The sequence below is a fragment of the Setaria viridis genome, chromosome 2 (assembly GCF_005286985.2).
Source record: "Setaria viridis chromosome 2, Setaria_viridis_v4.0, whole genome shotgun sequence".
Classification (NCBI taxonomy): Eukaryota; Viridiplantae; Streptophyta; class Magnoliopsida; order Poales; family Poaceae; genus Setaria; species Setaria viridis.
The window spans coordinates 27,752,299-27,815,033 of NC_048264.2; the positions used below are offsets into that span (position 1 = coordinate 27,752,299).

The 62,735-nt window shown below is 45.1% G+C and overlaps 4 protein-coding genes, 1 long non-coding RNA gene and 1 pseudogene across 6 annotated transcripts; all 6 read left to right on the forward strand.

Annotated features, from left to right (window-relative positions):
- Nucleotide 1: 1 nt before the first annotated feature.
- Nucleotides 2-5,168, forward strand: LOC117845616 (probable acyl-activating enzyme 17, peroxisomal). 2 transcript variants are annotated; one of them, XM_034726682.2, is made up of 14 exons: nucleotides 2-558; nucleotides 664-793; nucleotides 894-1,144; nucleotides 1,254-1,458; nucleotides 1,590-1,630; nucleotides 1,714-1,839; nucleotides 2,139-2,227; nucleotides 2,412-2,632; nucleotides 3,106-3,200; nucleotides 3,300-3,516; nucleotides 4,116-4,241; nucleotides 4,309-4,407; nucleotides 4,503-4,712; nucleotides 4,816-5,168. In XM_034726682.2, the coding sequence occupies exons 1-14, from the start codon at nucleotides 290-292 to the stop codon at nucleotides 4,930-4,932; spliced, it is 2,196 nt and encodes a 731-aa protein (XP_034582573.1). In that variant the 5' UTR covers nucleotides 2-289; the 3' UTR covers nucleotides 4,933-5,168. The 2 variants fall into 2 exon arrangements, with proteins under 2 accessions (XP_034582573.1, XP_034582574.1); XM_034726683.2 differs by having other exon boundaries at nucleotides 4-558; nucleotides 2,154-2,227.
- A 772-nt stretch (nucleotides 5,169-5,940) lies between these two features.
- Nucleotides 5,941-6,897, forward strand: LOC117846282 (uncharacterized). The gene has a single exon (XM_034727422.2). The coding sequence runs from the start codon at nucleotides 6,373-6,375 to the stop codon at nucleotides 6,637-6,639; it is 267 nt and encodes an 88-aa protein (XP_034583313.1). The 5' UTR covers nucleotides 5,941-6,372; the 3' UTR covers nucleotides 6,640-6,897.
- A 391-nt stretch (nucleotides 6,898-7,288) lies between these two features.
- LOC117846333 (protein CHAPERONE-LIKE PROTEIN OF POR1, chloroplastic) lies at nucleotides 7,289-10,976 on the forward strand. Its single transcript, XM_034727477.2, has 5 exons — nucleotides 7,289-7,445; nucleotides 7,552-7,697; nucleotides 9,582-9,964; nucleotides 10,335-10,411; nucleotides 10,489-10,976. Exons 1-5 carry the CDS (start codon nucleotides 7,393-7,395, stop codon nucleotides 10,637-10,639), a joined length of 810 nt encoding a protein of 269 aa, XP_034583368.1. The 5' UTR covers nucleotides 7,289-7,392; the 3' UTR covers nucleotides 10,640-10,976.
- Nucleotides 10,977-11,345: 369 nt separating this feature from the next.
- LOC140222064 (uncharacterized) lies at nucleotides 11,346-12,480 on the forward strand (annotated as a pseudogene).
- Nucleotides 12,481-31,587: 19,107 nt separating this feature from the next.
- Nucleotides 31,588-32,675, forward strand: LOC117846102 (uncharacterized). The gene is made up of 2 exons (XR_004638222.2): nucleotides 31,588-32,291; nucleotides 32,382-32,675. It is a non-coding gene; the product is annotated as an uncharacterized lncRNA (long non-coding RNA).
- Nucleotides 32,676-44,860: 12,185 nt separating this feature from the next.
- LOC117845472 (nucleobase-ascorbate transporter 6) lies at nucleotides 44,861-49,230 on the forward strand. The gene is made up of 14 exons (XM_034726518.2): nucleotides 44,861-45,680; nucleotides 46,192-46,289; nucleotides 46,445-46,621; nucleotides 46,729-46,829; nucleotides 46,936-47,011; nucleotides 47,079-47,138; nucleotides 47,222-47,406; nucleotides 47,488-47,584; nucleotides 47,696-47,782; nucleotides 47,875-47,933; nucleotides 48,023-48,114; nucleotides 48,229-48,306; nucleotides 48,410-48,570; nucleotides 48,664-49,230. The coding sequence occupies exons 1-14, from the start codon at nucleotides 45,578-45,580 to the stop codon at nucleotides 48,874-48,876; spliced, it is 1,587 nt and encodes a 528-aa protein (XP_034582409.1). The 5' UTR covers nucleotides 44,861-45,577; the 3' UTR covers nucleotides 48,877-49,230.
- The last annotated feature ends 13,505 nt before the right edge of the window (nucleotides 49,231-62,735 follow it).

Consider the following 62,735-nt stretch of genomic DNA (forward strand, 5'->3'; position numbering starts at 1 on the left):
AAGCCTTTCAGAGCGCCGTCACCCAGCTCGTGCAACGTGAAGGCCGCAGGATGTCCTATCTTTCTCGGGCACTTGGCTACGCCCGACAAGAACAGCTCTATCTGATCTCCCCCTCTCTGTCTCAATCGGTGTTACTTTAGGTTGCTCGCAAGTTTGGTACACCGGTCCGAGAATTCTCCCCTTCTTCGTCTTCTTTATTTGCCGTAAAGAACTTGTGCCCTGCTGCATCTACAACTGCAACCTATCTGCTGAGCAGCAGAAGCAGTAGCGGCTATAGCAGAGGGACGTCATGGCCGCCGCGTCGCACAAGCCCCTGGGCGCGATCACCGCCGACGACCTGGCCGCCGCGGCGCCCGGGGTGGACGCCGCCGCGCTCCACGCGGCCCTCCGGCGCGCGCTCGACTCCCGCGCCGGCGCCGGGGACCCCGCCGCCGTGTGGGGGGAGCTCTGCAGGTCCCTTCTCCGCCCGGACGTCCCCTTCGCCGTCCACCGGATGCTCTACTACGGCTGCTTCGCCGGGTTCCCGTCCCCCACGCCGCCCGCCTGGACCCCCGACCCGTAAAGCTCCAATCTTTTCTTTCCAACACCCAGCTCGCTCGCCTCAATGGTTTTGCTTCTTCCGAGTCCCTTCTAACCTGCTGATTTTTCGGCAAAAAATTTCAGCAAGGAGGCGGCCTTGACCAATGTCGGCCGCGTCATGGAGGTGCGGGGGAGGGAGCTCCTCGGCGACGCGTACAAGGATCCCATCACCAGCTTCCCTGACCTCTACAAGTTCTCCAATGAGAACCCAGAGGTGACTGACAAAACGTGCATCTTTTGTTTTCGTTCATTGCTTCTTACTGTTTGCAAAGGGAGCTTACTGTCTCAGTTCGATCCATGGGTTCCACTAACAGGCGTACTGGAGGATGGTCTTTGAGGATATGGGTGTTGAGTTCAGTGTGGAACCGTCTTGCATCTGGAGAGAGAGCGATGCATATCCCGGTGGAGAGTGGCTACCGGGCGCTGAGCTGAATGCCGCCGCGAATTGCCTGAATGCTAAACCTGGGAGAAGTTCCCAGGATGTTGCCATTGTTTGGAGGGATGAAGGAAAGGATTCAGAACCTCTCAACTTCATGACCCTTGAGGAGTTGAGGAAAAAAGTTTGGTAATGATATCCTGCTCTAAAGAGTACTAATATAGTTTTGATCATAGCTATGATTTGATTCATTGCGATCTGATTCCATAACCAATTCTTCTTACTTTGCCAAGAACAGCCTTGTGGCAAATGCACTTGATGCCCTGGACCTGCCAAAGGGCTCTGCAATTGCTATCGACATGCCTATGAATGTGAATGCTGTTGTGATCTACCTAGCGATTGTTTTAGCAGGCTATGTGGTTGTCTCAATTGCAGACAGCTTTGCTGCACCTGCAATATCGACAAGGTTAAAGATATCAGAAGCAAAAGCAATTTTCACACAGGTAACTAGGTAACCCTGATGCTGCTGAGTTGATTCCGCCTGCAGTTACTTGTCTGATACTGTTTTTGAAGAGGAGTTTGTACTTGAACCAAAGCAATGATTTGGTGACACTGATATTATTTTCTATGCTAGGATTACATCCTTCGTGATGACAAGGAACTGCCGTTGTACAGGTGCATTTTTAAGTACAGAGGCCATACATCAATAAACTACATTATCAAAACATATTTCTCACATTATATCTTTATTTCTACAGTAGAGTTGTGGAGGCCAAGGCTCCTATGGCGATTGTGATCCCTGTAAGAGGATCTTTGCCAATAAAGGGACTGCGTGTTAGTGACCTATCCTGGCAGGATTTCCTTGGAAGGGTTAATGATACCAAGTGAGTTATTTTCTTATCATGTATTGAATTTGTGGACGAACCCACAACAGTCTTTCCTTGGAAGGGTTACTAATAACTCAAGTATTGTAGAGGCAATTGTTGAACAATCTCTGACACACTCTAACTGCAGAGCGATTTTATAACCTTGTGCTATGGCATGCTCATAATGCTCAATGTTCAACAATCTTACAAGTTTTTTGGTTAAGTAGTAGTAGTAGTATGGAAAGAATTTAGTCAATGTCTTGAAATCAACCTAGTTTACTTGGAATAACTTGATACTACCTGACATCCACTGACAGTTTTTTTTTTTGGAGGGTGGAAAATTATGCTGCTGTTAAGCAACCTGCCTACGCATTTACCAATATCCTATTTTCGTCAGGGACCACAGGCAAGATAATATTTCGATATTTTTTATCAGTCTTGACATGGTTTGCCCATATGCTATAATCAGCTATACAGCTGTGTACAGCAACACTGGCCAGCAGCAGATCCCATTTATGATATTGAGTTAATCAAATAGTGCATCTTTTAAAAATATTCTACAAAATTTTCCAACATTTCTTCATACTCAGGGGAGCCCAAGGCAATTCCATGGACACATATAACCCCCCTAAAGGCAGCTGCTGATGGTTGGTGTCACATGGATATTCGTAAAGGAGATGTTGTTGTGTGGCCAACTAATCTTGGTTGGATGATGGGTCCCTGGCTTGTATATGCCTCCTTACTGAATGGAGCTTCCATGGCTCTGTATAACGGCTCCCCAAATAGTTCAGGCTTTGCAAAGTTTGTACAGGTACAATTAAAAGACACCTCAATTCTCAAAATTAGTATCAGGAATTGTGGACCACCTCATAATTGTGGGCAGATACATCATGCTAGGAGGATAAGGATTTTTACCATATATCAACGCCAAAACACTTAAAACAAAACTGAATGAGCAAAAATTTCGTATGCATGATTTGCTGTTCCAGTTTATCCTTTTTGGGTACTCATCATGATTCATGAATCTGACTGGCTTGGCATGCTTCACCCATGTTTGTGGATCTTAGGAAAAATGAATAGTGCAGACTGGAAACTGTCCTATTTGTTCTCTTTTGATGAATATTGCTCTGTGATGTCTGCTTTTAATTAAAACTTTAGCTTACTGATATTCCATTCATTCATTGCAATGTCATCCCTACATTACATTTTCTTCATTTCATTGCAATCTCATTCCTACTTTTATTTTTAGAAAAGGGAAATCTCATTCCTTACATTAATTTACAGGATGCTAAGGTAACAATGCTTGGACTGGTTCCCAGCATCGCCCGTACATGGAAAAATACAGATTGTACAGCTGGATTTGACTGGTCCGCCATCCGGTAATTTTTGAATTGCTCCACTCTCCAGATTTTTTCTGCCTTAACTTGCATACCTCGTATGGTATGCAGTTTCTCACTGGTTGTGTTCATTATATACAGATGCTTTAGCTCATCTGGGGAGGCGTCCAGTGTGGATGACTATTTATGGTTGATGGGAAGAGCTTGCTACAAGCCAGTAATTGAATATTGTGGAGGCACAGAGATTGGAGGAGGATTTGTTGCTGGATCTTTGCTGCAACCTCAAGCGTTGTCTGCATTCAGCACACCTGCCATGGGCTGTAACTTGTTTATTCTTGATGGCAGCGGGAATCCCTTGGTAAGTATATCATGGAATATGATTTTCCTTGCATGCACTTTCTTTTCATTTTTTATATATGTCCTGTTAGAATATCTGCTATGCAACCGAGTTCCAGGATTGTTGGGCTCGTAGAGATTTAGGAGATCTTGTGTGTAACGTGTAGTTGTTGACATGGTCCGGCTTGTTAAAGATAGAATAGATTTAGATGTTGCCTTGTATCTTAAGTCGTACAACAGCCAGACCTAGATCGCAACTACTTCATGTATATCTCCCTGGGTGTTTTGCCCCTATATAAACACGCATCGTGGCAATGCCGAGGTCAGGCAACCACGTTCTACCATCTTTTACATGTCCTTCTTGTAACCAATTTACATAGAGAGCATGTGTTCCTTGGTTTGTAACTTTAAATCATTTTTAAATGCCATAGGCATCAATATTTATGTCAGCATTAACCTGACATTAGGTCCTACCACATCCTACTACCGCTTGCATATTCTTCAAATAGATGCTTGTTTACTAGTAGTCTTCAAATAGACTGTTACAACTTAGAACTGGTATCTCACGACAAATGAAAAGGAACTGTCAGAACTGATGTTGACTATTCTTCAAACTTGCAGCCACAGGATTCGGTGGGTATTGGTGAACTTGCACTTGGTCCAGTTTTATTTGGATCATCAACAACACTACTAAACGCTGATCATCAGGAAGTTTATTTTAACGGGATGCCGGAATGGAAGGGGAAAGTATGTATGGTGTTCTTGGCTTGTTTCTGATGCATTAAGGTTTAGACTGACCTCTGTAAACATGCAGGTCCTCCGCAGACATGGAGATGAATTTGAGCGTACTTGTGATGGATATTATAGGGCTCATGGGCGCGCTGATGACACAATGAACCTTGGTGGCATTAAGGTATATCATGCATTGTGAATTTGTGGTAATATGCAACTACACATCAAAATGTATCATTTCGCGGTCCACTCAACAAATTTTATGGTCACTTCCAGGTTAGTTCCATCGAGATTGAGAGGATCTGCAACAGAGTGAATGATGCCATCCTTGAAACAGCTGCTATTGGGGTTCCGCCTATCGGTGGTGGCCCTGAACAACTAACCATAGCCGTCGTCTTGAAAGACCAGAGCTCACAAGTAGAGGACTTGAACCAGCTGAAACTAGCATTCAATGCGGCTCTGAAGAAACTGAACCCTCTCTTCAAGGTGAGTCCATTGTTCATGCCGATTTGTCGCTGACTGCATCCAAATTTTATGTGGCAAAAACCAGAGGCGTCACCGAGCTCTCTTTGCTTCCCTCTGTACGCAGGTTTCTTCTGTAGTCGTGGTTCCATCGCTCCCAAGAACAGCCTCGAACAAGGTCATGAGGAGAGTCCTGCGCAAGGAGTTCACCCAAGCAGCACAGGCGAAAAAGTCAAAAATCTAGATAGAATTTTACTTCCTGCAAATGTACCTCAAAAAAAGAGCTATACAGCAAACTGTGCATATCAATATACATAGGCCCTCCAACATCCAGTTGTTTATTTACCTCCAAAAAAGAGGTATGAGGTGTATTCATATTTCGGGAAAAGAAATGAGCTGTATTTCCTGGGATTTGTTCACTTGATGTGAACCCACAGATGAGGTACTAATAAAACATTCATGGTATCGTTTGCCCTTGCATGAATTTTCTCTGAAGGCATTCTTAATTTCTGCTAGTCAAGTAAACGCAAGAGCTATTAGCACTATTTTTTTTTTTTTGCAAAAAGAAGGAAAACAAACACTTTTGGAAGGGCTCCAGTAATTCACATCCGGAAGATCCTACGACCAGCTGCAGGTGAAGAGCTCAACTCAGAACACAGAGAGGACCTGTGCGGATCGGATGGCATGGTCGTCGTTTTCGTGACACGTTTTCAACAATCCGACGGAGATGGCAGGTTGCCGGCGGTTGAAGGGCATCACCGTACGGCAACAGGCTCTTGTGCTGTGCCGGTAATGAACATTGAGCAGACGAAGGATGTGCTTGCCTGACCCCGACAGGCTCTTCTGTTCATTCATTCGAGGGAACACTCATCCTTTGATGTTGGCCACTGCAGTAGTAGTGTAGTACCAATTACCATGCCTTGATTTAACTCGAATAACCCTATTTATCGCCTTTTGTCGACGCCTTGCATGAAATTAAATGTGCCAATAAACAAATTTGCTCCTCTAATTAAACAATTGCATTAGGCCCGGAGTTAGGTGCGAATGACCTGCGTTGGATTGCTCGGAAGTCGGAACAAAACACTCTTGTCAAGTTGTCATCGGACGGCTCTAGGATACGGGCTCACGGCTGCGTGCGCGAATGGATATCATCAATCATGGTCCACAAATCGCAGCTGCTCCCCAATTGTAGCTTGCCATCGTGTAAACTCGAGCCTGGGATCCGGGCCTACATGTCAGTCAGCAACAGTCTCGCGAGGGACTCGCATAGTCGCATGTGTCATGTGTGCTGTGCTCGCTGCTCACCTGCGCAGGCTGCGCTGCTGGCAAATTGACCTGGCACACGTAGCGGAGGCCGGAGAGCCAGCCAGGCGTCTAGCGGCTAGCGCTTCATCAGCAAAGCAACCGCCACCCGCAGGGCCTGGGCGCCTGGCGGCCCGCCGCCTGCGCGGCGTGACGGCATTTAAAGGCGGGGGCGCATTGACCGACGCGCTCGCCAACCGCACCTATCACCGGCCCTCTCCGCCGCATTCACCAGTCACCACCTCGTACGCGATGAGCTAGAGAGCCCGTCGTCGTCTCCACTCTCTACCAGTCTCCTGTTACGCGACTTGTGATCAGGCACCGGCGGTGTCGTGTTCGATCTCTGGTGCAGGAACCTGGAAGGGACCGGGCGGCGGTGGCGATGGGGAAGCTGGCGAGGCTGGTGGACGGCATCAAGGACAAGCTGGCCGGGGCCGGCGGCGGGAGCAAGGCGGCGGCGGCGTGGTACGACAAGGTGGACAAGACGGACAGCATGAGGGTGGAGATCAGGAGCCGCCGCGCGCGCCAGCTCATCGCCAAGAACCTCGCCGCCGCCGACGACATCGCCGGCAGCAGCAGCCCCCACGGCGGCGGAGGCGGAGGCGGGGGCAAGAAGAAGAACAAGAAGAAGCGGTTCTTCGGCCTCTGAATTCTGATCGACAAGATGATCGATCGTTCGGTTCCCTTGGCGTCGATCTTGCCGTCAATAATCTTCTTGATCGTCGTCCGTGTAGCTAGCTAGATTCCGGAAACCATCCGTGCGTTCGCGCGCGCCTTAGCATTCTATCTGGTTGTCATCTTCTCATGAGAAGAACTGAAATCCTCGTCCATTTCTGGTTAAGCGTCTGAAATCCAAATGGATTATGCAAATTTCTGCAGGTAGATGCAGATCATGAGTGGATTCGGATATTCATGACTACGAATATAGATTGGCCGTATTTTTAGGTGAAGTTCTAGGTGTTATAAAATCACATCAACTCTGGATTAATTTTTGTTCTTCCTCTTAATGAAACACGTTCTCGACTTCATCTTCGGACTTCGTTAAACAAGGTATTGCACAATGCAGCGGGTTAGAAGCTTGAGCGCTCCCTCTTTATCAGCTCAGTTGCGCTTGTTTTGCTCGAAAGGGGAGTTGTCACATGGATAAGCCCATACTCACCGAAAGGCATTAGGCCGCCGACAACAAAAGAAAACAGTTGAACGTGGCCCATTACAGAGTGTAAGCCCAGCTGAGCTGGCCCAGAAAAGAGCCGATCGGCCTCACGACGACCCATCAACCCGTCCCCGTCTGCCCCGTCGCTCCCTATCCAATCCTCCCCCCTCCTCCCTCTCCTTCCTTCCCCCCGCGGCGGTCGCGCTCGCGGCAAGACAAGCCTCCCTCTCCTCGCCGCGGGCGCCGGAGATGCAGGCCACGGCGGCGGCCTTCCTCGCCCGCCCGCACCCGGGGCTCCTCCGGTGCGCGCCCCTGCCTGAAACCCCCTCTCCTCGCTCCCTCGCAGCCGCTGCTGCCTCTTCTCGCGGGTGGTGCTGACACGGTCTCGTGGCTTTTTGTTGGATTCAGCATCGGACGATGGGGCACGGGTGGGCCCGCGTTGGTGCGCGGCGGCATCGTCGCGCTTCCGCCGCGGCTGCGGGGCCCGCGGTGCTCCATCAGCCTATCCATCGGCGGTGGTGGCAGCGCCAGCGAAGACCGCGGGTTCAGCTACGGTAAGAGGCGTTCAACTCGCAGCATTAACTTCGACCTGAACTTCTCTGGTTTCAGGGGATGATAGATGATACTGTAGGTTGGCTTTTGGGTTGCCGATGCATGCAGCATTAATGTGTGGTGGTGCAGTGGCCTTGAGTTGGCAGACCCGTATCGTTTGGTGTTAACCAGTGCTACAATGCATAATGCTCAGGTAGTGTTTAGTTATAGACTGTAAACGTAAACGCAAATGGAAATGAAATACAGCGCTAATGGTAATGGATGGATCCGATTCCTAATTTTGTTTTTTGTTTGGTTCAACACTGTAAACGCAAACAGATACCAGAGTTATAGTTAAAGGGGAAGGCAAGTCACGAGGATCTGGCCGCAGTCCGTTTACAGCCGATGGGCAGCGGTAACGATTTTGAATGGGCTATAATCTGATTAGAGGGTAATGGATTACAAGCCATGCTGAAACGAACACATGTAATGTAATCTCTTACCTTCTGTAATCTACTTACATTACAAAACTGTGAACCAAACGCTATCTCAGTGTTACCGTGATGGATTTGAGGTTGGTAGGTGGTGAGATATAGGATGGATTGGGGAGAAGCCTGTGCAGTTTTGCTGAATTTTTCTACTTCAGGCTTTGTAGTGGTAATTTTAGAAAGGGGTCAGATGTTTTATGGGGACAACTATGCGGCACTAGTTTGGAAGGCCTCTGTTGCAAAAATGTGACTGGTGGCTTGGTAATTGGAACCATATTGTTGTTGTTAGGTTGTCCACATTGAAGTGGGCCATGCCTTTAAGAGTGTTCACTTAACCAAAACAGATCAGTGAGGAGTGAAAATATTTTTACTCTGTACTTTAAGGAGACTTAACTGATTCAGTTTAATTTCGTTTCTCTAGTATGCGCATGTGCTGTCACTTGATCAAAGCCTTGTGTAGCAAGTAACTTCTTATGCGAGCACCTGCAACTGGTAAATTATGGGATTTCTTTTAGCTTGTGATGTCAATTCTTTTTACTTGTCCTATGCACCTGAAAATCGAAAAGAAAATACATAGAAAGATAGTATCTTACATTCATTTCATTGTAACAGCATACATATGTTTGAATTTAGTTGTTTGCACAGTTCTGTTTCTTACAATGCCCAGTTCATGATTTGGTTTCTTATAATATACTCCCTCCGTTCCAAAATGTAGGTCGTTTTGGCTTTTCTAGTTACGTAGATGTTATGCACCTAAATATAGGGTTATGTCTAGATACATAACAAAGTCTATGTATCTAGAAAAGCTAAAATGACCTACATTTTGAAACGGAGGAAGTAGTAGTTTTAGACTCCATTTATTAATGAATTCAGTAGAACCTTGTAATGTTGCCAAATTTTCCACTTGAAGCTTTTCTTTTATGAAACCAGTAAGCCACTTGAAGCTTTTTAAGGGGATAATTTCAGAAAGGGTAGAATGTTTTTATGATGATTGAGCATGAAAATTGCTAGATGTTGCTTCAGATTAGAAAACCTAATCAATCCAGTTTGACTGCATTTCTCTCTAGTATAGGCTTCAGGTTTCCATAATTTTTTTATGGAAGCACCTATGCTATGTAAATCGTTGGACATTCTTGTAGCCATTGGGTCATTATTTTTTTACTAACATTAGCCTGTCTGTTCCTGTATTAAAAAACGAAAAAGCAACTTATAGAAAGACCACTTCCACCCAATTATTTGTCCCACACATATACACATATATTTGTGGAATTTAGTTGCCTGCATTAATTCTATGTCCCACAAGTCTCAAATTCTATCTTGGTTTCTTATGATATAGAAGAATCTTAGACTCTACAGTTTCATTTATTGCTGGATAACAATCGGCTTATATGGTATGCACCTCCTTTTGGTTATTAACAGAGCATGTTCCGGTGTTCCCAAGATACCGATTGCGAGATCCCTACAAGCTTCTTGGCGTTGATCGCGATGCATCTGAAGAAGAGATCCGAGGTGCAAGGAATTTTCTTGTTCAACAATATGCTGGTCATGAACCGAGTGAAGAAGCTATCGAAGGTGCTTATGAGAAGATTATTATGAAGAGCTACCAGCAGCGGAAGAAGACAAAAATCAATCTCAAAACCAAGTTAAAGAAGAGAGTAGAGGAATCTCCATCATGGGTCAAGGCACTGATTGGTTACTTTGAGGTGCCATCAATGGATATTATTTCCAGAAGATTGTTCTTCTTTGCTTTCATTGCTGGGTGGAGCATAGCAACTTCTGCTGAGAATGGACCTGCATTCCAGGTATATGCTTTGGTTTTCCTGACATTCTAAGGTCTATATTTTCTTGTTTGTGGTCATGTTTAAACTCCATGGCTTTCCTGGAAGCTGAGGTCTGTAGCTTGTGAAATTTCACATTACTTGTTGGTTTATTTGTCACTAAGCACCTTAGTGTTAAATCACACTTCTGCCATGCCTATGTTTATTTTCTTGTTTAACATCAACAGAACTTAGTAACCTGATGAATTTTATAACATCCATTGATGAATGATTCTTCAACAGCATTGGCATCTACCATCTAGTATACTATGAAAATACTATGAGTAGATCAGTAGATCTGAAATACTTTGCCATCTTGGTCATCAGTGAACTGATAAAGGGTTTGCATGTGCAGCTCGCGATATCACTCTTCTCATGTATATACTTCCTCAACGACAAGATGAAGAACCTCCTCAGGGCATCAACCACTGGGTACTGAAAGTTTCTTCCATCAGATGCCTTGAGTGGCCATCAACCTCTGCATGTTTACTCAATCTTTGTTGTTCCAGGTTTGGAGTACTTGTTGGTGGCTGGATTATCGGTTCTCTATTGGTCCCCCTGATCCCGACATTCATCATCCCACCTTCATGGTCCCTAGAGCTTCTCACCTCGCTGGTTGCTTACGTGTTCTTGTTCCTGGGATGCACGTTCCTCAAATGAAACTCTTTCGATCTTGTAAGCAGAAACCGTAGAACCATTTGGAAAAATTTTGTGATGACTGGCATCCCCGTATCTGAGTTCCAGAAAGTTTTTTGCACATGCTGACCTCACTCTCGAGCACGAAATCTCGGCCTTCTTTGATGAATCTTTTGGTCAGCTTATGTACACTATTGTTTTCTCTATGGTGACGGTGGACGGACGAAGGTGACATTCCTTCCTTCCAGCAGTCAATTTTGTGCTTTGTTTAGTGGACTACTGGGAGAACACAGATCTAGTTTGTATTTGCTCACATTCTGCAAGCATTGAAGCGAGGTCTGCCAAGTGCAGCGTTGTACTACTGATTATGTTGAATTGGTGTCACTCTAATTTGTTCGCTTATGTCATTTACAATCCTTGTACAGCCAGCAATGCTCGTCATGTCTATGGTGATATAAATGTTGGTTTTCAGCTGCATGCTCCTCTGGTAAGCAGCCTGTGGAGGAGATGAGCCAGGCCGAACCCAAATCTCGCGAGCTGGTTCACTGGGCCTCATCGTGCCATGGGCCCAACGGCCCAATAACTCGTGTCCTGCTGCACTTGTCCTTGGGCCGCCCGCCGCCGTATCTGAGCTGGGCTGTGGACTCTTAAACCGCCTCTTTTCTCTTGCTATTTATACTTCTGTTGGCTTGAGAGGTTGCAGATCTTCTTCAGTTCTTCAATCTAAACTCCGAGCAGAACGTATTTCTCTGCAGAGACTCCGCGCTCAACGCGTCAGGGACATGGCGGCGGACTGGCGGAGTCGGCCCCGACGGTGGCCTACCCGTGCCTTGTGCGCGGGCAGAAGGCGTTCAGCTTGCCCGACCAGAAGCTGCACCAAAACATTAGCATGCCTGAGCTGAGCGGGAACGCCTTCTTCGCGACGCCCCAGGGCTGGATCCTGGTCGTCCTCGGCAGCGGCTCCGACCGCTCATCACCTAGGGAAACCTACCTGCTCCACCCGCAATCAAGATCGAGGCTCGATCTGCCGCCGCTCGAAGACGAACACGACGAGCTCCCCGAGAGAGGCAGGTGCCTCCTGTCCGGCAACGACCCTGGCGGCCCGGGCTGCAGCGTACGCATCTTCGATCTCCAGAGCCCGGCGCTGTGGTTCTGCCGCGTCTCGGGGCCCCGGTGGTCCAACCACGTCTACGACATCGGGTCCTACGACCTCCCCGAGGAGTACTGCCCCGTCCCCAAGAGAAGCGGAACCTCTTCGACGTCGCCGCCGCTGGCGGGAGGTTCTTCTTCTTCGAGTCCGATTCCAGCAGCGAGCTCGGCACGCTGGACTTCACCGACGACGACGACCCCTAGCTGTCCCCAGCCTCGACGACGATCTGTACGGCGACCGTCAGCGGAGCTGCATCGTGGCGTCGCATCTCCTCGAGTCCTGCGGCGATCTGTATCTGGCCACCGTCACCTTCCACGACTTCTGCTTCGACCTGCCGGGGACGGTTCGCGTCTACAGGATGGATTTCTCGGTCCTGGCGTTCCGCAGGACCGACGACATTGGTGATCGCGCGTTTCTGCTTGGCGCCTCTAACTTTGGGGCCTCCTGCTCGGCGAGCGACCACGGGTTGAAGGCCAACTGTCTCTACTGGGTGAATCGCTTCAGCGAAGACCATGGCAATCTGCATGTTTATAACGTCAAGGATGGCAGCCTAGAGATCATCCAAACTTTTGGGAGCGCATCGACGGGGCAGAAACCGTTCTGGATTCTTCCAGCCGCCACTTAGTGGGTTCTTTTTTTCTGTTGGTTTGATGGTTTCTAAGAACATCAATCGTCTCAGGAATACTTACGGGGAAAACGTGACCATCTTTTATCAGACCTTCCAATCTTTTTTATACTGAAATAAGTATCTCAAACAGAAACAAATCTAGAAAATTAAAGAAAGACTTGTAAGGTTTTCTGTTCGAATATTTTGAAAAAGTTTCCAAATGAAGGGAATCTTTTGGAATAGTAGAGGTGTTAGTTACTTGGCTAAAATAAAATTTCTTACAGAGCAAAACTTAGATTTTATTGCTTTTTTAGAAATCGGCAAAAAAGATTTCTCCCAGCCGATGCTTAATAGCTTTTGTGGGGAAAGAATTTTATTTGGCATTGGATAGAACCACATGGGAGGTCAGGTGATATTTTGCTAGGAGTAAATCTAGATGTCCTAGATATTAGCAGTATAGACGAAGGTGATTTTTATGTCAAATTTCAAGTTAGAAACAAAAAAGATAACTTTAAGTGGGTGCTAGAGCAGCCCAACCTGAATTTAAAGAGACCTGAACTTGTCCATGCTTGTAGCAAAGAGAACTTGCCTATTATGCTTGGACGGGATTTTAATATCATTAGAAATCTAAGTGAAAAGAACAATGAAAGATATGATAGTAAATGGCCTTTTCTACCATAGATAGTTTAAATTTGAGGGAAATTGAGATGTCTGGACGTAAATTTATGTGGGCTAACTCATTAAAAAACCCGACATACGAAAGACTGGATAGAGTTCTTGTAAGCACGGAGTGGGAGCAAAAATTTCCTCTAGCTACAGTTGATGCCTTGGGCAGGGAGATTTCAGACCACACTCCCCTATTATTAAATACGGGAGAAGGAGATTAGCCCAGGAAACAACCTTTGTTCAAGTTTGAAACTGGGATGGCTTCTAAGGGATGTTTTTTTTGACATAGTGTCAAGAGTTTGGGTTAGTAAAAGGAAAGGCAACACATCATTGCAAATCTGGCAGAATAAAATTAGGAGGCTGAGATAATTTCTAAGTGGATGGGCAAAGAATATGAATGGTACATATTAAAAAAAACAGGAGCTTCTTAGAAAGGTATCAGAACTAGATATAAAGGCAGCAACACAGCTGCTAAGTCAGCAGGAAATTGATTTAAAACAAAACATCAAAGATAGGTTGACACAACTCCTTAGAGAAGAAGAAACCAAGTGGTCCCAACGGGCTAAAACCACTAAGATGTTGCAATGGGACAGTAATACCATGTATCTTCAGCTGGTAGCAAATGGCAAGTGAAGAAAAATTAGAATTTTCCAGCTTGAACAGGAGGAGGGGATAATTGAAGGTGATGAGAATCTTAAGAAGTTCATCACAAAGTATTACAAGGAGTTATTTGGACCTCAAAAGAGGAACAATTTCTCTATGATTGAATCTATGACTGAGGATATCCCTCAAGTGTTAGATGCAGAAAATGAGTATGGCGGAACCGCCTAAATTAACCTGACCAAAGTGCACTTAAGTCGCCTAACACGCGATCATGCACCTTAAACAAGTCAACTTAGTTGTCCATCGGATTTCATCCAATAAACCACTTACTCAGGATCAAGAAAGCATTGCTCACATGAAGGTGAGTGGTTACAGAGATTACAACATTCCGTTCACATTAAACATAGATCAACAATTTATTACATCAGAGTTTAGAAATTTAGAAAGAGTTTGCATGGTTTCAAATAATGAAGAAGTAAAACATGCGGAAGCTAAACGTCGATACAAGATATCATGACAAAGCCAATCATGACATCAATGACCCATGTCCTCGCCGTTCGAGGAGGGATCCCACTCAACCGTCCAACCTAAAGGGAGCTTGGTAGGCCAAGTGACGCTACCAGCAAGACCAATAACATCCAAGCTACTTGAAAGTAAAGCCACAAGCAAGGCTGAGTATCCTAATACTCAACAAGACTTACCCGTCGGGTGGCAACTACTCCACCGACTCCTAGACATGCAAGGCTTTTTGGCTGAGGGGTTTATTTTGCCAAAAGCAGGTAAAGTAGATCCTTACTTTCAAGTTTTAGCATCAGGTTCTAGTTAATTAACCATTCTAGGTAAGCACCTATTCTAAGCAAGCATGTTTGAATAGCAATTTAATCAAGCATCAGTATTATTCATCATCCTTTGTTTCACTTCTTACTCACTGCAGAAGTGGGTCAAGCAGTCTCAAACTGTGAGAGGCAGACGATTCAAATCAAGTTTTTAAACCTTGCAAGTAGACCTAACCCCACACATCCGTGTGCCACGCCGGGTCTACTTGACTTGTCAGTCGTCCCCATCAATTCCTAGGCACGTGGCCAGGGCCTACTTCTCTTGGATATAAGACCCCACGGTCCTGGAACGTCACCATACCGTGACTGCACTTGTACCGACATGATGCATCAGGGGAACTCCGCTCCAGAGAGAGCGGGGAGTATGCCCACGTCCCGGTTCAATCAGGTACTAGACTTCCCTATCCCATACTAGGTATGAGATTAGTACTTTCAAACACTTGACCACAGCTCTAAACACATTTCGACCTTAACATCTTTTCCTAGACAGACAGGGCAAAAATTCCACCGAAATAGAACCAAAGCCCGGCCCTGTCCATCATTCTTATGGTTGCAGGTAAGTAAACAGGCAACTCGTATAGCTCGTGAGTGACAGGAAATCACTCAACTTTTACTGAGTCCTATTTAGCACGGCAACTACTCAGCCTATCATGCTAGTATTCAACCATAGGCACTTGAGATCATGCAACTAAGGTTTCAAGCAACTCATATGAACTTAAATGCACAAATATAAGCAACATAAGTAGTGCATAAACTTAGAAAACTGGGTTATGCTTCAGGGCTTGCCTTCCTGAACTATGTTAGTTAGCGGGTCGCTGGAAGCTTCGGGAATCTCCTGCTCGGCCTCGACGTGGTGTAGCTCGGTAGATCCTTCCTTCTCAGCAGGCATCAACTCGTACGTTCTGTTTGCGAGATTCGGTTGTACACGAGATGCATAGGCAAAAGTTCAATTTTTCCATGCTTTCACATGCAGAATGCAAAACATGAATTATTGCTGAAGTGTAAATTACATTTTCACCAAATTCACCTAAACAAGTTCCTAACCTTTCATTATCTTCATGAAGTAAGGTGTGTTGTGTTATAAAACCCGGGGTTGACTTTGATGGTGATTGCATACACATATAAGGTTTTAGAACTTAAACTTCACAAAGAAATGTGGGGTCAGTCTAGGGTTGCTCGAGGTTCATTTGGAAAGTTATCCTGTTTCTGAATGTTTTTCCGTACCTCTTCCAATTTGCTATTTTAACCTTACTATTACTTAATGTTTTCTTTTATTCATTTAAACTAGTTCATCTTCCAAATTTTGTTTCCATATTCAAACAACAACATATGATACTGAGAATTTAGCAGTAACTCAACCATGTCATCACTAAGTTACTGTAAAAAAAATTGGGATCCATTGGACTAGTACAAAAACAATTAAAATTGTTTCATTACCCTAAGATAGTATGCACTTAACTATTTTTATCTTGCTTGACACAGAGAGTTTGTTGCTGAAATTTTAACAGTGAGTTACATAGGTGCAACAGAGGCTTTGGTGAATTTTCTAGAATTTTTGGTGAAGGACATCTATTTCCATATTTTTCCTTCATTTAAACTCAAGAGTTAAGCATGTTTCACTTGGTCTCATGCAGTAACCATTATTTTTTCTAGCACCAGCTTATTGAAACAAACCTATCAAAAGTGGCTTTGCTATTTTACTATTTTTCTACGATCTACTATGCATTTAATGGCTTAAATAAGATTTAAATCCTAGAGAACAATACACAACAGTGACATGTGTGAAATATTTTTCTATGAAACTTCACAACTCACTGAATCTAACAAAAGTAGTTTGGTATTTTTCTAACCTTTCTAAAATTAGTTAGGCATTTTCAAGTTCAAGCCATTTATTTCAAAATAAAAACAAACAGGCGCTGGCGGTTTTACAGGCGGACCCCTAGGGGTTTCAAGTTACCACAGATAGGCTCTTAGTTTCTCTCACTCCAGACCCTGCGAAAACTGAAGCTTCACAGGTGTGCCCCTATGGCGGCCGGCGGCGGGAAGCGCGCAATTTCGGTGACCTACCACGCAATCGAAGGAAACAAGGGGCGAGGTGTGTACGTGTGCTCACCGTGAGCGGGTTCTGGGCAGACGGAGGCGACGGCAGTGGCTCGTCGGAGAGAAACGGCTTGGGGATGAGAAGCGGCAGCGGCGGCGATGAACCCGAGCATTCCGGCGATGGTGGTGCCTCCGGTGGGCAACCAGCGGCTCGGTGAGCTCCGCGGGGCTGCGGGGAAGCGAACAGGGACGGTGGCAAGCGGCGGTGCCGAGCGGGGAGGGGGTCTCCATGGTGAGCTAGCACAACGGCGGGCGGAGCAGAGGAGTGGGCAGAGGGCAATGGTGCGGGGAGCGTCTTTGGCAGCGCATTTGCTCCTTTTATGGGGCCGGGGTGAAGCGGGGGAGTGAGGCGGGGGTTCTGGTGCTGGCGGATGGGACCGGAGGGGAGCGGAGGGAGAAGGACAGGGTGGCCGAGTGTTGGTGAAGCTTCGCGGCATGCCATTGGCAGCATAGTGCTGAATTTCGGGGAGCGGATCCTTAGGCCATTGGCCGAGCAAGATTGGGAGCGTGCTAGGAGCGGCTTTGCTGGGCAGGCAGATTGGTGAGCTAAGGCCTCGTTTCGTCTTGTTGCGTGGGGGATTGGCTTGGCGGAGCTGGCCGGTGCACGGCCATGGCGTGGCGGAGGGAGGAGTGCGAGGCAAGGCACGCGGTTGGGTAAGGGGGATCGTGGCGGGGGGTCGCATCGCTGGATTGGGGTGCTGGGCGCGTCGACGAGTCGCATCAAGCTGGCAATAGGCGAGCAGTGGTGCTCTAGTGGAGGTGGGACACGTGGTGGTGGCGCTCTGGAGCGACGCGTCGGGCGCGTTCTGGGCGGAGGCGTTCGCGAGGCAGGGAAAGGCTGGGGTTTTGGGGGTGCTTTATTCGAAAATTTTGAACTAAACTTCAATTTTTCCCTTTCTAAGATCCGTTGTACTTAGTTCAAAGTTTAAACTTTCTAAACTTTTTCACTTCAAATTCGGAACAGATTTGAAGTTACGAATCTCCAAAGTTTGCTAGAACACACGTTTTCAGACTTAGGCAAAATCAGCAGTTTGGCTGTTTTTCAGGGTTTTGGCTAATCTTGGCTTGAGATTTGGAGGGCTTCTGATATGAATATGGCCAAGGCTTCATTGAAGAAGTTGCTGCACAAACTTAGATCTCAAACTCTTATGAAGGATTTTTCTTAAATTTTGTTTAAGTTTGGTGAGCAAATTGCATGCCAAGATGCATATTGAAATGTTTCCAGACTTAGAAAGATTTTGCTGTGTTGGGTTGGGTTGACCATTTTGGTCGACTTTGACCTTATTTTTGAAGGGTTTTTATTGAGATTTGTCCCTGGGACAAAAAGCATAGTTGTAGTAGACTCGTAGCACTCCAACTTCTATAAAAGATTTGACTTGAGTTCATATATGAATTTGTGAGAAACAGGGCTGCAAAATTGAAGAATTTCAGTGTTTTCAGCACTTAAAGAGTTTTTGAGTGATTTTGAATTGCCATTGATTTTGATTCCAGTTTTTGAACCTCTTCCTCTCTAAATCAATCAAAGTGCAAATAAGAAAAGTTGCTAGAAATGTAAAACTCTACAACTTTTAGTTTGATAAAATTTTAAGTTTCTTATACAAAATTTCAAGTTTTGAATTAATCCCAAATTTGAGCTTTTAAGGGTAAAGTGGACTTTTCACTAGCTAGATTAGTGTCCAAGGCTCCTATTCAAGCTTAATCAAGTTTAATTAGCTAGAGTTGTCACAATGAGATCTTAACTAAAAGTTTTACAGAAAAACAAGTAAGGGATGCCATTTTCCAGATGAAACATAATAAAGCTCCGGGGCTTGATGGATTCCCAGCGGAGTTTTATCAAGTTTTCTAGAGTCTTGTTAAGGATGATCTAATGGCTATGTTTAATGACTTTCATAAAGATAAGCTTCCTCTCTTCAGTCTGAATTTTGGGATCTTAACGTTGATACCAAAATCAAAAGAGGTTAAAATGATCCAGTAGTACAGATCGATATGCATGTTGAACGTAAGCTTCAAAATCTTTACAAAAGTGCTAGCTAACAGAGTAACAATGGTGGCAAATAAAAACATAAAGCCAACATAGACTGCCTTTTTGCTAGGCAGATACATAATGGAAGGGGCTGCCATATTACACGAAACAATTCACAAGTTACATAGGAAAAAACAGAGTGGGCTAATTCTCAATCTGGACTTTGAGAAGGCTTACGACAAAGTGAATTGATCCTTTTTACAACAAGCATTAAAGAATGAAGGGTTTTTCCTGTTTGTAGTGTAAATGGATTGAGAACATTGTTAGTGGAGGCAGCGTGGTTGTTAAGGTAAATGATGATACAGGATAGTTTTTCCAAACCAAAAAAGACTGAGGCAAGGGGATCCTTTATTACCAATACTCTTTAACATAGCGACAGATATGTTAGCAACTCTAATCACAAGGGCCAGAGATAATGAGCAGTTTAGGGCTCTAGTACCTCATTTGGTAGATGGGGGTTGTCAATTCTCCAATATGCCGATGACACGATACTCTTTTTGGAAAATGATTTAGCACAGGCCAGGAATTTGAAATTAGTGTTGTGTGCATTTGAAAAGCTGTTTGGCCTAAAGATTAATTTCCATAAGAGTGAGATGTTTTGTTTTGGCGATGCAAAAGAAAGTGCAGGAGACTATATGCAGCTTTTCGGCTACAAAGAGGGGTCTTTTCCATTTAATTATCTAAGCATCTCTATGAACTATCATAAGATCTCAAACAAGGATTGGAGTCTGATTGAAAAATGATTCCAAAAAAAGTTGAGTAGTTGGAAGGGTAAGCTGCTGTCAGTAGGAGGAAGACTAGTGCTAAATAAAATCAGTATTATCAAGCCTACCAATGTTTATGATGTCTTTTTTCCGAATACCTAAAGGGGTTCTAAAAAAATTAGACTACTACAGGTCTAGATTTTTCTGGTAGTGTGATGAACACAAAAAGAAATATAGACTGACCAAATGGTGCATTCTCTATAAACCAAAGAGTCTGGAAGGTTTAGGAATTATAAATCTAGAAACACATAATAGGAGCTTGCTAAGTAAATGGCTATATAAGCTCCTGAATGAAGAAGACATATGGAAAAACTTGCTCAGGAGGAAGTATTTGAGTCATAAATCACTACCACAGGTTTCTAAGAGGCCAGGTGACTCTCACTTTTAGTTAAGTCTCATGGAGGTTAAGGACCAATTCCTCTCTTATGGCAGATTTAAAGTTGGCAATGGAAGACAAACAAGATTCTGGGAGAATCTATGGATAGGCAGTGAAACAAGATATCCTTCTTTATATAACATTGCAAGAAGAAAAAATGAAACAGTAGCTAGAGTGCTAAGCACAGTTCTCCTGAATGTGTCCTTCAGACGTGCACTGACAGGGGAAAGATTAAGAAAATGGCTCCTCCTAGTAACAAAAGTGGTGGCATACAATCTCACTGATCAGGAGGATGCCCCGATTTGGTGACTGAACAAGAATAAACTGTTCACAGTGAGATCAATGTATAATGATATAATGCGAAAAGAAGGCACACCATTAATGTGTAATTCCTAGAAAATAAAAGTACCACTCAAAATTAAAGTGTTCATGTGGTACTTGAAAAAAGGGGTTATATTGACAAAGGATAATCTAGCTAAGAGAGGATGGCAAGGTAGTGCTAAGTCTGTTTCTATAGCTCTAATGAAACAATATATCACTTATTTTTTGATTGCCATATGGCAAGGTTCATTTGGAATATCGTTCATATCTCTTTTGGTATTCAACCACATGTTAGTGTTGATATTTTGTTGGAATCTTGGATTAGAGGTTTCTCATCAAAGATTAGAAAACAAATCCTTGTGGGTGCTTCTGCGCTTTGTTGGGCTATTTGGTTGAATAGAAATGAGGTGGTGTTTAAAAGAACCAGTCCTAACTCCTTTATGCAGGTCATCTTCAGAGTGACATACTGGACAAGATGTTGGTCGCTGCTATCTAAAGAGGAAGAGAAAACTACTTTGAAGGACAACTGCCGCAAGCTGGAGAGCACGGTTATGGAGATCTTCAACAACTTTGGATGGAAATTCAGCAACAGACTTCAGTTTGAGTTGTTTTCAGTCCTTATGGTCTGATGAAGTGAAATATCTTATCTTTGCTTTAGGATGTAAGGTGGTTTGAGTACCATTTTAAACATTGTATGGGGCTGTAATCATTCACTTGTGAATGAGGAAGGCCAAATGTTTTAATCCGTAATCTAAAAAAAGTAGGCTGTTCTTTCTTGTCACTGGTGCAGGATGCACACTGCTCCTTTGTGTTATTTTGTCACTTGTTTTCTGCATGCTCTGTGTCCTCCCTTCTCTATTAGAGGGCTATCCCAATGTGAATACTGACTAGTATATGTATATATCGGGATACATATGATCGTGTCCAAGTATACTATATAAAAGGAGGAGCAAAGTTTAGGCCAAGGCATCTCATTTGAAGAGAGGAAACACCAAACTCTAGAGAATACAACCTACACTGGTGGAAAATGCGGCTTTAGTCTCGGTTGGATAGGGCTATAGATCCCAAAAATCTAACCAGGACTAAGTTTTCGAGATAAAAGGGGGTCCTTTAGTCTAAAAATGTTAAAAAAAATAAAAAAAGTGGGCTGACGGCCTCCGCCCACCTCAGCTCCGCCGTCGCCCACCTCTGCTCGCCCTCGCCCGCCTCGGCTCCGCCTCCGGCCACCTCCGTTCTGCCCTCGCCCTTGCCCCATCGCTGCCCATCTCCGCTCTGCCCTCGTCCACCTCCACCTCCGCCTGCCTCCGCTCCTCCCTTGCCCACCGCCACTCGCCCTCACCTCACCGCTGCCCACCTCCGCTCCGCCCTCGCCTACCTCCGCCCGCGCCCGCCCACACCGCATGCGCGGGCCGCCGCTCGCCCGCCCACCCGTGCCCGTCGCTTGTCCTACCCTCGCCCCGCTGCCGCTCCTCACTGCTAGTGAGGGGCGAGCAGAGGGGGAAGGGGAGGGGCAGCAGAGGGGGAAGGGGCGGGAGAGGAAGGCAGAGAAGAGAGGGAGGGGAGGAGAGAGGAGGAGAGGAGGCGCTGCGCGAGGATGAGGAAGGAAGGGTGGGGAGAAGATAAGGTTTAGAGAGAGGGGGCCACGTGGGACTCCAACTGGGATAAAAGGCCCCCCAGTCCCGGATGGAAATTCCAACCGGATTAAAGGGGAGCTTTTAGTCCCGGTTGGTGTTTCCAACTGGGACAAAACGCCTCCTCGTCCCACTAGCCGTCACAACCAGGACTAAAGGGGGGCTTTAGTCCCGGTTGGCTTTACAACCGGGACTAAAGCCCCTCCCGTCGGCACCCATCAGTGCCTCATTTTTGACCCGGGATTAAAGTTAACCGGGACAAAAGAATCTAGATAGAAGGTTAGTTCTCTACTAGTGCTAGTCATCGTTGTCAAGCTCTCACCCACAATATAGTCCTAGGTCAGATCATGTCCGTCTAATGACTACGGCCGGACATTATCATCGTGCTCAATCCAATTATATACAAGAATTGCATCGTGTATGAGTGTATGCCAATCCAAATATATACAAGAATCACATCATATATGACATAGGGCTAGTAGGCAAGCCATGAGGCCGAATCTGTATAAATATTTAGGCTCGTTTGGTATGGTTTAGGGGGTTTCGGCTTCGCAACTGTAGCAGTACTGTAGCAGCCGAATCTGTATAAATCTTTAGGCTCGTTTGGTATGGCTTAGGGGGTTTCGGCTTCGCAACTGTAGCGGTACTATAGCAGGCGAAGCTAAAGCCATGGGGAGCCACTTTTTTTTAGCTCCATCTCCTTCCCAGTTCATTTTGAAACATCAGTATCCATTCCGATTTCATGCTACAGTAACGCATAGTGCTAAATAGTGTGCGTTCCCGTAGGGCGAAGCCAAAGCCTCTTTAGTCTAAGTCGTGCCAAAGGGGGCCTTTGTATTTCAGCGAACTCTCATCTCTAGCGTAACCCAGTTACTAGGATACTCCTGAATTATTATAGATTATTCAACTATAAACACAGTTCCTTTTTATTTCTGGTTATGCTCTCAGTATTCCATGGGCTGTTCTTTGGTCTGAATGAAAGATCTAGGAGGTGTTTGGTTCTTCAGAACCTCCTAAAATTTATGTCACATCAAATTTTTTATACTAATTAGGAGTATCAAATATAGACTAATAATAAAACCAATTGCATAGATGGAGATTAATTTGCGAGACGAATCTATTAAGAATTGGTCCATGATTTGACAATATGATGCTACAGTAAACATGTGCTAATGATGGATTAATTAAGCTTGATAAATTCATCTCATGAATTAGCCTCCATCTATATAATTAGTTTTATAATTTGATTATATTTAATCCTAATTAATGTTTAAATATTTGTTGTGCCATAAATTTTAGTCAAACCAAACAACCCCTTAAACACCCCCTTAAAGTGCTCGTGGCGTCAGTAGCTGATGATTACTTGCACTTGTACGTACCAGATGTGGAGGAATGCAGCGACTTGTCTCTTCAGAACAGGTGCTGCAGCTTTCGCGTCTGGAATGACTGTAAAGTTATGGCATAAAATAAGCAGTTGCCAGTGGGATAAGCAACAGTTGTGGAGTCTTGCGAACGCGCATCCTGTGAGACATTCTCTGGACCAAGTGAACGATCGAGCCCATTCAGTTATGCATCACATCGGTGTCAGTTGAAGGTCATCATGCTCTGTCCTTGCCTTTGAACTGTACTACAGCTTCAAGCTGCCGGCCCCGCGCAAATTCAAGAGCACATTGCTTCTGCTACATTCGTCTTCTCTTATTAGGCTGAGTTCCCTTCAAAATCTCAACTTTAGCACTATACAAAAAAAAGATTCCCCATCACATCAAACTTGTGGTACATGCATAGAGTACTGAATGTAGACGAAATAAAAAACTAATTGCACGGTTTTGTTGTACTTTGCGAGACGAATTGATCCTAATTAGTCAATATTTGGATAATAATTCACAAATACAAACGAAATGCTACAGATACGCTACAGTAATTTTGGTTGTCCAAAGTTGGGCAACTAAAGAAGGTCTTGGATTGGAAGCATATAATTTGGGCAGAGTTAAGTCGGCTGCAACATCGGTCAATAGTAGGGATGGATATAGATGTTTGTAAATTCGAATTCTCCGTATTCGTATCCCCTAAAAATGCCAATATGGATATCCATATTCAGATTCGTTTTTAATATGGATGTCAAATGGATGTATCCAGATCCGATTTTTAGTATTTTCTATATCCGGTTCCAGATTCGTATTGACCAAAATATGAAATATCTGACATTATCCATATCCGCGAAGAATAAAGTACCCAATGAAGCCATCTAAAATTTATTATATTACTACATACTAACTACAAATGATGTTAATTTTAATATTGCTAATAAAATAGTTATTTACACCATTTAAACTATTAAAAATTATCTATTTGATAAATGAAAAATTATGTTAACCTAATATTACTAGTGATATATAATGATAAAGTTTATTATTTTAATATGGCTAATTAGATTAATTTTAAATATATTATATGATTTATCAAATGAATAAATTATATTTAAATGTATTTATGTACTTTTTATTGTTAAATAATATTTATATATTTATGGAAATACATATTTTATATTTATTTGATGTATTAGTTACTTATTTATGGATATGTTATTTTCAATAATATATATAATGTACTATGCTCATAATTTCCGCCCCACTTGTAACATGATTTTTTATCAATTATTAAATCATTGATAAATTAAATTGATACTCGTCATAACGCTATGTTATAAGTTGAGTAAGTATCCAAATGTGAATCTAAATTCAAGCCATTCATTTTGTATTCATATTCGATAATATTTGTATTTGTATTCGAACTCAAATTAAAATGTGATAAATAGTGCTATCCGAATTCAATTCCATGCGTATCCGAATTCATTCCTAGTCACTAGGAAAGCAATGGGGCAAGCAAACCAGTCGCCAAAACACCACGGTTGGCGCGCAAAGCCATAGCATTGGTTTGAGCCGGTAACAGCCTTGAATTGAAGTATTGAACACATTCTCCTTGTCTGAAGAATCGTGAGTTGGGTTGACGAGACGATCAGACATTACCTTCAGAGGAGACATATGGAAGCAACGACAACCTGTCTCGTCGAAGGGCTCGGCTTTTGCAGCGGCTGGGACAACTGTGTGCGTGACGGCACGGAAGCCGTTGGAGAAGAACGCAGCACACCGGCTGCTGCAGCCTGCAGGGCATGTGAAAGAACAGTTACCCATTTCCCCGTTCTCTGCATAGGAAAGTGGAAGGGGAAAGCTAAACTATGCCCGAGCATTTTTTTCAACTCCCCACACTTTGAATTTTTGCTTCCCCATCTCTCCCTTCTTCTCTAGCTCCGGCGAGTCCCGACGAGCTTTCAGGGTTCGGGGTTGGGGGCGTACCTGTCTTCGGCAGATCTAGAGGAAGCTCTGGGGTGGCAGGATAGCGAGCGGTGGTGGCGATAGAGACGGCGGTGAGGCAGGGCAGCGGTGGACCCCCCCCCCCCCCCGGCTGGGCGATGGAGGGGCGGAGGCGAGCACCAGCAACGAATTAGCGTGGGGGCGGTCGAGATGGCGCAGGAGCCGCCGGAGATGGGTGGGGCGGCGATGGAGGCGGGGGCAACTGGCGTCGGAGACCTCAACTTAGGGGCCAAATGGAGAAGGCGGAAGGAGGAGGAAGGGGCGGTGGAGGGAGGGCGGGCCTCGCCGGCGCTGGGATGGTGCCGGCGAGGCAGTGGGGAGGTGGTGGTGGGGCCTCGTTCGGGACTTGAGAGGGGAGGCGATGGGAACGGATAAGGTGGAGGACCGAGGGATGGAGGAAGTAAAGAAGAAGGCTGATTCGATCTGTACCGTGATTCTGGATCGGATGGTTACAAATTTCGAGGGTGGGAGGGATCTTCTACATCCGAGCATTGTGTAGACAGCCCCAACAGGAATCTGCTGGTCAGTCGTGACGCATCACATCGGTGCATTTTTGTTCGTGCCGTGAGCCCGTGACGAGTGGTTTATGTTGACCTCCTGCAGTTACGGAGTATATCTGGTCGGTTGGCCTGCACAAGCCGATAGCGGATAGCTAGCGCTCCGTCCAGGAAGAGCAAGCAGGGGTTGACGACGACGTCGAGTCCAATCGAACCGAAACGTGGCCTGGCTTCGTTGGTTCAGGACTTTGAGGCATCATGTGATGGTAGCTGAGCAAGAGGAGCAGCGCAGCAGGTGTAGTAGCTTTCTACCGGTTCGTCATCCTGTCAAGGAGCAAGAAGCCGGACCGTGCCAAGCCGACCAGATAGACGTGTCTTACTCCGGTAACATGACGCCGAGGCACGCAGCGGCGTCGTGCTCGTAAACCACCGATTTGTACGCTTGCCCCCGTGCCGACGCGGGCCGAAATCGACGACGTATTCCGCCTACCGGAGCCTGGAACGAAGAGAAGTTAACGGCAGTTTGTACTGGCCGGCTGCTGGACACGTAACAACGGACCCCGGGGCGATGGCGCCGCGAGTTTGATGTTGACCGCGTTCTTTGGTGCCCCTCCGTTTTCACTTTAGGCTCTGTTTAGTTGCTCGATTTTGGACAACCAAAATTACTATACTAGCATTATAGCGTTTCGTTTGTATTAGTGAATTATTGTCTAAATATTGACTAATTATGGTCAAAAGATTTGTCTCGCAAAGTACAACCAAACTGAGCAATTAGTTTTTGATTTTATCTACATTCAGTACTCCATGCATGTACTATAAGTTTGATGTGATGGGGAATCATAGTGCCAAAGATAGAATTTTTAAAGGTACTAACAAGGGTTTACTGGGCCGTCGAGCGGATCCAGCCAAGGATCAAGGATAAGGTAGATAGATCTCACGCTTTCCTCCGCCTTTTCCTCGCAGGCTCGCACCCACGGCTGAATTCCCGCCTCAAAAGAGGCGCCCGGCGACTCACCGGTCACCTCTTGTGCTCTTGCTCTCGGCTCGTGCGCCACCGCTGCCTCTACTGCTCCTCACGAGAGGCACGTACTAGTACCGGTATAGGGACAGTAGAGCTGCGACTGCGAGCAACGACTCCACTCCGTCTCACTGTCTCAGGACGGCGGACGGTTTGTCTGTACGTGTCGGCGGGGGGGGGGGGGGGGGGGGGGGGGGGGGGGGTACTATATGAAGATCAACTTTCCAACACAGAAATTCGGCAAGGCTGGCTTCGCCTAATTTTCTAAGCACGCACGCTCGATCAGCCTACAACAGGCAGCTCAGCACATGCGGGGGGCGCGAACAAATGGATTCTCAGACGATTTTATTTGCGACACCAGCCAACCAGGCGGTACCAGGAGGACGGAGCTCTCGCCGGACGACGCCGATCGAGGAAGGCCGCGCTGGAAAGCAAGGAACGCAACGTGGCCTGCAACAGACGAGACGACGGATCCATTAGCCTTGATTGAAGGCGACGGCGTCGTGCGTGTTAGCTTACTACGCCGAGAAGAGACCAAACACGCGTCTCCCTGACACGTCGCGCTGCGTCCCCGCCCGCTGATTGATCGATGGATCGAGAAGGAGCTTCAGGGACAAAGAGCGGTTGGTGGAATGGTGGTGGTGATGCAGCACGCATGCGGCTGCTATCTAGCTGCAGCGAGAAGAACGAATGAAGGCTTCACTAACACTACCAGATGACAGCGACGGCGGCCTCGTTTTGGGCGGTTAATTAAACAATCAATTTTAAACTACAATCAGTAGTGTGTGTGTGCGTAATTGTCTATCATCACCGTGCCTATTTTCCCCCTCCTCCTCTCTTGTGCGTGACACTTGGAATCAATGCGACGGATCATGTTAATTGGCAGGATAACATACTAGTCATTTTCAAGTGCTCATCTCGCGAAGAAGCATGAGTTCTCCAAATCTGCTCCGAGTATCCACCTCCTCCTGTGCGTTTGTGCACAACTGCATCAGGCCGGTCGTGATGATCATCTCCATTGGCTAGGTTGGATTGCCCAATAAAGTAGTGCAAGCACTGATGCCATGACATGACCTGAACCCCCCGCATGATTTCGCTTCTTATCCGGCGGTGTCTTCGCTCATGAGTCATGACAGGGGCCACACCTCGCAGAGACATAGCCAACCGTCCAGTTGATTGAGGCATGGATGCTCGGCCGGTCTCTGATTGGTATCGTCGACCACCGCCATCATCAATCCAGAAAGTGATGGGTGGGTTAAGCAACTTTTCCTGTAAGCACTACTGCACCATGCCATTTTCTATCCTGGAATATAAACTAACTTTTTCTGCTCTCTGTTTTCTCATTATGGGCGGGTAAAGTCACTCTTGGAATTTGGAATCGGTCGGTTGCAAGTTCAGGGCAAATGATGGTCTCCTCTACACTCCTAGTGACCATACCAACAACCAACCATATAGGCTTGGTACCTGAAATGGACCTACTCGGGTAGGAGTATCAATTGTTTCCTGGAATCATCACTTGGTAAGTTTCAAAAAAGAAAAGGAGGAATCATCACTTGATGAGCACTACGGCTTCTACTCTTCTTGCCAAAGTTGGTTGGGGTGAAAAAAAAAATGCCTCCTGGACATTTGCCTCGATTGGAAGACAGTTGGCAGATCAAGCTCCTGCTGGACCCAAGACATTTCTTCGTCCTGACCCAAAGACTTGGACTAGTACTAAGCCCCTGTTTTTTTAGTCCTACTCTGTTTGGATCCAGGAATTAAAATTCATTAAAAAAATGAACAAAGATAATATTACCCCTAATCATTCAATGTGTGTGACCATTTGTTCTGAAGATGAAAACACCCCTGTTTTGCTCAGGTGTCAATCACCATACACATACGTTGAGCCATACTACGAATCAAATTTACCAACAATTCATTTGATTTAGTGGCTTGAGCAGCTCTCAGATGTCAACCTGAATTCATATATGTACTTAATGTCAAACCATACAAATCAAATTTACCACCAATCTCAAATTTACAACTGTTTACATGATTTCAACCTACATCTCACAACCAATCATCACAGCTTTGCTCCAAAGCCTAGAGCATAGACGAATCCAACAGATCTACGAAAGAATTGGGTTACCACTCTAGCCGAATCCTCCAAAAATTATGACGAAATCGTCACACGACCATTCCTCAGGGCTCGACAGCATAGCAAGAAGACACGAACTAGCGAAAAATCGGGGAAAAGAATGAGCAGCCTTACATTCGGAGAGGGGAGCACGACTGTGGGAAACGGGAAGGGCGGTGGCGGGTGGCGGCGCCGAGCACGAAGAGCCAGACGATGTGGACTAGCAGCAGCGCCTGGCCAGAGACGGGCGCGGAGCCGGCACCGACCTCGCAGTAGCCGCGCCGCACGACGCGGGCCCCGCGCAGGGGCGGCCGCACCAGTATGTGACCCGACGACTGGGTCCGAGCGGAAGCACCGCACGGAGCACAACGCGACGTCACCGTCCGCCACGACGCAGGGGTCCCCGAGCTCCGCAGCCACCCCCACCACCGTTGTCGCAGTGGGCGCCAGGGAGGAGGAGGCTAGGGTTTGCGTGAGGAGGAGCGAGAGTGTGGCGAGGAGGATGAGGTGGATGATGCGTGAGGGCGGCATGCTGGGCGTCGCCGGCTGCCGATGGTCGCCGGCGAGGGGCGGGGCGGGAGTCACGGCGGCCTCCGGGGTGCGGGAGGACGCGGCCGCGGCGGTGGGGCGGAGGGGTGGGATTGCGAGCGAGGGAGACTCGGAGGGAGGGTTCAGGACGGGTGGGATGGACAATAAATGAGGGGCAGGGGTGTCTTTTCCCCTTTAGTCATCCCTTAGGGTTTAGTTCTCATTTTAATCTCTATATTTGGCACTTTAGGAACTAAAAGGGGTCAAAATGGATGGACTAACCAAACAGGACCTAAATGAAGAGGTACTGTAGCAGCGTGAAGACTGGGCAACTGGCTGGTTCCTCCGGTCTTTGGGTGTCATTGCTGGAGGCCCTGGAGCTGGCCTCCTTTCCCCCCTGTTCTTGCACATGCATACTGTCCAATAAAATCCAGAAAGCTCGATGACAACAACAGTTGGGAAAACAGCTCTTGATGAAACCCAACAAACAAGGGAGGGAAATATTATAGAGTATACTACAGCTAAACCAGAAACAGAATTCTGTCCGGCTCTGAACAACAACAGAGGAGAATGTCTGGCCACTATTGTAATCGTACCCACTCTCATCGGCCGTACACTTAATACTAGTAGTTTATATTACATGGCAACACTTTAATCCATGGACTAATTTTTAGTCCGGATCACAAAGTATATTTGAATCCAATTAGAAGGACTAAACGTGAACTAATTATAAAACTGATTGCATAAGCCGTGCTAATTCGCGAGACGAATCTATAAAGCCTAATTAATCCATGATTAGCATATATTTACTGTAGCATCACGTGAGCAAATCATAAACTAATTAGACTTAATAGAATCGCCTCGAGAATTTACCTTCATTTATGCAATTGGTTTTGTATTAAGCCTATATTTAATACTTCTAATTAGTATCTAAACATTCGATGTGACATGTTCATCCCCGTCTCCAAACAGGCCTTAGCTAACAGTGTATCAGTAGTCAATTGGAAGCCAGTGATGGTTGCAGTTGTCTCCTACTAGTGACCATAATTCCTCGCGGTCAGCTTAGATTGAGGCAAGTTTTCTGGTAGACTGCTTGTGTTTAGCATGATCCTGAGTGATAAAAAAAGGCAATATTTTTAGGCCTCCTTTCAGTAGTTAGACTATGATGTGTCATGGGCTTTTGTCTTGCCAGAGAATAAATTCTCTCAACCCCACCTGTCTAAATCTGTTCTCTGCTTTTACACTAGACCCATGCCACCGTATCCTCATCTCCAAAGGAGAAAAAAAAGGGTTGTAGGCGCTTTAAAATGCGCAGCTTTAGCTAAAAGGCATTGGAAAAGCTTGGACCTGTTCGCTTCAGCTTATAAGCCGACTGAAAAGCTGAAACGGCTGATTTATTGTGAGAGGAAAACACTGTTTGGTGGCTGATAAGCCGGCCGAATAAGCTGAAGCGAACAGGCATCAAATCGATAAGTTGATGATGAACATGAAAGGACATAATATAAAAACGCCGTGGCCCGAATAGTCACTGAGGCACGATAGTTCATCCAATCAGAAGTTATTATGCTTGGCCAAGTATTTTTACCTTTGACTAAAGGCCATTCTCAATGGTACTTTTACGGGCAATAAATAAGCTGTCATGTAAATAATTGTGGTGACATGACACACTATTTATGAGGTGAGAGAAAAAAATAGTTTCATGGATGAAACCATGTTTACACTATTTTCAAGATGTTTGTGTGTTGCATGTAGTATTGGATGGAAACAACAAAGGATAAAACAATGCATTGTATGATCTATTTTATCCATAAATTAAATACATCTTACTTATGTGGCATACTTGAAAATATAAACACTGCATTGAAAATGGCCTAAGAGTAACTGGTCGTTACTAAGTTTGTTATATAAAAGCTTTTATTATATATAACTCTTATTTAAGAGTGTACTCCATGTAGCTCAAAATACATGTCGTTTTAACCTTCTCAACTTTTCTCAAAATACATGCCATCCTAGATCTTCTATGCATTTTCGATCATTTCTTCCATTATTACCCTTTCTAAATAAATACCACCATGTACCCTTAAAAAAATGTCATGTCTCTTCCAATATGGTAAATGAAGTACGAATAAAGGACAACAAGGCCATGTGATCCACTTTCCTAATCCTTGTGCGCGACTCAACAGTTTACATATCAGCTAGCTATAATGGGTGTCGACATCAAACAGTTTGCTATATGGTGGATAGATTTAATGAAGAAAGAAGAGATGCTAACAGCTAATTTGTAGTCACCAGCACCGTTGGGAATTCTGGTGGGGAGTGGATAAAGGAAAAAGAAAGATGGCATGGGTGGCATGGGATAAATTAACCTGAGCAGCAAGGACAAGAGGCAGAAGAGCTTGAGCAACAGTTTCAGCAGCCGGCTGGCACCTAGGCAGGGATCGGTCTGACCAGTTCCCCTAACCGGTTTGACCGGTTTGGGCCTAGGCAGCGTAGCCACTTCCAGAGGCAGCGTGAGAAGCCCTCTTCTCCGATAAAGAAGCTCATAAACTTTTTAGCTAGCATATGGAAGAGTCAGAGGATATTGAAGAGGAACGACAGCGACAATGGAGGGCTAGCAAGAAAGAGCGAGATTCGATTAAGATGATGCACTCTCACATGAACCTTCAGCCCCCTCGCTCTCCTATCTCTCCTTCACCTCCAGAAGTAGAAATTCCATCAGTTGAGACAAGAATTGAAGAGATCGTCTCATCCGGCTACTTTGATCAGTATGGCAGCATGTTCTATCCGGATGTGGGAGTTCAGCCTTAGTTCCTCTACCTTTTCAGCCACACCCAGCAAGAGGATTCGATGCATTTGTTTAAGATCTTGGTCCAAGTGTTCATGGAGGTGCTTATCCTTTTTATCCAAGATCCACCTTTGGGCCATTTACAAGAGCTCCATCCTCAGCAGCAACTAGTGGCAGCTTTCTAGGTACTTCCTATGCAGCAGCTCCTCCACCTCCTTCGCACACTGCCGAGTTTGCAGTTAAGGCCATCTTTGGTCCTCCTCCTCCTCATCCATCTACTCAGGGTATGTCTTGTAGCACACTTGCTCCTCTCTCTAAAATCACCATGCCAGATTCTATTTATCTTGATTCTCCTATGCCATGGATGACTGAAGGCACTCATTGGGTGGAGCAGTCACCAGGAGGGAGCGGGTATGGACATGAGGATCAGTGACTGCAGCTACACCTTCTCCAGGCCCTTTTATGGATGCTTGATGACAAAGGTGGAGAAGAAATGGAATAAAGCTTCATCTTCATGACTTGGTGTAGGTGGGCAGTAGTGATCGGTCTGACCGGTCTGTATCTTGGCTGAAAAAACAGTTCTGTAATAATTCAAATTTAATTCCTTTGTGGACTTGAGAATCTGTAATGTTTGCTACTGTGTGTATAGAACTTATTTATGCACTTAAGTGACTCTGTGTTAGTATGAGATGAATGTTTGGATTGATGATTGTTTTGTGTATGTGCTGACTGGTGCAAACTGGTCTGACCGGTCTGACCCTTGACAGCACACACACACATTCTTATCTCTTGTTGAGTGCTGTTACATGTCACTTGCATCACGGATTTATTTGTCACACACACTTGTTGCACCCCCATGGATTCTGAGATATAGGGGGAGCTCCCATGTTATTCTTGTCTATGTGCATTTGGCTTGTGAGACCCAATTTTTGAAATTCCACTAAAAGCACACATTAAGGGGGAGCTCATGATATATCTTAGAATCTAAAATGCGCTTTAATGATATATTTGTAAGCTTTAATTGGGTTGTCATCAATCACCAAAAAGGAGGACATGAAAGTGCATCTAGGCTCCTAAGTGGGTTTTGGTGAATTGAATGACAAAACGATTAAAGGACCAACTTGTTTGCTTAAGATTGTGAGCAGGATTTTATTCTCATATTCATGATGCAATATTGTGTCATATGTTGAATGTGTATTATACAGCTTACAATAAAGATAGCAAGCAAGTGTGTGATCCCATAGTGCAAATGATTAATCAATGACAAGCAAGAGTGAAGTGAAATTGGGGACATCTTATCATTATTGATCTACAAGTCTCCAAACTGTGTCATAGCTTGTTTGACAAGTGAAGAGATCATTAAGTAAAATTCACAAATGGATATTGCAAGACTTTGGGCATATGATAAAGAGACATGAGCTTATGTTACATATTGGTCTCTCTAGTTGGAAGCTTGCAATTCATGGGATATTCTTTATCAATCAAAGACAAATATTTGAAGAAAATTTTCAAATGGAAATTCTTTGTTGATGTCAAAAGCAAAGATAAACTCAATGTGGCAAGAATAGATGAAGAAATCAAGGGAGATACTAGAGCGAGGGACTAACAAAGCTTTGGTTAAGCGACGATTTGAACCGTGTGCATATTGCTAAGGTGAAGTGGCTAGTATCCGGGGGGTTTTGAAGTATCATATCTTAGCCTTAACGAGGGAAGCAATGCAATACATCTAATCTATTATGGTTGATAAAATGGAGTGACCTAATGATTCAAATATGTCTTATCATGGATGATGGAAAATCTTAAGTCACTGGCTCAAGTTGGATGTGCTTAAGATGATAGCAATGTTGAGAATAAGTTCAAATCCATAAGAAAAGGGTAGGGGTACAACCATGCATGTTACATATTTCATACTCCGGCTCACTTCCTTAGATATGGAACATAGTTAAGGTCTCCAATCGTCTAGCCTAAAACTTCATCAAAATAAGTTAGAGCACGGATGGGTGCACTCTCCTTCGCTTTCCATGGACGACCACATACACTACTATAAATCTCGAACAATGGAGACATTAACTGATGTGGCCTATAGAAAGTGAGATGAGCCTGAAACTTCAAATCTGGGGTGAACATCGAGTTTCCACCCATGTAAGTCAAATCAAACTTTTCCAATGCTTGATTCAAAATTGCACGAAAGCTCATTTCCGCAATGGTAGTACCATTTATATCCTATAAAAGATAATTATAACATAATGAAAGTTAAAAGATCTAATATAACTAAAAATAAAAGAATGATAAAAGAATGTTTCATACCATGTCATTAAGCCAAGAAAGCCTCTCAACAGCCACAATCACATTGCTTTCTCCCTCCTCGATCTGCTTTATTCGAAAATATGAAAAGTCTGGCACAAAGTACCCATGATCTTTAAGCTGCTCTAGGTAGGCCTCCACGACGGTCCTCTCAATGGTTACTGTATTTGGTGCTATTTTACCCCATGCGGCAATTGAAACCATCAGGATGGCCTCTCCTGGTGACATCGAGGTGAAATCTGTATCTCGAATAGGTACTTGAAAATAGAGATGTACTCTTTTCAAATTACGTTTACCAACGTCCTCGGTTTGCACTAAAGGAGAAGTACCATCTATAGCTTTGACAACATCTTTGAAACATCTAATAGGTTTGATAAGCTACATTGTATGTAAGTAAATTTAGAATTTATTCATGTGTAGTAACAAAATCAATTAAAAGAAGGAAAGAATACTACTATGTTGGGAATTGTTCCTCTGCTTTGATCACCGAATGACAAGTCAATGGGGCCATGTAAGTGAAGTCCTGGATGACTAGCGGGAGGGCCATCGAGCCCAAACTGTCCCCTGCCACCTCCACGGCTACCACCACCATGGTGAAAAGAACTTCCACTTGCTCAGAATTTATAAAATGCTAAGAATAAAAGATTATCTAAAATAATGGAAAAATTTATAATTGTTGGTTTAGATCTCATGAACATTGTTATAATTAATTATAACATATTTATTATCATTTTGCAATTGCATGGAATAAAAATGGAAAAAGGTAACAACTTTTAATTTCTAACACAATCCCTATGTAAAAAAAATAGAGTGGATCTGCATATAAACTAATCATAACGTATTTTTTATCATGTTGCAATTTCATGGAATCAAAATGGAAAAAGGTCACAATTCTTCTTAATTAATTTACTTGAACAAAATGGAAAACAATGGAAAACAAAAATAAACGGCCGGGGAGGTTGGCGGCGCGACGGCGGCCGGGGAGGAGGTGGAGCGACGGCGGGGAGCAAGCGGTGGACGACGCGTGGCGGCGATGCTCGGAGAGGAGGACGGCAGCGCTTGGGGGCCGCGGCGGAGTTGATCGGGGAGGGGACGCGACGCGATGGCGATCGGGGAGGAGGTGGAGCGGTGGCGGGGAGCAGGTGGCCCGGCGAACGATGCGCGGCGGTGATGCTCAGGGTGGAGGACGACAGCGCTTGGGGACCGCGGTGGAGTCAACCGGGGAGGGGAGGCGGCGCGACGGTGGCCGGCGAGGAGGTGGAGCGGTGGCGGGGAGCAGGTGGCCCGGCGGACGATGCCCGGTGGTGGCGTTCGGGAAGGAGGATGGCGGCGCTCGGGGGTCATGACAGAGTCAACCAGGGAGGGAAGGCGTCACGACGGCGGGCAGGGTGGAGGTGGAGTGGCGGCGGGGCAATGGTGGACGGGGAGGGGAGGCAGCCTGGCGGCCGCACGTTGCGTCCGGGGAGGAGGGCCCTTGGCGGCGACGGCCGAGAGGCGCTACAGCGGATAGGGAGAGGACGGCGACTTGGTGGGGAGCAGAATGCAGGGCATGCGAACGACTCACGGCGGGGAGCAGGCAGCCCGGTGGACGACGCGCGGCGGCAGCGCTCGAGGAGGAGGACGGTGGCGCTCGGGGAGGACAACCGCGGCGGAATCAGGCAGCCTGACAGCGTGATTTCCGTTCACAAACGCCGGGAGTTAGGGAAAATCAGGCGGTTCTCCTGATTTTGTAGGAGGTCTCAGTGCTGGCGAGCGCTGCCCGCCACCACTGAGCTTCTACGCTAGCGGGCAGCATTAGCACCCGCCAGCACAGAGTTTTCACCAAATTTTCAACCAATTTAAATACTTGATAATAGATTTCAAAATTGTTTCGAACTTCTACACCTGAACATAAATGTTATATAGTGAATGTAAAAAATATAATTTCATACATAACACAAATATTTTGATTAGTTAGTTCACATGTCACTATTGGTTGAAACACCTCATGAGTTTTAGGGTGATTATGACTTGCATATTCATTTGGGAAGGACATACTATTATACTATTTTCAAAATTATCTTATTATGTTTGGTCCATGTTGGTGCACTGGTAAAGTGGTTACATACCAAATATCATGATTGTTGGATCAAATATATTTTATTAAAATTTAGTTAAATCGAAAAGTAAATGGATTTTCCTGTTAAACCTTTGAAAAATGTCCATATTTAAGAAAATTTGATGATTTATTTTATGTTAACAAGAAAATACCAAATCCAAGAGGAAATGTGGATTGTGCCATTCCATCTAGGTTTATTTTAATTTTAATAAAATAAAAATTTGTTGAACAATCATGATATTTGGCATGTAACCACTTTAGCAGTGCACCAACGTGGACCAAAATAATAACACAATTTTGAGATAGTGTAACAGTACATTGTTTTCCAAATGGATATCCTAGTCATAATCACCCTATAACTCATGAGGTGTTTCGACCTATAGTGACTTGTGAACTAATTAGTCAAAACATTTGTGTTATGTATGAAATTATATTTTTTGCATTCACTATATAACATTTATGTTCAGGTGTAGAAGTTTAAAATAATTTTGAAATTATTTATCAAGTATTTAAATTGGTTGAAAATTTGGTGAAAACTTTGTGCTGGCGTGGCCAGGCACCAAAATTTCTAAGTCCTGGCGCGAAATTTTCACTACACCGTCAGGCTGCCAAAATTATTTACTCTACGCTGTGTATCTGAAGAGGCTCACAAGAGGAGAGGAGCCTTGTGCGCATACACTCATGACTACCGTACAAGCTATTATTAGTGTAGTTCACGGGATGCACTAAACAAAGAATTCACACAAGTCGACAGCAATAAAATTTGCGACAAGACTTCAAATAATTTACATTTCATTCATGTCATGTTTATATTACAATGAATTCATGTCTTTACATACAGCTACTCAAAGTCTATTTGACCAGCTACTTCTTTGGCGACAGGAGCCATCTCTTGCAGATATTGTTGAAACTGTTCATCAGAGTAGTCTTGTGCAATCCCCTCCACAACTGGAGCCAAGTCAGCTTGTGAATAGAAGGACGTCACCATTGCCAACAACTACTTCGAGACCGACTCTGCCATCTTCTGGATGTAGCCAGTGATCTTCGCAGGCACCTCCTGAGTACTTCCACCAAAGGACGAGGCTCCACACCTTCCGCAGGGGGCTTCACCATGTCAGCAATGGGCTGAGTAGCTTTTGTCAACTCCTTCAAAGTAAGTTTGGTGGCCGCCAACTCAGGCTCACGCTCTTGGATGCTCCTCATGGCGTTTACCAGATCAACTTCCCCATCGGAGCGCCTCTTCTGCTCTTTCTCCAGGCGGTGCTCTAGATTCTCGTACAGAGCAGATAACTTGTCATGTTGCTCCATCACTCTGTAGTACGAGCCAATTAGTGATGTGGCCTTGGAGATCTCCTTTTTCCTTCTTGAGCACTACAAGATCGACACAAAGAGCAGCTCAGAATCATCAAGTGCAAATTAGTACTCGAAGATCAGCAAGAGATGACAAGTTACCTTCCAACTGATGCGTCAACATCTTGTTGCGCTTCTAGAGGCGATCCTTCTCCTCCATGGCTTTCTGGATGAGGTTGCGGTACTCAGCGGCTTGGCCGTCGTACTTCATGAGTAGCCGGGAGGAGTACTACCGCTCCTTGGTCAGCTCGCGTTCCAACGCCTCAGCTCGCATTATAGTGTCTATATAGCCTTGGAGCATTTCCGAATTCCGGTGGGAGCGATTGATCAAATCTTGCAAGACAGAGCATGTACTTGTATAAGGAACGAGTACTGATTTCAAGTTGAAGACAAAACGCAGAGGAGAAACTTACCACTATGTATTCACCTACACGGCGGTGCATCTCCTTAATTGTGGGCTCTATCTCTGTGGTGGTTAGAGGGTTAACTGTTGGAGGTATGCCCTAGAGGCAATCATAGAGATGATGATATTCCATTTGTATCCATGATTTGTATGTTGTGTTCATTGAATATCCATTGAAGGCTACTTGAATTGATTTGCAATTATGTGAATTGTATGTGAAACTCTTTACTTGTATGGTTATTCTAAAGTTGTCCCTAGTCGGAGTTCATGTGAGGACACACATGAATATTAGACTAGCACATGTATTAGTTGATGACTATGTTTCACAAGTCATGGACATGGAGATGTTGAACTAATAATGTGGACACATGTGGAGACATGTGTTAGGACTGACCCAACACGAGAAGTAGTTCTCTCTTTAAACAACATATACGCTTTGTCCTTAGACCTGAGATTGTCGCATGTATTCTAGATGTGGATCGACCTACTTAGGGGCTATCAAACGCTACGCCATAACAGGGTAGTTATAAAGGTAGCTTTCGGGTTTGTCAAGAAGCATGCTATGAGACATGGTCAATCAAGATGGGATTTGCCCCTCTCTGATTGAGAGTGATATCTCTGGGCCCCTCGAGTGATCGGATCCGAAAATGCATGGCCATGCTACGTACGGTTAAGAGTTAACCTACAAAGGGATTCCGAATCACAGGATCGAGAAAGAGCAGTCGGCTTGAAGCTAGACCAAATATCGTGAGGCAAAGGGAATAGCATGTATATTATGTTGTGATGGTTCGTCTGATATGATCTTCGTGTGCGTATAGGAGTTGGCACGTCTTGCTAGAGGCCGCTACCGACTATTGGGCCGAGTAGGAGTACTCGGGCCATGTCTATACGTATCCGAACCCATAGGGTCACACACTTAAGGGGCTGGAAGCCCAATTCGGATCTGATCCGAGTTGGATTAGGTTTAGGAGTACTAATGGGCCTCGGATCCAGAGGCCCATCAGGAACCTCTATAAATAGAGGGGTGGGGGCGCCCTAGGGTTGACACCTTTTTGGCGAAACACACTTGCCGCGCCTCCCACGCCCTCGCCTGTTGCAACTCGCGGATCTAGCAATCCGGCTTGCGACGCTTCCTCCCTGCACGTGTGGATACCTTGGAGGTGTTGCGCCTGCAGCACTTGGACGAGCCATCGACGAGCCGCCGACGAGCCACGACGAGCCGACGACGAGCCGCGGCACCGGAGGCGATCTTGCTGCACGTGGACGAGCTGCTGAGGAGCTGATGGACGTGATCGACTACGTACGACTACGTGATCGCCTTCACTGCACCGACGCATATCTACATCTTCCGCACCAGTAGTGCGTCGAGTGGTAATCCCGTGATCCTTATACGGCAGTTCTTCCTGGTTATACGCGGTAGAAATTTTGATTTGCGCTAGTGTAGCCTACCTCGTATCCCAACATTAACAAGGAGCTGAATATCCTCCAGGTTCACCCCCTCAGCTATCCAAGGTTCCTCGTGCTCTTTAGTGATTGGCGCATCGATAGGAACCAATGCACGGCTAGTTGATGGACCCACCTCAGAAGGCGGAATGGACGCCAAAACTTGGAGAGCTCCAGCGACTTTAGTCTTCACTTCTGGCTCTAGGGATACAAGCGTAGCCATGGCTCCAGAAGTAGTTGCCACCTCAACTTCAGTGCTTTCCTCTGGCTCGGGGGCTACAAATGTATCCACAACGCTGGAAGTAGCCGCTACGATGGGCTCTGCTACTGGCAGCTCAGGGGCTGGTACTACATCAACATTCAGTGATGCAATAACATCATGCATTAGCGCAGCAACAAGGGATATAGCACCTGGAGCTACTTCTTGCACAGGCTGCTCCTCCGGCAGTGGAATTGTGGGCACTGGGATGAGGTCTTAGGCCAAGCGGATGCTGCCATTGGTTGCAGACTTTGGGCTTGGGCCTCCAATGTCCACGCTGGCGGATTTCCTAAAAAAGACAGGTGTCAAGACACACTGAAAGGCAATTTCAAGACACAATCAGTACTCAGATAACTTTCTAGTACTTACTTGGTGGACCCTTTATCTTTAAAGAGGGCTCTCCCGCCAGGCACATGGGCTTGGTTGTGGGCGACAGCTTCTTCAACGCAGCCTACTGGATCGCAGCTTGATCCTCGCTAGCCTTAGCCGCCGTCTCCATCACTTGAGTAGTTTGTGCGCTGACGGGGTTGGCCCTAGCAATGGGAGGCTCTTCGTCATCATCATGTTCGATGACCTCCTCAATTGCTGGCAGCTCCTGCTGCATGACTTCTATAGTCACTTTCTCCACCTTTGTCTCCTCCTCGACTACCTGCAATCCACCAATGTCATACTGAGAAGACATGGCGGAAAGAAAATTACTTATAAGTAATTGGTCCTCAGAATGTTGTCCTTCTTCAAATGTGATTACCGGAGGAGGGACATCCTCCACGATGAGTGGCTTCTTCACCACACGCTTCACGGTGATAGTGCGCCTCTTCCTTAGTGGTGGTGCAAGTCCGGCCTCTAGGTCATCTTCAGTGGCATGCTTGGATGTCCCGGAGGAAGACCTCACCTTGTCCGATAGTCGGGGCTTGATAACAAACTCCTCAGCAACCTCTGAGTCATAGTTGTTGAAGGAGGAGAACCCTTCCGACTCCTCCTCCTCGACTACCTTCTGTACATCAGCAGTAATGTGTACTCATGGAGCAGCGTCAGAGCCATCCCATCCGGGTGGAGGAGGGGCGGAGCAGAAAAGGTGAACTTCTTCCTGCAAAAGAAGACAAGTCAGGAAATCAACAAGTACAAAAATTAATACTCGAGGGTTGAGACCATGGGTACTTACACTATTTGGCAGGTTCGCGGTGCAGAACTCCCGCATAATAGTCGGATTCACGCTCGCATGCTTGAACATGCGCCTTAATCGCGCCATAACTTCATCCATGAAGATGTCATCTGATGTCATCCGGGATGGATCAATGAGGCTCGAGTAGTCGTATCCCCAAGTGCAGTGTAGTTGCAAGGGTTGGAATTGCCTATTCATAAAACTAAAAGCTACCCTAACTTCGGCTAGCCCTTGCTGTTTGAGTACAACGACTTCCTCCAGAAGCTCGGGTTGCTAAAGGCTATCTCCATGGGTAGGCTCGTCCAACCACCGGTTGTTCAAAACCGAATGGTGGTCTGTCACCTTGGGTAGTCTGGTCTCATGATTTCCAATGTAACACTACCTCTCCCTCCAGCTAGAATGGGAGTCAATTAGCTCGTAATCCAAGTATAAGCCTTTGACCTTCTTCCGCAATTGAATGCCTGCCCTCCCTAACTACTTCAATATGATCCATGCTAGGCTGGGGCTTGACTCTGAGAAACTTTTGGAAGAGTTGGAAGTGCGGCTAGATTCAAGGAAAGCCTCGCACAGATGCACAAAAATGGCTATGTGCAGAATAGAGTTAGTGTTGAGGTGAACTAATTCCAACTTATAGTAATCTAACAGCCCGCGGAAGAAGTCTGATGTGGGCAAGGCCAAGCCGCGCTCAATAAAGTGTGTGAAGATTACTGTCTTATAAGTGTAGTTCTCCATTGGTCAAGGGTTGCCAAAGGTGGCCCTCCAGTTGATGAAGTTTTGGTCCTGGAGAAGATTGGTCATCACCAAGGCCTGGATGTCCACCTCCTTTATCATGGATTTCTTCCAGGCACATGCTTGATTTGGCGGAGCCGTTTGATCAGTCTTGTTGTACTTCGGAGCCGGCAACTAGATCTCCTTCTTATTTTCTGCCTTCCTTTTCTTACTCTCCGCCACCTTGCTTGATGTCGCCTTCTTCCCCACTCATGTTGCCATGAGCATCTTCTTGCGCATGCGCTCGGGGGCTAAACGGTGGGGGACGGTGGCGCTCGAGCTCAAGGATCGGGCAGCGGCGGCGCTAGGGCTATAGTATGGAAGATGAAAGAGCGGATGGCTCGGTTGAAATGGAAGGAATGATGATTTCCTCCATTAATTATAACCACAGCACAGTTAACACAGTGGCGAGATTAATGGGAATATTCCATTTTTAAAATGCCTGAAGTTATCGCTCGACAGTTTCCATTTTTTTCCGAAAGAGATAAGGTTACTGTTGGCATCAACCACAAATGTGTGAGAGATATGATATAATGAGATTGAGGATAAAGATCATGAAAGATTGATAATAAATATTTTTGGACAGCAAGTATAGAAATAATCCTTCACAATTTATTCATGACCATATACCTAACAATTTCCCATGTTCATTAGAAAATGCATGCATGAGGATAAATAAACATGATGACATATCGCACATACGCATATCTCACAACGACACACATATAATTAATGGAGGTCTACGTAGATAATAGTAGTACAATACATAGGCATGATTGCTAATTAGTGTCTCACAACGTCTCACCAATTAACTTAGTTGGGACCATAGGGAGCTCTCGCGAAGAGCGGTGGGAATTCATCAAGGAGATGGCTATTGGATGATCCAGTATCGGTGGGATCAGCTTCCGGATGAATAAGGGCTTCTAGTTGTCCTTCATAAATCGTCTCTCTAGTCCAACTCGTAGGGGCAAAGCGGCGAACATGCAACCCGTTTGATATACGGGGTTGCATCCCTTCGGGTTGGGGTGGAATGATGCCTTGGACAAAAGGATAGGTAAGTTTTTCGGTAGCGATTTCTTGCACGGTATGATCATCAGGTCCATAGAGCACATGTTGAGGCAGACGCTCCATACGGACGTATATCTCCACCTCATGTTGTAACTCATTTAAGCGGCGTCTTGTTTACCTTAGCTCGGCTCGGAGGCATCTCATGCTTCGGTCTTGCACTCTCACCAACTCGGACATACGTCTTTCATACAAGGGAGCACCTACTGGGGCTATGTTGAACTCATTTAAACCCAGTTGTGGTCCTTGAATTGGAAAGTGGTGAAATGGTAGCATCCATAATTCCTCAATCTCTTGACAGAGGATTGCCATAGCCTTGTATGCCACTTCTTGAATTGCCATCCTCACCAAGGTACCATGGGCTACCACGTTGTGTGAGTGGTTCACCCCTTCCACTAGGCGCATTGGGATGAATAAGGTGGCAAAGTAGTCTACCATGCCCGGGCCATGCCCTCTTGCATAGACCGAATACTCCAACCAATACGAGAAGTTGCCTCGCCATAACATCTCATCAAGGAGGGAAGGAAAGCCTTCCACATCCCTAGCCCGAGTGACGATGACAAAGTTGCCATAGTGTCCCGCCATCTACCATAAACAAGACGAGTTAGAGAACATGTTTAAACTTATTATATGTGCAGCTCACAAGGTAAGACAAGCTCTACGAGAGATAAGAATTACACCATACAAGAGAGAAAGCCTTAGAAAATGAAAAAATTTTAGTAGTACTAATTATCGGTGATCACCATTTTATTTCTAACGTGCCTCACATCATTTTTAAGTGATAACCATGCTTAGAATGCTAACCGAGCTCTGATGCCACGCTGTGAGGAACCTCCAAGTTGCACCCATTTAGTCAAGTTATCATCCATGATCAACTCAATTAAATAAGAATAACTCTGGTCGTCCTTGAGATGTGTTATGAGCATTGCCCAAGATTTATATATACCTCACAAGTACAACAATATAAACATCATCACCATATAGTAATCTATACATGGTCCATCACATTACATAAAGAGGTTCAAGTTCACACACATAACAAGTTCATAGAGTTTGCAGCAAAAAGTTCTATCATCGCTCTCATACGATACATCACAAAATAAGAAGGTTAACACTATATGCCGATAATGCCCTCTTTATAGCCGTGTCCATCTACTTCCTCCTCGGACCTTTGTCTGTGGGGAAGAAATACCCAAAGACAGCATCCGACTGCGGATCACCTTCTCACTAGAGAATCAACCTGGTGGGCTAAGTGGGCCATGGGCTACTTTCGTGGTATAGGCTACAGTATATGCGAAAAACACTGTAGCGACCGGGAGTGGGAGGGAGTTTAGTTCCATACTACTTGCTGGTGGGTGATTGAGCCAAGCTGAGAATACGTAGTAACTTCGGTTGTAACCTTTTGTGTGAAGTGAGGATGAAAGTACAAGAAAGGTTGATCCACTCGATGTGTATCAACGTGTAGAGTAGGTTCCTGAACTGTGTGTCGGGCCTGAGTCGTTACAAAAGGCGTGTGTTTTTGAGACCGGATTCCCACGGGACGAACATCAGAGAAGCACGAAACGGTAGCAGCCGTGTGCAGCTGAAGAGCTGCGGTGCCAGCAGTACATTTACACCTGGACGAGGTTGCCCGTCCCCGCCACGTTGTCTGGAACTGGAAGGCAACGGTAAAAGCCGCGCGAGTCAGGTCAAATCCCGCCCAACCGCTCCGGTAGCTGGGACTTGAAAGCCCGCCCCAAACCTGGCGCGTGTCAGCGTGCGTGTGACAGCGCCCCGCCTGCGCCTGGGGAAGCGAGCGCCCAATCCACTCCACCTCTCCGGGTCCTCCGCCCCCGCGCGCCAGGAGCAGCGAGCGAGCGAGTGGCGAGCACGGCGCGTAGCAAGCAACAGCAGCGACCGGCCAGGCCAGGCGAGAGCCGGAACGAAACGAAACGAAACGTCAGCGGAGCGGCTTGGCTCATAAAGGCGCCGTTTTAAAGAGGGAAAGCGAGGAGAAAGCAAGTGGCCGGAGGGAGAGCCGTCGTTTTCTTCCTCCTCCTGCCTGCGCTGCCGCGCCACGCCCCGGCTCGCTGCTGCGTGCTGCCACCACTCCCTCCCTTTCTGCCCCGCGCCCGCTCAGCTGATCGCCATTCCTGCGCGTCCCTTCTCAGCCGTACTAGACTACTAGTAGTACTCGCGAAGCCGAGCGCTCTGCCTCTCCACGGAGCTTTCTCACCTCCCTTCTTGCCGCTACCCGTTTCACAATCGAATCAATCATAGAGCAGCAAGGGTGTGCCCGTGGGCGTGTGAGAAAGGGAGAAGAAAAGCTGGCCTTTTTTGGGGCAGCCAGATTCCATTCCTTGCGCAGGAGGACGGGCTACTATTATACTAGCTAGGCTGCTGTGGAATTAGCTAGAGCAGCAGCCAAAGGAAAAAGGAGCCAACTAGAAGGAGCGTCCCACCATTTCTCTCTCCCTGCTGCTTTGTTCCCAACGATCGATTCTTCCTTCCTTCCTCGTGAAGGAGAGAGTTCCGGTTCTTGCTTCGATTCCTTCTGCTCGGCAAGAAGATTCGCTCCCGCAGTTTCCATCGGATCGGTTTGCACCCGAGAAACTGATTCTCTCCCATCCGGGAGTTTCCTGGAGCTTGTTGCTTGCTTTGTGTCACTGACGACGGTGCCAGCAGAGTGAGGAGTTTTGGTTTCTCGGCAGCCAAGGCAGCAGCAGCACAAGGGACAGGATGGCCACCGCGCCGCCGCCCAAGGCCGACGAGCTGCAGCCGCACCCGCCCAAGGAGCAGCTGGCCGGCGTCTCCTTCTGCATCACCAGCCCGCCGCCATGGCGTACGTGCTTCCCTTCTCACCTCCATACTCTGTTCGGGCAGTCTTTTGTTTGGTTTCGCTGTTCAAATGTTCTCTGCGCTTGTCCTCTTGCGTTCTTTTCTCCGTGCTTCGTCTTTTTAATGATGCCGAGGTTTTCACCTTTGGAGGCGTCTCTGCTCATCCTTTTATTCATGTAAAGTAGCTGGGATTATTACTGAACTTCTTTCTGTCTTTGCCGGTGTTTGCTCCTAACTGACGCGTGCCACTTTCTACATATTTTTTCTGCTATGATTAGTTTCTTAATTTCGGAAAAAAGTAGCTTTCCTTGATCAAGTGGTTTAGGATTGAGTAAGGCTGCTCTGACTTAATCTGAAGTGAAAACTAAGAAAGGTGTGTGGTTGCACATCTTTTTCTGTAAATTAAATTTTTATGCAATTCTTAAAGCATTGAAATGGTATGTATGGTCAGGCATGATGTGTTCAAGAAGATTATCGACCTAACATTTATATTATCCTTGTGACCCTCTATGCAGCCGAAGCCATTATACTAGGATTCCAGCACTTCATCGTTATGCTGGGCACCACTGTCATCATACCCAGCGCGCTTGTTCCTCAGATGGGAGGCGGAAATGTGAGCCCCGAAACTTATGTGCTGAATTCTGGCTATGGTCTTTTGATTAGCTTTTGAATTTTGAGATTTCTCAACTAGCGTCAATGTTTGCACTAAATTTGTTAAGTCACTATTTGCACACCAAATACCTGAATGGTAGATGCAATTTCTGTCAGGAAGAGAAAGCTCGGGTGGTTCAGACGATATTGTTCGTAGCTGGCATAAACACCCTGTTCCAGACATTCTTCGGGACTCGTCTTCCGGTTGTAATGGGTGGCTCATATACCTTTGTGGCACCTACCATATCCATCATCTTGGCCGGGCGGTACAGCAACGAAGCAGACCCTCGCGAGGTACCGCATAGTGGCTGTGTTCTGTTTATCACCCTTATTTCAATCTCTTTGGACCTGGACACAAGTTTCTTGAAGATTGTTGACAAGCTTTTATTGCTCACGCGAAGAAATTCTTGCGGACAATGAGGGGAACGCAGGGGGCTCTTATTATCGCATCGACGATTCAGATCATACTTGGTTTCAGTGGGCTCTGGCGCAATGTTCTTAAGTAGGTGTTATTTTTTCCCCTGCCAGCAATTTTGGGAGCGCCATGTATCATTTTGTTCAATAGTATGTTAAATTTAATTTATCATGTTTATCTTATTTTTTTGCAGATTATCAAGTCCATTATCAGCTGTTCCTTTGGTCTCACTTGTTGGATTTGGACTTTATGAGCTTGGCTTTCCAGGGGTTAGTTTGCTCTATCTATTTCTCTTCATGTTTCGACGTCAGGATTGACGAAATATTCTGCATATAGGTAGCGAAATGTGTCGAAGTCGGCCTTCCAGAACTACTCCTGTTGGTTGTATTTTCTCAGGTACTTATATATCTTAGTTCCTGAATCAGTATGTCTATTGTGGAGGATGTCATGTACAAATAATGTTTGATTTTTTTTTACAGTATTTGCCTCAAGTTCTGCATTTCGGGAAGGATGTCTTTGGACGGTTTGGTGTTCTTTTCACTGTCCCTATCGTGTGGCTCTATGCTTACATTCTCACCATTGGTGGTGCTTACAAGAATTCTCCACCGAAGACACAGGTGCATTGCCGTGTTGATCGTTCAGGTCTTGTTGGAGGAGCTCCTTGGTAGGATCCCAGGACAATATTATTACTTTAGACTGCTATATTGGTGGCATTCCTTATGAAGTTTGTGAACAATTGTTGTAGGATAAGTGTTCCCTATCCCTTTCAGTGGGGTGCTCCAACATTTGATGCTGGAGAAGCTTTTGCAATGATGATGACTTCATTCATCGTTCTTGTAGAGGTTTGTTTACGATACTGACTGAAAATGGAAGAAAAATTGTACTAGCGTATTATCGTTTTTATCCATTTATTTATTTGAAGTATCAATTTGATACATTCTTTTCTCCTGTAGTCAACTGGCGCTTTCATTGGTGCTTCAAGATATGCAAGTGCAACTATGATTCCTCCATCAATTATTAGTCGGGGCATTGGATGGCAGGTAAGTATTCAAATATTGTACTGTGGACTCAGCGATATGAGTTTGTATCATCTTGGTTGCTAACATTGATCAATATGAAACAACATTATCAGGGCATTGGTATCTTGCTTGACTCATTTTTTGGGACAGCCAACGGAACATCAGTTTCAGTGTAAGTGTATCTGTGAAACTTGAAATTTCAATACTTGATTGTCAGAACCAAATATTTTCCCAATATGCTTATGAATTTTGTGTTTACAGGGAGAATATTGGATTGCTTGGATTGACACGGGTTGGCAGCCGGAGAGTAGTGCAAATATCTGCTGGCTTCATGATTTTCTTCTCTGTCCTTGGTACATTAAGTGTACTTATTTTTTTAAGACGTTGCTACACAATTCTCGTTGTGTAAATATACATATATTTCCCTGCCATGTGCTAGGCTGATTAAATTTCATCTGGCAAACCAGGAAAATTTGGAGCTCTGTTCGCATCGATTCCACTGCCCATATTTGCTGGCATGTACTGTCTCTTCTTCGCATATGTTGGTATGTGCTTATACCTGAAACCGCTAGTATCATTTTGACAGCCTATTTGAAAGTTTCAGCATCATAATCCTGCTATTAGACTCACTGTCACTTCTGTATGCAGGTGGCGTTGGTCTGAGCTTCCTTCAGTTCTGCAACCTAAACAGCTTCAGGACCAAGTTCATCATGGGGTTCGCTTTCTTCATGGGATTATCAGTTCCTCAGTACTTCAATGAGTACACAGCAGTTGCAGGCTATGGTCCAGTGCACACTGGCGCCAGATGGGTATGAGAAAGAAATCCTAGCTACAATTGTGCCATTTCCCTTGATTGCTTGAGCTAAGGCAAATTAACTGATGTTTCTCTTCGCTCTCGACAGTTCAACGACATGATAAACGTGCCGTTCTCGTCGAAGCCTTTCGTCGCTGGTCTGGTGGCCTACGTCCTTGACAACACCCTACAAGTGAAAGACGCGAGGAAGGACAGGGGCTACCACTGGTGGGACAAGTTCAGGAGCTACAAGAAAGACGGGAGGAGCACAGAGTTCTACTCGTTGCCGTTCAATCTGAACAAGTTCTTCCCATCTGTCTGATCCTGATCCCCGAGCGGTTTCCAGGAACCCTTCCTTGTTCATAAGGTGGAACATAATTCTGCTGGCCTGGCCTGTGGAAGCTTTCTGTGTCGCTGATGTTCGTCAATTTTGTGTATTTTCGGATGGAATGGAGTAATTGGACAGTAGAGATGGGACTAGAATTGAAGTATATCGTGTTCTTTTTATTTGGACCTACACGTATCAATGTCTGATAACCTGGTACTGGTAGTTTCTTTTGTCAAGCTGGCATTGTACATCGGTATTAAGGTATATGTGGTTTTCATAGCCCAGGTAGAATGATAATTATTTTCAATGTCTCCTAGGAAGTAAATAGTGAAGTGTTTATTTCTGCTATTTGTTACTACTTCTGTTGCAAAAAAAGAGAGTTTCATCTGAAGCGTTCACGTATTTCTGCTACTACAGTGTTACTCCCTTCATATTGTAGGTCATGTTGTAGGTCGTTTTGACTTTTATAAGTTCATATATGTTTATATGCATCCAGACATACACTATATTTAGATGCATACAAACATATACGAACCTAGAAAAATCAAAACCTCACGGAGCAGGTGATCGAGTCCCAGTGAAGAGCATGTTGATTTGGCAGAGTGATCGAGTCCCAGGGAAGAGCATGTTAATTTGTGCTTATTCTTACATCACGGTCATACACCTTTACGTCATTTTACATCAATAAAAGTAGTTACCACCGTGAGTTGTTGCTGATGCTAGACATGGGCTTTGGAGTAGCAGGAAACGTTTTGATGATGCTACTGTATGTTAAGTATTTCTATGCAGGACGAAACATAATGTATTACCCATGATATGCGTAAGTACTTGGACAGAGGAGCCATCTATAATGATAAATCATAAAACAAACATGTACGCACCTTAACTGGGGACGTCAAGAGGGCTCCAGAGCGCTAGACCCCTGCGAGCAATGCATGATGCAAAGCAGCATAAATTGAATTAAGGACAATATCACAGCTCATTGGTCAACAGATATGAGACAGCGCCAGATATGATAAAAAGAACATACATGCGGATAAGCAGATTGTTATGATTTCCCAAATATATATGCTGATCACACAGATACTTTAAATTTAATTTCTATAAAATGTAGATTACCAGTACCAGATAGTTAGGGTGGTAAGTGAAACCCATATCCATATATAAGCAAATTGGACAAAAAATTCAGATTTCCATAACTATATATGCAGATTACTAGATATATCAGATTTTTTTTCCTATGGATTGCAAATTACCATATTAATTTGGGTGGTCAATGAAACCCCCAAATCCAAGCAGATTGTCCAGATATTTCACATTTCCAAAAAGTATGTGCATAACTTACAATTGAGTACAACATGTAAATCTAGCATATATGATATATAAATGACACGACTAAATTTAAAAAGGGAAATAACATGCTGCAATACTACTTGCAAAAGATGTGTAGTCAGTACTTTTGCAAGTCCACGGAAACAGCACCATGCATTCAAAATAAAAACTTCACCTCACCTGCAAAAAAATATTTTAGTTCCGGTTGGAATTACTAATCGGGATTAAAGATTTAGTCCCAGTTGAAATTTCCAACCGAGACAAAAGTGGGACCGTCGATGGGATTTTTCTGAGCCGTTACAACCGAGATTAAAGGGGAGTTTTAGTCCCGGTTGGTATTTACAACCGGGACTAAAGCCCCCCTCCCGCGGTGGTCTTCGGTGGCACATTTTTGACCCGGGACTAAAGCCACTTTAGTCACAAGTCCAATACTAATCGGGACTAAAGGGGTTGGATGGAATGTAACTCTCTACTAAACTACCAGCTCCTCCCCACGACGATGATGCCAAGGACACCAAGAGTAGCGATGGTGCTCGGGCATGGCTGGAGTTCTAGCGCGGAAGCTGCAGGAACAATGATTGCCCGCGCGCGGCGTTGGGTCCGCACCTTTTGCTGCCTCAGCCTCCATGGATGCTCCGGGACGACACGACGGATGAGGAGAACTACGGGGAAAGAGAGAGGGAGGTAGGCACAGGCAGCAGCACGGACAAGAAAGGAAGAACGACAGACGGAGATGAACACCTTGATTCAAGACTAAAGGTTATGGGTTGACTACGAAAAAATAAATAATTTTTATGAAAATGTGCTTAACGGTTGAAGAAATAATGGTACTTTAATACTATATTAGGTAAAGATAAAGATTGATCGACGGGTTAGATGATCTCTCAACCTATGGTTACAACTGTCGTTCAGAAGTGCCTTATTTGGTAAAACTCGAAAAAACTGGCTCAAGCAGGCAAAGCTATCTTCCTACTCCCTCGAGGCCTCAACGGCAAGCAAGCGGATGGGTTTGGGATTTCGTTACTCCCGGGATCAAAACAAGATAATTTGGGCCGACGCTACCATTATTATATTCTGATGAACTTCGTTCGATGGGCTCATTCATTTTGGGAATGGAGAAGCCGAGAACACGATTGGCCGGCCCATGGTGCCATCCGAGTTACAAGTATGGGCCTCTGCACGGAAGCTTCGGAGCCTAATGTGGCAATGTGGACATCGCAGTCCCCTCTTTGAATTGAAATGTTTTTGCAGTGCAAAGTGGGCCGTTGAGGCAGTGAAGCCCATGGGCGTGCATGCACTCACTTTGTCTGTTTGCTGCCTTATTTTCTGTTTTGTACCACATGACACAAGATTGATCTTGCAGAGCAAAAGCAAACTTGGAAAAAAAAAATTCACGGAACGACTATCCATCAGAAACTAGCCCCGGATTAAATTCCTTGTTTTACATGCTTACTTCTTCTCTTTAAATGACATAGCAGTGCTCTTGCAAGCTTTTCAAAAAAAATCCTTATTTTAAGACAATTTCAGGCTTTTGAGCTGCAATGGTATGCAAAAATACTACAAATGATTGTCCTGGACGCAGAGATATCACAACACCATCGTACCTCTCCGATTCCTCAGGCGCGCACAAAAGATCTCGTGACCGTGTTGAAGTTGCAGCTAATTCCTTCTATCGCACAACAATACAAATGTCTTCCGCGCTCGTTTGGATCTTGCAAAGATGGCAAACGTCATGGCGGTTTCCGTGAGGAAATAAAGGCGCCACTGGCACCCGGAGAAGGGCAGTTGCCATTTGGGCCCTTCCCTCCCGGCGCGTGTCACCGTCCAGACGGCGCCTGGCCGGCTGCCCTGCCGAACGGGAGGAGATTTTTTTTATTTTAATCTTTTTAATCTAAAATTTTATAAATAGTCCCATCCAATCTATATTTTTAAAAATTAGCCCTTTTATCATTTTTATCACGCCAAGCTCCGTAGCGTGACTACCAATGTACAATGTACATGGTGGTATTGGAAAAAAATCAACTACGACATACGCTGACGTGGTGGAGCTAATCACGCCAAGCCATGCGGTTTAGGTCCTGGCGTGACTCTCCAGCTGGCTGGCCATGCTCTAAGTCCTGAAGTGCACAAAAATGCAGCTCATTTAACTATATTTTAATTTTAATTTTAATTAGTAAATAAACTCTTCAATTCACCAAACTTAACGTGTATAATATATAGAGTGCATACGTTCCATTTTAAGCATTTGCATCCCAAATCATGGTTTGGAAAATGAGAAATTCAATTTCTAAATAGGATAAGTGTTATTGGTTAGATATGTAGATAAAGGAGTTGCAGCGTCCAATTAAAAGTTACTGAACTCTTATTGGTGCAACCTCTTAGCCGGAACCTCTTCCAATTCACGAAGAAGTGACATGATTATTGGTGAATGTCTTGACGGAGATCAACATGCTAATATGAGTGCATGTAATTGGGCGATGGCTAACTACACAGGCTAATCCATCTACATGAAGCTCTGTACGGGTCGAATCACGAAGTTCGTCACACATGCAGCCGCCTCGTCACACATGACTTTCCTCAGTTCAGTTCCTGGTTAAGGTGATTCTCAAACACAAGAAGCTCGATCTGAAGGACTTTGCACAAGTACTGTGCGTGATAGCGTCCTTTAACATGATGGTATTTATATTAAAATAATTAGAGGGCCAAAACTAGTAATATGACCGGTCAGGGGGATTCCGGTTTGAAAACGGGAAATTCCCGTTAAAAAACTAAGCTGACTCCTGCACTTGGACTTCACTATATCGGACGCATTACAGGGACATTGTTGTCTCTGGCCTGACTCCTGGACTTCGCCTTCCATTTATCTCCACCCATAGGACTTGTTGGCAGGCAAGTATACAGGCATACTTGATGATCCCCTACCTTACTTCTTATACAGCATGTGTAAGCGATCTTTGGTTGCTTTGCCTTTCTGACTCCTAATTAACATCTAACGGCCGAATTAACAAAGCGAGCATGCTATAGCTATCAATCTGTCAAATTTGACTATCAACAATATGCTTAAGTGATTCTATCAAATTTAGGTGTCATATATGTTTAAGTGAACTTGTTTAAATGTCATATGTATTTATGTCAACTTAACAAGTTCAAACATCGTGTGTGTAAGTGAACTTTACCAGACATAGATACTTAAACATGCATATGCCATTTTATGTTTAAGTGAAAATAAGTATGCCGAATATGTACAACCAATAACACTTAGCCTATTTAGAAATTAGACCTCTCATTTTCCACACCATGGTTTAAAGTGCAAACATTTAAAATGGAACGCATGCACTCTATAGATTATACACGCCGAGTTTGAGAAATTTAAACTTTATTTGCTACTTAAAATGGAGAACAAAATAAGATTAAATGAGATGCATTTTTGTGCACTTTGAGAGCAGCTGCAGCTCCTTTATCTACATATCTAACCAATAACACTTAGCCTATTTAGATTAAATTGGATTTCTCATTTTCCACACCATGATTTGGAGTGCAAATACTTAAAATGGAACGCATGCACTCTATATATTATACACGTCAAGTTTGGTGAATTGAAGAGCTTATTTACTAATTAAAATAAAAATCAAAATATAGTTAAATGAGATGCATTTTTGTACACTTTAGGACTTAAGGAGCATGGCCAGCCAGCTATCAGGAGAGTCACCCCAGATGGCTTGGCGTGACTAGCTCAACCACGTCAGCACCATGTCCCAGTCGACTTTTCCCCAATACCACAGTGTACATTGGTCACGCTATTGTATGTGGCGTGACTCAACTATTAGTCGCACTACGGAGCTTGACGTGATAAAAAGGCTAGTTTTTGAAAATATGGATTGGAAGGGATTATTTATAAAATTTTAGATTAAAGGGGTTAAAATAAAAAAATTCGGAGGAGGACGGTGGTGAGTGCGAGTCAGCTGTGTGTGTGAACCGGACGCCCGGAACCTGCATGGAGTCGAGGGCCAACGGCAATGCTGATGGCAACTTGGCCTAGCTCTATGCGGAAACACGCAACAAACCGTGACGCTGCGAGATACTCCGACGTATTCACGTATTGGCCTTCCAGAAGGTAGAGGACAGTTGACAGTTGTGGGTAAGTGCACATTGAAGATAGAGGACAGTAGTTTTTTTTTTTCGTGGTCAGTTGTAAAAGAAACGGTAAAAGGTCCAAGGTGCAAAAAGTCTCAGTGTCTATAAACCACCAGTCTCTTCAATGGGTTTACGCAATTCTCGTGGATTTTCGACCATTTGGAATTGAAGTCTCAGTACCGCGTCCAGGGATTTTCGACTGCATTACAGGATAGAGGTGTGTACCAAGATATTGGACGACTATGGAGAATTTAGTGCATATATAGAGAGTTGATCTCTAGTTCTTACTACTGTCTCCGTTATAAATTATAAGTTAATGTCTAGATGTTAAAAATTATATATTTAGAAATCAAAATAATCTATAATTTGAAATGGAGGGATACTACTGCCAAAAAAGTGTGAATAAGATCAATCTCGTGGCGAAATGGCTAGGTTCTGGTTGTACTCTCCCGCTTAGGTTCATGTGGTAGGATTAGCCATACGCTAACTTTCCTTTTGATAATTCTGCAGAGTGCCAAACTGTTGTAGAAAAAAATTGCATTGGGAGGAAAGCTTTTTCTCAGGTCAAGTACCGTATGGGGATCGAGTAGTGTTACAACAGAGCCCAGTCTAATCGTTACATCATCTTCGTGATGACTGAGGAGCCACTGAAAATAGCTTTCAAGATGTTGAAGCACGAGCAAGGTGCCACACTTTAGTCTAGCAGTCTGATGTTCGAATAGAGGCGATCATCTCGGGGTACGGTTACTTTGACTTGTGTGTTACAAAAGTTCTCCGAAGTGACTCACCGGTCAAACACTCTGATGGCCTTTCCTCCGTGAGCAGACTTGCCATTCCCCCGGACCCACCTGCCAGCCACCGCCAAAAGGCACCTGCACCAGCAAAGAGACAGGAAAACAAGAGCTAGTGTTCCATGACAGCAGCCAACTTTTTCCATGCTCCCTGAAACGATTCCCCTCACCCTCCATCATTCCAATCCTACACATGGAGAGATAGGATGGAGACAGATTGCATTGTAAAAGCCATCTTGCTTGCAACTGCAATGCATTCTAACCTAGAAAGCTCCTGCAGGCTATGCTGCCTCATTGTCCATCTATCCACGAGCACACACGCACAAAGGAAATTAAAGCTTGTAAGCATGGCACACCGAGAGGCAACTTTTGTATCAGAGATTGCTTGGTGTTTGTCACACATGGGATGTGAGGAAATGAGAGTTGGAGTGAGCAGCAACTGCTCATGGGCATGGCGGCTTTATTTTTCAAGCCTTTCTCTCTCTCTTTTTCTTTGGCGGTCTTCTCAATGATGCATCTTCTTGCTTGCTGTTAGCACCCCCTCCTGCATGCTTTCCAACCTTTGCAACCTTTGTGTGTCTGCGGCTTGCTCCCCATGATTGCCCCCATGAGAGGGCAATCCATGGGACAAGTGCACTTAGGCAGGATCTATGTCGGCTAATGAGACAAGGCCCAACCACAAACCACACAAGACTACTGATGTGGCAATCCACTAGGGCTAGCTGCTTCCTTGCACCTTGCAAGATTTAATTTACATGGTTGCTTGCTTCATGTAATCATGTTGTCACAAGCATGCAAGTACATGGAAACAAAGAAGAAAGATTGAACTGGATTTTTTGTGTACTATGTCTAGCTAGCTATATATATGGTGCATACATACACAAGTAGGCCAAGTGTAACAACTTCCAGTTATCAATCTGATTAAATATTTAAGTTAACTGGTCCAGGTTTGAACTTGGAAGGTGAGATGAAGTTCGCCAGTGGCCTGCAATGCGTGTTGATGGTGTTTTTTAATGGTTGAGCACGAAAGGTGATCGATTTTGCTGTCTATCTAGTACTGTATCTGTATGTAAGGTCCAGCTAGTTGATGCTAACAGGGATACAAGCCTCAAATTGCTTTCAAACTGTTATTGCTTTACCTGTTTGTCTTCTTTTCGCTATTTGATCATTTATGTCACTTTCAAAAAAAATTGCTTAATCCCTCTAGCTCGTTTTATAAGTGGTAGTATATTAAGGGCCCGTTTGGAACGCATGATGATCACCAAACAAAGTTATCGAGGGTGTATATAATTTAGAGGGCGTTTGTTTCTTTAGTCCCTTCTAAAATTCCTGTCACACATTAAATGTTTAGATACTAATTAGAAGTATTAAACATAGACTAATTACAAAATCAATTGCACAGATGGAGACTAATTTACGGGACGAATCTATTAAGCCTAATTAGTCCATAATTTGCCAATGTGATGCTACAGTAAACATGTACTAATGATGGATTAATTAGGCTAGATTCGTCTCGTGAATTAGCCTCCATATGTGTAATTAGTTTTATAATTAGCTCATATTTAATCCTCCTAATTAGCCTTCGAATATTCGATGTGACATGAACTTTAGTCGGACTAAAGATCCAAACACTAATTAAGTGGATAGTCATTTTACAGATCGTTGCATTGGTGTCTTACGTCATGGCTCTTGATTGATGGCCTTCCAAGTCCCAATCCCTGACAGGCCTCTAGTATGATGATGAGGGAGAGAGAGAATCTTGCAATTGGACCTGGTGGCAACTACATGTATGATCAGTAGGGTCCAATTTACGTCCCAATACTGACAGTACTTCTTCTTCCATTGCTATACCATGTATATTGCATCCTCGTCGAATTTTGGACAGGAGAAAAAAGGGATGCAGGGAAAAGAGTCCGGGTGATGGCACCAACTTGTCTTTAGCCAAAAACATGAACTCAACATCACAGGGAACAAGCTGCTTCTGTCATCCTAACCAACACCCGACAGTGTTTGCCGTGTCGTCGTCGTCTGTGATGATGCGAGGCCAAATGGCAGGGTTAGGTGCTGTTTGTCACTTGCGGCGTTGAGGCCCTGTTGGAGTAAGCTGTTGAGGGCGCAAGAGCAATGAAAAAGATTGAGAATGCCTTAGAGTCGTCAGAAATGATATTTTATTTGCATCAGAAGAGGGCCATGTAGTCAAAAACCGAAGGGGACTACTCCAACCTAGGTGCGCGTTGTGCTGACTGCTGAGGTAGCTCCATTTCCTTGAAGGCACAAGAATAATAATACAAAAATGTTTTGGGCTGCGTGCAACCAGAATTTGATCATCAGTTACTTTTTGTGCATTGAGATCATCGGACATTTAGAAATGGTATGTACAGATTTGTCTTAAAAAAAAATAAATAGTTTAGTAGTCATGTAATTGTGCTTTGGTTTGCAAAAATTTAGATAGTTTAGAAATAGACCTTGTTGTTGATGTAAGAAAATGTCAGTGCTCTGCATGCAGCAACCAGATCAGAAGAAATTAAATGCACTTCTTTCCGTCGTAGGTTTGCCGGATGCTAAACTCTAGCTCTGTCACATCGAATCTTCGGATACTAATTAGGAGGACTAAACATAAACTAATTATAAAACTAATTGCAGAACCCCTAGGCTAAATCGCGAGACGAATCTATTAAGCCTAATTAATCCATCATTAGCGAATGGTTACTGTAGCACCACATTGTCAAATCATGGACTAATTAGGCTTAATAGATTCGTGTCGCGATTTAGCCTAGAGGTTGTGTAATTAATTTTGTAATTAGTTTAGGTTTAATACTCTTAGTTAGTGTCCAAACATTCGATGTGATAGGGGCTAAAATTTAGCCACCTCCTCCCAAACACCCCTAAGCATTGCGGCTATTCGGGTAAACCAATTAATTAAGTCAAAGATTTTGCTGGACCAGACGGGATTCAACTAACGGATACTGCTGATTCGGCCGGCTCCTGACCTAGGCCACGCGGCACACGCCCCGCCGGCCGGCCACCGTGGAACGGCCGGCCTCGGCGATGGAAGAAAATCTCATGAGGAGCCGAGCCGAACCGAGACGATAGATGGACGCCCGGCCGAGCACGTAGGAGTAGTAAAAATTGGCGGGGGTTGTTTTGTTTGGGGCTTTGGGCGGCGAGCGCAGGAGCACGAGGCTGGCTCGCCGGCAGAAGCACCACGTCCACACGGATGGCCTCGTGACGGGCGTCCCGTCCCGCGGTTGCGTAGCGCGCCATGCACGACGCCCGCGCGTGCACAGGAATTTTGACCCGCGGGACGCATGCTTCGATGTAGTACTTAGTATGGTAACCAAACATCTAGGCAAGCTGTTCACTATAGGAACAAAAAAAAAGATATACACCATTCCATTCAAAATATAAGTAATTTTTGACATCGGTATAATTTACAAGGTGATGAAACTTTGACAAATAATTTTCTATTTTATTTTGAAAATTATATAGTTTTTGCATGCTTGATGGTCTACATTTTTTTTAAAAACAAACTTAACTGGTAAGAATCCTAAAACAACACATATTTTGAACAAGATGGAGTAATTGTACTTAAACCTCCATCTGATCCATATACTTTTTAACCTTTTTTTTCACCTCCCAAACTACGTTACGGCCGACGTGCCGACCTGCACACTCTCGTGACATCGCATTTCTTGATGACTTCATGATGGAATCAAATCAAATTTAATTGTAATCGTGGCACTTGGCTTGTTTAGTTGACTTTGCGGTGTGCTTTCTCTCTCGTTATACGCTGTCGATCGTCCTAACCCGCTCCCCGATTGCTAAATGCCAAAATCATGTGACACGAGTCGCTATCTCCTCCGTATGTCCATCGCTAATCTTGTTAATGATTCCCGTCCTTTGATTGATCCAGAGTTTTCTGCGAAATGTACATACTCTATATATGCGTTAGAAAATTAAGTACAAAAGCGAACAAGAAAAAAAAGGATGGAACTTTATTCTACAAGCACTAATTCAAAAAGTAGGTATGGTGTTTGGTACGTTTATTTCGCTTCAAAATCTTCACATGTTTCACATAAAACCGTGCACTGCATGTAAATCACCATTAAATCGTTAATCGGTGAGATGCCGGTGGAATTATGCCTAACCAAGGACGGAGCGTACGCGAGCATATCGGCTCTCGATCAATTTCCTGTTTTGAAAAAGGTTAGGCATGCTACACCAGTACTTCTTCTTTTTTATTCGCAAAGTGAATTCGAATCTCTCACCAAATTAAAATGCGAGTCAAATCCAACATGCAAATGCTGAAGAAATTAATATAATGCACGCGTACAGAACGGCACTGATTACCGGCCTATATCCCGTACGTCGACAGTTTGGTAGCGAGTCCTTGTAGTGTACCTACGTGTCCACCTTTCGGTCTGCAAACAAAATACAACGGCTTATGAATGATTGAATTGTGTATACATGGACCATTTCGCGCTAATCCGGCCAATTCCTCTGCCGGACGGACAAAACGAAACAGTTGTCGATCATATCCATCTTGTTTTCAATTAGCGTAGTGCCAAGTCAAGCCAGTAAGTATTAAAAAAAGCTCAGATCTCATTCAAATTAGAGTATTTGTTTATATAGCCATGATGTATTTATACAACATGAACAAATAGGCCATATTTCTCCGTTTGTACTTGAACAATTTGTTAATCTGAAACAATGTATTTGTAATCCTAGCCTAACCATATACGAAACTTCATCAATTAAATTTGAATTGAATGGTGTACTTAAGAGCTACACCCTATATATATGAAGTGCGTGGGATTAGAAAATGCAGCAGGTGCGTGCGGCCTGCAAAGCCAAAAGAAATGAGGTTGTTGACCTCCCAACCTTGGTTTTAGCTCCTCCAAAAACTTTGCACGTCTTTGGGGTTCGGACCGTGCGGTGCTATGATCCGCTACATCTTTGCGCTAGCTTATACTAATCCTCCGAAGAAAGAAGATGGTTAAGGAAAGCAAGAGAAAGCACTAGGTGTAGATTAATCGGCGTTTAAGTACAGCGATTAGTATACGCAGATTCTCATCTTAGTTTAATCAAACCAAGGCGGCCGTAGATCATTTCTCGCTCGCAAGTGGTGGTGCGCTACGCAACAAATGCTATATATGCATATATGTATCTCTTGTTGGGTCATGTGTGTGAGGGGAGGGCTATTATGACCTCCGATCGCTCCATGTTGGTGACTTTATGGACCCTGGCGCGCGCGCGTGAGCAATGGAGTCCTACTTATAAGTCAAAAAGAGCTCCAAATTTTCAACTATTTTTGTAGGGCAACTGTACTGGTGCTGCCGCTTTTGCACTTCCAAAAGTTTTGCGATGATTTACTTCTACTATACTAGGCTACAACTGTTGATTCCCAACGAGCAAAGACATTAACCCGAAAACCCTAGCTCATCGAGGTATATGAGTACCCCATGGATCCTCACCAATCAGGATACTGGCCGGTCCTACCAAGTGAGTCCGCCTGACCAGAACGTGTGGGTCAAGGATATGAAGATACTTGGAGTACAAATCAAGGATGCCAGGCGATTCAAATCAGCCCTGATATTGCGAGATACGAATTGTAATGCATCTCAGATTACCTTCCATGTAACAACCGAGTAGATTAGATTCAAACCGACTTGTAACCCTAGGTCGTCAGCCTATATAAGGTGGCCAAGGGCGCTCCGCGAGGGTAACTCATCTCGACTCTCAAGCAATACAAGCACTAGCATACAGGACGTAGGGTATTACTCTCCGGAGGCCTGAACTTGTCTTAAACCCTCGTATTCTCGTGATCACCTTTGAGTTCTTGGTCTCGCGATCTTCTCTGCCTACAAATCAACCACTTGGGTAATCCACTTGAGTTCGAGGCCCTCCTTGACACGCTCCGCGTCGGCCGCAGTCGTCTCAAGGAGTTCGGATTTCTTCTTCTACGTGGGCGGGCTCAGCGTGTCGGACTCCTCGTCCACCTCGCTGGCCGACCTGGCCGCAGAGGTTGCGCTCGGGGTAGCCTTCTCCTTTTCCTTCCCCTTCCCCTTCTTACTGGCTATCTTTTTCCTCTTGCGCTTGGCTTCTGCGAGAGGGAGGCCGGCAGCTTCCTTAATGCCTTCCGTGTCCGGCGCCCTCGGCCTGACCGACCTCTTCCGACACGCTCTCGTCCAACTCGATGGAGGAGTCAGACTCCCACTCAAGGCCAACTGGCGACTCGTCGGATTTGGTGGTCGGGCGAACCTTGGGTCGCTGCTGCTCCGCCCCTCCAGATAGTGGCGACGGGCAAAAGAATTCAAATTCATCATTCGGGTCAGTCCACAAGCATAGTCAGCAGCAACACAAAAGCACAAAAAGAATGCCAAATCAATGTTGTTAAGATCATATTAGGTCAGTCGGCGGCCTCTTCAGGGAAAATGCTTTGGGGCAACTCTTGTTTCTGATAACGCCCCCAAAAAACTCAGACACCCGGTTGACGTTTTCCTCCTTGGACACCTTTCGTTGGACCTCCCGGGTCGGGTCCAACACCCTGTGTACTCATATGCTGGATGAACTCGGTTCTTGATCGGCTACGTCAGTCTCCGACTGAAATTGATGTTGACTGCTCCAGCTGTCAGACCACGCGCCTTCAAGTTAGCGATCTTTTGCAGCAACTGCTTCACCTGCACCTGCTCCTTCGAGGTCGGCTGGTTCGACTACTCGGGCATGACCACTGGCCCATATCTAGGATGCGGCGGGATCTCGGGCTGCTGATTGGCGACTGTGAACCACTCTTTGTGCCAGCCCTTGTTGGAATCCTTCAACTGGAGGTCGAAGTACTCCTGAACTTTCTTCGGCCGCAGAGAAAAACCACAACCCCCAATCACTCGTGGTTGCTTCCCCTTGATTGACACGGGCTTCAATTGATACAAGTACTTCCATAAATCGAAATATGAGGAAATGCCCAAATACGCCTCGCACAGATGGATGAAGACAGCAATATCCAAAATTGAGTTGGGATTGAGATGTACCAGCTCGATCTTGTAGTAATGCAGAAGACCCCGAAAGAAATCCCCGCAAGGAATCCTAAACCCGTGCTTGAAGAACAATACGAAGACCACCGTCTCCGTCTTGTCTTCCATGGGGAAATCTTGACCGGCGGTTGGTTTCCAATCCAGCAGCGCCTTGGGCCCGAGGAGGCCCCGATCGACGAGCGCCTAGATGCGCTCTTCCGACATCACTGATTTGACCCAGATTGTGGATGGATCTAGCACTTGCGCTTGGGCCATCTCCTTGGTTTCTACTCCTTGCGATTTAGATCTAATACCTGCAAGGGTCTTGATGCGCATACGACGGCGTGACGACTCGGGCAGCGGTGGCACGACGGCTTGAGCGGCAGTGGCAAAGTACGCGTGGGTGGAATGGGAATTGCGGCAGCGCGGCCTACGGTTTGTGGGCGCGGCGGCGATGTGCTTTGTGGACTGTGGCGGCGGCGATGCGAGTGTAATGTATGGAAATGATAATGAATATGCGCCCCTTGGGCTTTTGAAGGACGTGACGGCGCAACCCTAGGACGGAATCTGCAGGTTTTCTATTGTT

Bases quoted from the DNA above. Each gene is read 5' to 3' on its own strand.
- LOC117846333 (XM_034727477.2), top strand. From the start codon at position 7,393: ATGCAGGCCACGGCGGCGGCCTTCCTCGCCCGCCCGCACCCGGGGCTC. The intron at 7,446-7,551 runs GTGCGCGCCCCT...TGTTGGATTCAG, and splicing joins CCGCACCCGGGGCTCCTCCG to CATCGGACGATGGGGCACGG. The intron at 10,412-10,488 runs GTACTGAAAGTT...TTGTTGTTCCAG, and splicing joins CTCAGGGCATCAACCACTGG to GTTTGGAGTACTTGTTGGTG.
- LOC117845472 (XM_034726518.2), top strand. From the start codon at position 45,578: ATGGCCACCGCGCCGCCGCCCAAGGCCGACGAGCTGCAGCCGCACCCG. The intron at 47,407-47,487 runs GTAGGATCCCAG...CAATTGTTGTAG, and splicing joins CTTGTTGGAGGAGCTCCTTG to GATAAGTGTTCCCTATCCCT. The intron at 48,307-48,409 runs GTATGTGCTTAT...TTCTGTATGCAG, and splicing joins TCTCTTCTTCGCATATGTTG to GTGGCGTTGGTCTGAGCTTC.
- LOC117846282 (XM_034727422.2), top strand. From the start codon at position 6,373: ATGGGGAAGCTGGCGAGGCTGGTGGACGGCATCAAGGACAAGCTGGCC.
- LOC117845616 (XM_034726682.2), top strand. From the start codon at position 290: ATGGCCGCCGCGTCGCACAAGCCCCTGGGCGCGATCACCGCCGACGAC. The intron at 1,145-1,253 runs GTAATGATATCC...TGCCAAGAACAG, and splicing joins GAGTTGAGGAAAAAAGTTTG to CCTTGTGGCAAATGCACTTG. The intron at 1,459-1,589 runs GTAACTAGGTAA...TTTCTATGCTAG, and splicing joins CAAAAGCAATTTTCACACAG to GATTACATCCTTCGTGATGA.